This window comes from Chelonoidis abingdonii, chromosome 23, assembly GCF_003597395.2.
Source record: "Chelonoidis abingdonii isolate Lonesome George chromosome 23, CheloAbing_2.0, whole genome shotgun sequence".
NCBI lineage: Eukaryota > Metazoa > Chordata > Testudines > Testudinidae > Chelonoidis > Chelonoidis abingdonii.
This window is the reverse complement of record NC_133791.1, coordinates 6,036,826-6,108,914: the sequence shown is the minus strand read 5'-3', so window position 1 is coordinate 6,108,914 and position 72,089 is coordinate 6,036,826. Positions and strand designations below refer to the sequence as shown.

The following is a 72,089-nucleotide window of genomic DNA, read 5'->3' as shown; positions in this document are numbered from 1 at the left end:
CATCTGAGGATCTGGTCCCAAAAATTGTCAGTTAAATATAAGCTCCCATGTCACAATGTTCATTTGTATTGAACATATTTCTAGCATTTATTAAAAAAAAAACCCACTGAAAACTGCCACTTAAAAATACATAGACAATTACACTGAATGTACTATTTAGTTTATATATGGTGTGAAATAAAGTGCTCTTACAAAAAGTAAGTTAAATTGCTAATCGATAAATACTGACCCAGTGCTTTATACATTCACATCTGAGTTACTTTCTTTATGCAGGCTGTTTATTAATATGCCACTAGATATAATTTACTTGCCTTCCCTTAGAAAATGGTATATGGTCTGTATTGTTCCATATATTGCACAGTTTCTGTGGTAATAGGTAACTACCTGAAATTCACACTGCTTTAACACTTAAACTAACTTTTGGATACATGGTAAAGGGCACTGTAGAAAATATAAACATATAACAACATTTTGGTAGTTAATGATATAGAAGAATATGAAAAGTAGCAAAAGACTAATAAAATAGTCAAAGTTCTGTAGTGAGACCCACGCTGGGGATCCATAAGAATGGCTCCTTTCTCAATTTCAGATTGGCATCAACCAATGATATATGTCCACTTGAAGATTGTGATCATCAGCACACCGTGAGTAGCAGACCAAACTCTATGGCCTTATCTTTACAAGCTGGCTGTACTGGCAAACTTCTTCTTTTCTCTTTGTATGGCTTTACTATCTAACTTCCCCTTCCTATAGGATTTAAGCTGTATCAACTCTGTAAGTGTGGTGTTTGGGCACCTGCTGTGATATTTAAAGTGGATTGTCCCACCTATGGTGCTCCTGTATTTGTATGCCAATTTCAGGTAAGTCTCTGTCTAGTCTAGAGAAATCTAAAGGTGTAAAGTACACCTCTGACAGCTCCCCAAACATGCATATTTCACCATTTAAAACTCCCTCTCCGCCCCGACTACTCATTTAAGTGTGGCATTAGGAAAGCACTTAAATCTGTGCTTAATTTTAAGCATTTACTTAAGTCCCAATGTGTGCTTAAAGTTAAGAATGTGGTATATGCTTCCTTGAAAGTCAAGGCCTTAAACCCCAATCCTGCAATCTGATCTGAGGTTTTGTTCTGCTTCTATGAAACTAGGTTATGCTGTGATGTGTCTGTTGTGCCTGGTACATATATGTGTTACTCTGGGTTCTATCATTCATTCTTCCCATAAGTGTGCAGTTTTTAAGCCACTTAATGGTGGCTTTATGATGGAAAAACGCTCGTTCTGAGGAACCCACAACCCTTTCCACAATATGGAAGTTATGCAGATTCATACTAGAATATACACATTTTGAAATACTAAAAAATCCAGAGCTCCAGCCCAGAACAGACCTCTCTTAATTGTATTTTATGTAGTTATCTTTATTATGTTTTCAGAGATAAACATATACAAATCTGACAGTAGGCTTTTGCCCTTAATGTCTAATGAATGGCTATTACAGCACATCATGAGTGCTGATCATACTACCCCGTATAACATGTCACTTATATTGAAAATCCTTCCTCTCCTTTCAGCATAAACTGTAGATTTTTGAAGTGTTTTCTAGCACCTTAACAATAGCTACAAGAACATAGCAAAATTATTGTTAATAAAAAAGTAATTAGATGACATTAATTATTTGAATAACAAAGGAAGTAATAACAATAAGCCATTACATTTCATAAAATGCCACTCAGTGTCTGAATACTTTGTCTCCTGGAGGTATTGCTGCATCTGTGAACATCTGTCAGTTACTGTCCATTCAGTGGAGAGAATTTAGGTATGCCCACTGAAGAGGTATGTATCCTTTCCAGCTCCAAATGGCGAGAGCCTATGATCAAATTAGGTTAACTATGTAAAAGACAATTAAGATCTAAACTCACCCCAAATATCTATTATTTTTGGCTCAAAACCCAAGTGATATATAATCCCACAGAAACTGCAGAGTCACTTGTGTCAGAAACAAATATTTACAGGTGTATGAGGAATGAAGCTTTACAGATGTTTCATGCCTGTACTCAGACCTGTTTGGTAATTGGCTCAAGAAACCATGCTGAAACTTTTATATTTAGTTATATCTTTAATAAGTATTCAAAGGAATTCCATTATAATTGACTTAGACATAAAAATATTGTGTCATTTTTAAGCACAACTCTGCATTTAAATAAAACAGGGAGTTATGCTTAGAAATTGAAGGGCAGATATGGCCCATTGTTTCATACAGTGGTTGCTGGTGAATTTCTCATATTTACCTACAATAAATTGATATGGTTACCTCACTGGATGCAATATTTCCTTGTAGTTCCCTATTCATATTACAGGAAATAACCTCAGTGCTTGTAATATGCAAGCAGTATCCAACTGCAAGTATTTATTTAAGGCAATTTGCAAGTGTTTTTACAGCTGCTGATGGTGTTATATTGTGATAGGGTGCATAAAACCCATTCTGTCAGAGCTGCTAAGGATTAAAGTAGAGCTATCTTCTATCATGGTAAAGATCCTGTGTTTTATATATCTTCCTACTGTATTTTCCACTCTATGCATCTGATGAAGTGGTAGCCCATGAAACCTTATGCTCAAATAAATGTGTTAGTCTCTAGGTGTCACAATTACTCCTCGTTTTTGCTGATAGAGACTAACATGACTACCACTCTGAAACCTGTAACCTGTGTTTTTGTAATTTTATATGTGGAGCATTTTCAAACAGCTAATTCCCTTGTTTCAAAGACAGTATTTTCAGGCAGCCTCCACCAGGCACCTTTGAGACATAGGTGCTGCCCCAACATCATCCCATAGCAACAAGTACTTCCTACAAGCTTAAAACAATTATCTATAAAACGTGTTTACTAAACCTCTGCTTGACCTCATGCCTTCCTACTTAGTGAGTAACGCTACTGAAATCAATGGATCTACTCCCAAAACGTGCTGCTACTCAGTGTGAGTAAAGATATAGAAATCAAACAATTAACTGTTAATATTGGATATTAAAAATCATATTTGCCCTCAGACATGATGGTTTTGGGAATATGTAAGTTGTCTGGTTTAAGGAAAGTGCTGCAGGATTGATTACAGCAGAAGTTAAATTGATATGGGGATATAGCTGTTCTCAACCTTTTCCATATCATGACCCCATATTACAACAACAAAAAGTTTCAGTAGCACCTTCTCCCATGTGGACAAACAAAGAGAAGGTGGTTGTGGCCCTTCTGGTCCTGTTGCACTGGGATCCCACAAGTTGAGAATTCTTGGCGTTGTAATGGATATAGAGTTTTTTCACTAATCCGATTCTAGTCCCTGATTGCAGGAGACTTACGAATGTTGGGTATAAGATATGTAATATGGTTCTGGATCTTGCAAACAGTTAATATGTGGATAGCTGCAGAATTGAGGCCATAGAGACTTGCACTTTGGCAGTTTTGGAGGAGGACATGTGTGTGCATACATAGAGATCCTGCCATTCTCTTTGCTCTAATGTTAAACCTAGAGAAGCTTCATTAGCGTCACTAGGCTTGCTTCTTTAATACAATGGAGTATAAACTAGATGCTGTTCACATTGAACTGAAACTAGAGTTTAGGCACAGGAAAAAGTGACAGATCCACCAGAAAAGCTCAGAGAAGAAAAGACAACAAAGAAAATTACTACTCTCCAGGCTCAAACTGAAGCATTAATTAGAGACCATAGACAATTTAGCAGAAAGATGCAGAAGTTGGAGAATGCACATACATATTGTTAATTAAGGTTAGTAAATTTCCTAAGAGCTTTAGAAAGTGTATCTACTATTAGAGGAGCTCTTAGATTTTTAAATAATTGAAGGAATAATTGAACCTGGGAAGATGGCTTTCCATCTGTTGGGAAGGGGTTTTATTAGGTCTGTTAAGAGATCTTTTTCAGTTCTCCAGACACATGCAGTCGTAGGGAAGTGGTGGAGCAGCAAGATCTCTACTTAATTACTCAAACCTCCTCCTGCTTGGCCTCTTGAGTTCTCACATTGCACCTGCAGATGTCTCTACCATTAAAGTCACTGTCCTCAACCCTCTATCTCAGATATTTGTATAGGCTATTCTGAGTGACTCAGTCTTTGCTGTATTGACCACCAGAACATCCCTGTCAGGTAGGGAAGTGCTATTATCCCCATTTTACAGAGAAGGACCTGATGCACAGAGAGGCCAAGTGTCTTGTCCAAGGTCACACAGGGAGTCTGTGGGAGAATAAGGAATTGAACCTGAGTCTCCTGAGTCCCAGAGCATTGCCCTAATCACTAAACCACCCCATCGCTTCATCCCACCCTCCACCCTGTGCTTGAGACCCTCTGTTGCCTTCCAATATCATCCGTTGTCTTTCAGGCTCATCCTTTGCAGTGCCACACACAGATCTGCCCCTGCATCTCATCTGTACTTGCTGCTATGCAAATTTCAGCTCACCTTGATGCTCCCTATGTCTCTTCTTGCTAAAGGTGATTTATGCCCTCTTTTCATGCCATACTCTATGCCAGTAACAGCCTCCCTGACCCTGCACACTGAGGAGATTGAGGCTGCATGGCACACAGGGTCAGGAGGATGCTGTCTTAGATTCTTGTCCTCCCATCCCCTCACTCTTTATTTATTGTTGTTGATTGCATTGTGTTTAATTTAGATAAATTTCTTCAGAGCAGGGACCTATCCAGTTTGTCTACCTTTGTCTTATACACATAACCATCATCATCATTTATAAAGGGTTAAGATGTAGGGGGGGACCTATCTCATAACATTTGAATTTCTGACTCATTAGAATTGACAGTGCAGTTTGCTCCATGCCTAAATAATGTGCTTCTTTATATGGATAGCATTTTTTTCTGGATGTTTCCCAGGTGACAACAGCTCATGTGGAGATTTCTACCTTTTAGGCAGGAAGATTTGGCACTAATGAAAGAGTCTAGATTCTTGCATTGTGGTGGGTGTCAGATTAGATAGAACAGCATCCCAGACCACACATGTTCTGTAATATGGATCAATTTTGGAAATTTCTTAAAGCTAGACACCGGCACAATGTAAAGACTCATCACTAGTATCAGAAAATGTATCCTGAATGAGGGCAAAACTGGATGATTCTAGAGAGAAAGGCAGAGAATTTATAAACAGATAAGTACTAGTAGGATCATAGATCAGGTAAAGTATTAATGCTTCTGATTGCATGAAGTAAAAAACATCTGTGGACTGAACTATATATAAAGTTAGAGAAATGTTCAGTAGATTATGCCTGCCTCAACCCCACTTATGTATTGTCATTTATAAAACAATATTGCATGGTTTAGGCATTAAGGTCCCAGTCCACATAGATACTTAGGTGCCTAAATTGTGTGTTAAGGCATCTAAGTTCTAGTTTTGGGCTCTGCTGTGATCCACAAAGCTCCCACTGAACACTGGAGGCACCTAAACTCACTCAGTGCCTACATTTTCAAGGTAAAAGTTCCCTCGGTGCCTAAGTTTCTGCCTCTCAGCATGCACACTGCTGCCTCCCTTGAGGGTCCAGATGCCTATATCATGCCTAAGCCCCTGAAGGTATGTCTACACAGCAAAGAAAAATCCGCTGCTGGCTTGTGCCAGATAATTCTGACTTGCAGGGCTTCAGCTGGGGACCTGTTATATTGCTGTATAGATTTCTGGACTCAGACTGAAGTCCAGGCTCTGGACCTCCCACTCCCATCAAAGAAGGAGCGGGTTCTACCACCATAAGTGATTGGGTCCTTCTGACAGGGTGGACTAGGTGCAGAGGCTCCCAGCTGGAGGCCTCAGGGTCCTGCCACACTCTATCCTAGAGAGGATCAGAAGAGAAGTCCTCCAAGCAGCCTAGAGTGGCTACAAGGCGAGCAGTCAGTCAGGGACCCAGAGGACCATGTAAAAAGGAGCAGCAGAGCAGAGACTGAGGTTTTGTCTACACTACAGGGGAAATTCGATCTAAGCTACGCAATTTGAGTTATGTGAATAGCATAACTCATGTCTATGTACCTTAGATCTACTTACCACGGGGACCACACTACGCGATGTCAACCGGAGAAGCTCTCCCATCAACTCCCCCTACTCTTCTCTATCCGGTGCAGTACAGGAGTCGACGGGAGAACGATCTGCGGTTGATTTAGCGGGTCTTCACTAGATGAACTGCCAATGCATTGATCACCGCTTGTGGATCCCCCAGTCAGTGTAGACAAGCCCAGAGTCGGGCAGTTGCTTCCTTTAGCTAGAAGAGAAGTGCCTGGCTGAAAAAACAGCAGGACCATGGACAGCTCAGTGCAGGCAGGGACTGGGGAAGCTAAGAAGGAGCTTCTGGCTGGTTGCTGGGACTGAGCAAGCCCAAGGAGGGCTGCAGGAAGACAGTGTTTCCAGGGAAGAAGCCCTGGGAGTATGGCCCCCTACCAGGGCCTGGACAAAGTAAAGACTGTATAGCCCACAAGGGGTTTTTGTACTATCTACAGACTGTGAGTCTGACTTGACTGGAGGGCTCAGTCACTAGAGATCTGCTGAAGAAACCATTGACTGGGGGAGGAGGCACTTGGGAGAGGCAGGTGCTATTCTGTTACCACAGAGTGAGGAACTGCAGGCACATGCACTCGACCAGGGGGCTGCTCACCAAGAGGTGGGTGCTGACCCCATTACAGTTCCCCAGGTTTCTCTGGAGGTGGTGCTGTTTGTGCAGAGATCTTCTCTGGGTTTCCACACTGGCTCCTGAGCTCCCTGCTCCCTTCTATTTCCCTGGTAGCATAGTCCCTTTGGAATCACAAAGATGAAGGGGATAGAGGACAACCACAGCACAGAGCAGCTCTGCAGGAAAGCTAAGATAGCTCCAGCTGTATTGACATTTAGGCAATTCCCCCTGGAGCTGGGGGAATCGTAATGGGGCAGAACCCCCGCTTCCTCCTTGACAGCCTTGCCCAATGCACTGTTCAGTCCCCAGTGAAAAGTTTTTAATTAATTTAGACTGGAGAAGAGTGCAGGATTCAAAGTCCTAAGACTGAAGTTTGCAATCCACACAACAGGTTCAGCATGGGCAGTGGCAGTACTAGCTTCTGACATGTTGCCACCTGCTAGTGTGCTCCCCATAGTCATTCACTCCTTGGCAGTGGCCTCTTTGCTGAGGCTGCTAGAAAGGGGGCATATAGTGGGGTTCAACACATGGATCACGAAACAGCCTTCTGTTGATAATGACTTCACCAGCCTGAGTTCAGTTCCAGCTGGTGACCTAGAAATGAAAGATTCGGTACCCTATTGCCACTCTTCTGGGACAGACAGTTGCTTTCTGCATTCTTCTTCCTAGAAGTCATCCTCATCACTAGTTTCTTTTGTTACTGCAGGCCATAAGGACATAGAGAATTATTCCATGGCAGGAAAATGTCACTCAACCTCACAAGCCAGTCTCCTATATATTGAACTTTCGCTTGCTATTTCCTGCATGACCATGAGTTTGGTCTTTGGAACTAGTTTGGAGCTTAAATACAGAGGTCTCTTTTCAAAGATAACTACAATGTTTAAGGGTGAAGTTTGTTGATCCTTTACACAATGAAATTGTGTTGTATTCTTCAGGGAAAGAAGCCTAATGTATAATGTCAGTGGGAAAAGATATCTTTATTATTAATTATTTTATTACTGTAACTTCTAAGAACCCCAGTCAAGGATCAGGACCCCATTGTGTTAAGGTACTGTACAGACAAACAACAAAGGTGACAGTCCCTGCCCAAGATCTTATAGTCTAGGTGTCAGACAGGATGCCGCAGGTAGACAAATGGTGGGAGAGGGAGGAGATAAAATAAATAGGGTTTGACAATGAAAGTTTTAGTGTCCTACTTGCCTAACCAAGCCAGGCAGGCATGGTCATTTATAGGCCTCACAGCAGAGGTGGGTTTTAAGGAGGATAACATGACAACTACAATTGTGTCAAGGAGTTTTCCCAGGCTATGAGAATGGTATGGGAGAAGTGGACAGGCAGGAAATCAAGGCTGACAGAATGAAGACAGGGGCCAACAGTTCAGCAACTTAGAGCTGATAGATATCTTTATATCTAATCCTTGATTATTTTGATATGAGCTTTATAGCTCCATCATGCAGAATAAACCAAAATGATTTCATTAGGTGAGGAATCATTCAATATCCTGACCACTTGTTTTCAAACAGAAAAACCATCTATTGTTCAGGCTCTTGCCACATTGCTTATTTCTTAAGATTTCTCACCCATCTTCCGGGTGGAGGAAACATCCATAGTGGCTGAAGTACTGGTAGATAGAATACAAAATTCTTGTTGATGGGACCTGACTACAGAACTAGGGATGAGCCCTGTGTAGCATCCAAAATGATCTAAATATTTCTCTTGTGAAATTGTTATTGATATCTCCTCATATATAAAAATAGGAGTGTGTGTAATTTTATATATCTAGAGACATTTGGAGACTTGCCACAAGAGAGTCTTTCACTAGCCGTTCATGTAGAGTCGTGTGAGAATGAAACTAATTATCTATGTGGTACATTTTTGCCTCTAAAAATCTTATCAGACAATTAGATGTGCCTGCCTGAGTGATGGCAGTAAAATCACCTGTTATTCTTTGAAAATGATCCATTAGGAGTATATGATAATTTTTTTAAGTTGCATCTGTATTTAAACAGCATGACCTCTTCTAGATATACTCTTGAAATTTTCAGATCATAGAGGTCTATGATGATTTTCTTATACAATTATTGGATGCATTTCTCCTATATCATCTCCTTTGAGCACAGACTCCACACTTTACAGCAGCAATCACAAAGACATGGATCATTATGGTCAGGAAAAGGCTGCAGTTTGCAGATGAAAAATCATGAACACTGCTGAAATATGGGTTTTCCCCATTCAGCTTTTGGTGAAAAACAGCTTCCAAGTTGTGAACTCTGTTCACCTGCTTCAGAGAAAGCAGAAACTAAATAAACAAGATCATCCAGATGTTTCTTCCAAGAGTGTGCAGATGTGATACATCACTGTTACAAGGGCTGAGCTTCAACTAACAAGCTCACATCTATTCTGCAGTCTCAATCAGGCAGTAGAATAATCACCTGATGGGATGGAAGTGTAGCTCTGAATATGAGCAACATATTAGTAATATTTCAGACTAAATTCTTTTATCAATTCTCCAGTGGCATACACAGTAACAAGTAACCATGAAAGGGGAGCCCTATGAGACACCAAACTGGAAGTCACAGTTTGGGTGTATCAGGTGTAGTATCTTAATCTGATCCAGTCTCTGAGCCATCTGAATTCTGCATGCAAGGTCAAATCCATACAATGGATATTATTATAACAGTTGGTGCTTGCTGCCACAGAGTTTAAGAGGTAGCACTTTAGTAGGGTGACAAAACTGCTTAAAAAAGATTGTGTCATGGGCCATCTTTGTAAGAATATGTGACAGCTCCAACCCAGTGGCTAAGAGAAAACTTTAATTATTTTCTAGAGGATTAGATGAGAAAGATTTGGGGGCTTACTTTTATTTTATACTGTGGTTTTAATGCTGATTTTATGTGTTTTAATCTTCTATCTTTTAAGTCATCTAATCTGTCATTAACAGTAAAGGGCCTAGGATATTGTGGTAGGTATTGTAGAAATAAAATGCATTATAAATAATTATTATTCTAGTTTCCATGTTTCCCCTACTTCTAACAGGCATTATTAATGCTGAGTGGGGAAAAATATACTCAAAAATCTCATCTGCCTAAGTAAGAATTTGTGTGGAACTGTGACTAAACAGCAGGCTGTTTGAGCTGGTATCTGCCCTTCTTCAAAATCATAGTTATGCAAAGTGCAAGGCCCCATTAACTCAATGAAAACTACTCACACAAGTAAAGTTTTGCACATGCTTAGAGTTTTGCAAGAATGGGACTTAGACTCATAGGTCAGAAGGGACCAATATGATCATCTAGTCTGACCTCCTGCACAAGGCAGGCCACAAAACCCTACCCATACACATTTATAACAACCCCTAACCCATGACTGAGTTATTGAAATCCTCAACAATTGTTATTCTGAAGACCTCAAGTGTTCCAGAGAATCCACCAGCAAGTAGCCATGCCCACGCTGCAGAGAAGGCGAAAACTCCTAGCTCTGCCAAATCCGCCCTGAGGAAAATTCCTTTCCGACCCAAATATGGCAAGTCAGCTAAACCTGAGCAGTGGGACAGACTCCCACCAGCACCCAAGAAGAATGTCTCTGAGGTAAGAGAGAATCCCATCCCATGCCATCATGTTCCCATTCCATCCAACATCCCTCACAACCATTGAGAGACTTATTGCCGATAATCCAAGATCAATTGCCAATTAAAGTAATCCCATCATAACATCCACCTCATAAGACTTATAAGCTTAATTCTAACAGAGAGGAGCAAGCGCGGACGCGAATAAGTCTTTTCCCGCCACATACTTCCCTCGGAGGCCTGTTCCAGAACTTCACTCCCTAATGGTTAGAAACCTTACGTGCTAATTTCAAGTCTAAACTTCCTAAACCAGTTTTTACCCATTCGTCCTTGCTGCCTCCATTAGTACTTAACTTAAATAATTTCTCCCCCTAACTTTAATCGCCCCTATATATTTAATAGAGCAAGCATAATCCCCGACCGGAGCCTCCTTTTGCCGGCTAAATCGAAGACCAAGCTCTTTGAGTCTCCTTCATGAAGAGAGTATTTTTCATTTCCTCGGATTCATCTCTATAGCACCGTGCTCTTAACCGTGTTCTCCCCCCCCTCCCCCCCCCCCCCCCCCCCCCCCCCCTCCCCCCCACCCCCCCCCCCCCGTTTGAATTCCTTCTTAAACATGGGACACCAGAACTGCAACAATATTCCAGGTGGTCCACCAGCGCCGTATATAACGCACTAAACTTCCTTCTTCCTTGCTGAAAATACCTCAGCGCCGACTGCATCCAAAACGCATGTTGCTTTTTAAAGCCATATCCATTGCGGCTTCATAGTCATCCTGCTATCAACATATACCATACCAAGGTCCTTCTCTACCTCCGTCGCTCTCAACTGATGCGTCCCCGCTATATCTAAAATCTTTATTTATTCTCCCTAAGTGATGACCTTGCACTTTTCACTATTATATTTCATCCTATTACTATTACTCCAGTTTACAAGGTGGTCCAGATCTTCCTGAATAGTATCCCGGTCCTTCTCCGTGTTAGCAATACCTTAGATCAGGACTTTTCTTATTCAAGGCATAGATGTACACTGGCGGCTAAATCAGCCTTGCAAAATTTGTCATGAGAATTTTTCATTCCAGACACAAAATCTAATTGCCCTATCTTAATGATAAAAGCACTTCCTCGCTTGTAAAATATTTTGCTTATTCAGGGTGATATTAGTAAGCTACTTGCAAACACACAGGATACATTACACAGTTTAAAGCCCTCATCCTGTACACTGATCTCTGCCAGTGGACCATTACCCCCATCTAGATCCCAAATGCAGTTAATGGGCTCTGAACATAAGTAAGGATCCACTCCTAGAGATCAGTTTGTAGCATGAGAGCTTGTGTTTAAAAGACCAGAACACTGAAATGATGTAGCCAAATACATCCATGGTGCAACTCCATTAAAGCTATTGGGAGATCAGTGGTTTATGACAGGGATTAATCTGGCCCATTCTGTTTTGGCAACAGTGGTGCATTTTGGAGGCAAGAGAAATGGGAAAAAGAAATAGCCAGAACAATTAAGAGATACAGGTAAACAATTTCCTGTGTGTAAATGCTGTACTTCCATTAGTAGCCCAGCCACAGTCAACAAAGCTTATTTTAACTGGGTTGAGGGTGCCCAAAAGGGGTTAGCTGTTCTGAGTGTAGTTGGTGCACAAAGAAACACAACTTTATTATTTCAACAACAATTCCTTTAGAGGGCTCCTCTCTATTGTGTATTTTAAGGTTTTATAGAGGAAATTGTCTATTTAAAAAAAACAGTTCATAGCAGCATTTATCCTTTTAGAGAACATGATTCCAATAATCTTCTTACACATGTATACATTTTTACTAGATAACTTATTTACTGTTTTTTGATATTGTAACAGGTGTGTTCTTAGGAGATATAATTGTAACTGTGTGCCTGTTTTACTAGTAAAATAAGTAGATGGTAACTGTCTAGCCTTGGAGAGAAGCACAATCTAAGAGTACTAACGGCAGGCAGGTAGACAAGCATATGTAAGACAAGGAAAAATATAGAAAAAATGAATGTCTGAAAAATGTAAATCTGTGTTTATTCCCTACCCAGATGTAATAACTGATGCGAAATCTTACCCTGTAGATGACATAAAAGAATCTTTTGATTTCTCCTCCCCATCATAAACAGCTTTCAAGATCCTTTTAAAAGCAGCCAAAGCAACGCAGTTAAGCATTAGATATAAATTTAAGTGTTTTCTTTCCCAGTATGCATTAGCTGCAGAGAATGACAATCCAAACGGGGGGAGGGGGCGGGAATAGAAAGAAAATCGAAAGCTACGTTAGTCCTAAATATGTCCTCCCTTGCTCATTTTAATATACAATACCTGTCTGTACACACACTTCAGACACATATGTAGGTGCATGGATGGATGGGTGGATATTATCCTCTGTCACTTCAGGGCTATTGTTTTACTTCCCTCTCTTGCTTTCTATATAAAATATTAGTATTGAATGGTACGAGCAAGAATATAGAAAAACCTTCTCCCCAGTACATCCTTCGTCCTTTGGAAAAATATCGGAATAAAGTATCTGGATATTCTGTTCCTTCCTGCCTTCTAGTGCTTACTGATAACTGTTCTTTAAAACGTTCCCTCCATAGTGCTGCTTCTCCCCTTCTTCCGACAGCCAAACAGTCCAGCGGAGAAGAGGTGCGGCGGAGAAAACGCGGACTTTCATACCTGACTGCCGAGTTTGCCCTGCGAAGAGAGCCAGTGAGGACCAAACTTCCCAGCTGCATTTGGACAATGTCCCCGCAGCAGACCGCTCTACTGGATCAACCCCCTTTAACAGCAAAGAGGGGCCCCCGAGAGTTTGCAGGAACAGGTTTGAACTGTGGCTTTCAGTGACCCTAGAGAGCTCTTGTCATCTAAGAACTCAGCCCTGGGGCAATCACGGTCCGGAGTCTTCTAAGCGCCACGTCATGCCTATGAATGTAGTAACCAAACATGTTTCATCTCAGGGAAGCAGCTCCCTAGCCCTGCCAAGGATGAGGAAGAAGTTTGTCTAACGCTGGCTCTGCCGCCCATGCTCTTGCTAGTGCTTTCTGTGTGTGACTTGTTTAAAGTCCCTCCACCTGCAAAATCCCCTTTTTCCCAGGGCTAGATCCCCCTGCTCATTTCCCTCCTCCAATCTCAGTGCTGCAGAGGGCAGGCGCTTGCTGCTGTTGCCCCTGGAGTTGTGCAGGGAGCGGTGCGGAGGAAGTAGAGGGGAAGGAACCGTGCCGCGCGCGCACACACAAATCCCTGCAGTTTACCCACGCTTTTTCCGGCTAAAACGTGCATTAATCTCACTCTGAGCAGCTCCTGGACTGATTGCTGCTCCAGGGACGTGTCCCACTATGTCCTGAGATTGGACTCGATCGTTGTGTTTAGTTTTGGTTTTTGCACAGGGGCACTTCTAGGAGCTGATGAGCATTTGTATTTCGCTTCCTCCTGCGCGTGCTATGATCAAATCTGTAATTTCAGAGGTTATTTTCGGCAACCAGCTTTGCACGGTGGAAGATCTGCTGGGAAGAAGCCTCTGAAAAGCAGCCGCGAGTGGGGATGGCACAGAGGGGCAGCTGTCAAGCCGGGATGCCACTTTTCCTGTCCTTGGTATGAGGCAGGGAACGGGGCGCAGCCGAGGAGACCAGGAGGGCTGACGCTGCTCCCCATCTCGCCCTGCCTGCATGTCTCTCGGCGGCTGTAGAGATTGTGGGGGCTGCTGCTGAGCAACAACACTGCTTCAAACTGAGCCTCAACTTAACACAGCAGGGATGGTAACGCTACAGCAGCCTCCTCGGTGCTTCCAGGACAGCAGGAGAAACAGGGTTTTGCTTGCCACTGTCTAATGCCTGGGACTAAAATGGAATTTCTCACCTGGATTTTACCGTCCTTGGTTCTGCTGTGCACCCAGCAGCACAGGTGTATCAGGTAAGGACCGGGGGTGGGGGGTCCAGGGTCTTTACTTATGTGTCATTATCCCCCTTTACCAAGGACGCCCTGAGTTTGTGGGCTGCGGATCTCTGTCTGGCAGGGAAAGTGGGTGTCGATTGGAGAGTTTGTCACAAGGTGCCCTACTTTTATTCCTATTCCACCAGCTGAGCAGCAGCGTCCCGGATTAATCAAGTGGGAAGCCCGTTAACAGGATGTCTGGGGAAGGCGTATCTCTAGGGCACTTGGTCTAAATTGGAGGCAATCTCTACAGTTAATGGCATTTCACAGGCCCGGGATAGTTCCGTCCCTGTTTAAAAAGCAGCAATCCCTGCAGTTTGGCCATAAAACTCTGCTGCTCACTGGAGATCGCTGGCTGGTGACTAGCCTCCCCAGACGTAACAAAAAACAGATTGCAGAGATGCATGCACTGTAGTTGTGCCCAAAGCTTTAACTAAAGGGCTTCACTCCAGGCCTAGGGCTCCAGCCAGCATGTGGCCCTGGGAAAGCAACAGAGGGCTGGGAAAGGGCTCAGAGAGAATTTTGAAAAACAAAGCAAACCCATTTAAAAAAAGAAGTGTAGGGCTAAATCTGTGCAATTGTTAGTTACGTTCACTCCGACGGTGTTAGCTAGGCAACCAGCTCGGATCCAATTTGCGATGTTCTTTATATACTCTCCACGGATCTGGAGGCTGAAAGTGGAGAAAGCTTGCCATGGTTATGCAAAGAACGCAGAAGGGGGAGGAAACCTTTAAAAGAGAGAGAGATTTAGTTCAGGACATCTAAAAGCAATGCCCAAGCTTTTCCAGGCAGGGAGCCTTGGGAGGGGATTCCCCTGCTCCTCAAAAACAGTGGATATGCCTATTTGTATTTGAGGGGCTTCAAGATGGGGGAAATAAAGGCCAAGTGGTGACTGTGCACAGAGGAACATGGTTACTGTGGTGTTTGGGATTATTTGCTGAGGTTTTATTATTTTATTGAGAAGTAGGACGATCCAGTGGTTAGAACAGGAGTCAGGCAACTGAGTCTTAGGCAAAGTCCTGCATCTGATTAACCGCATGACCTTGAGCAAGGTACCAAAGGCCAGATACTGATACTTTTACGCAAATATCTTACTTCTCATGCATTCCTGTGTCTTAAGAGGGTCACACAAAGAGTAAGATGCTACTCACTAGGTGTATAAGGGTATCAGAATCTGCCCATAATTTCAATACCAGAGTTTCCCCACTGATACAGTTAGGATAACATTGAGAATTTTGGCTGAAAGGTGCTGTACAAGTGCAAAGTATTACTATTATAAATAAGCAATTACTCTTCTCTAGCCTGTGACTTCAGGATCTGTTTCAAGGCATAGCAAGAGCCTGGATGTGTACAATGTATAATTTGTTACATAAATTATTTTATTACTGGTTTAATTGCCTAGTTACTTGGCTTTCTTCCTACAATGACACAATAGTGATGAATTGTTTGTTAGAAATACATATACTTTGTAACAGAGGAAGGGAACAGCTAGAAAAATACAATTGCTAGCTTTCGAGATTTAATATTCTGTGTTCAAAAGATGTTAGCAGTTTATCTTATTTAAAATTGCCCATAGCAAAAGATTCTGAGTTCAAAGGACGATACTGTGTTTAGTACAGTGCAATCTTCTGAAAGATCATTTAGAACAGGGTTCTCATTGCAGATGAAGTGATGAGCTGTATTTGAAAAGAAAAAAGGCTTAATGGACACCTGGTGTATCGCACCCTAGCCAGACAATAATACAGATAATAATAATCCTGGAAACCAGCCTGCAAATAATTTTACTCATATTAAATTAAATGGAACTACACAAATGAGTAAAATTAGTGATATGTAAATGTTGACAGGTTTGGGCCCAAAGTTTTTGTAATGGAAATCTGCATTCCTGAGTGTTTGGGTGGGAACCGTGAAACCAATGAAAGTTAACATGGCTGGTGAAACTTTGGAGCCGAGCATCAGAAATTGCAAACCAGTTTCCACTTGTTTTTTAAGGCTGGACAAGGAGAAGAATTTCACCACTGAATGTTAACCAAAATAAAGTTTAATGTATGTAGTCTAAAGTTGCCCTTGGGTTATTGAATCATTATTTACAGCCGAGCAGAAACTGGTTTCCATTGAGTTCACATAGGACCTGATCCAAAGTCCACTAAAATCAGTGGATAGGCTTCCATAAACTTCAAGGGGCTTTGGGTCAGGCTATAAGTTCTGAAGACAATTCTTAGTGCTATAGCATCTGTAAGCAGCAAACTTACACATACCAGACTCTTTACAGGTGATGCAATTCCTTTTCCTTATTTTAAAAACGCAATGACATGCTAACTTATTTTCTGGTTTAAAAATCAATTAAAGCATTTTTAAAAATGCATATTTAGCATTATTCTTATCCAAATCCCATTATCCAACTGAGCTTCATGGAGAAATGTGTGACTAAGGCTGCATAATCCTCAGGCTGAAGTCCTGTGCAAATGCGCGTAAATTCTGTGTGCGCTAACCACTGTTGCTGAATTGTCGCCTCAGGGTCCTGTTCTAATCTCTTGGACTGATGCATATCCCTTGGCCACTTGCAATAACTCATCCTGTAAGGGCCTCAAGAAGAGTATACTTTTCTCCTTCTACCCTCTGTGCCAGAGATGCACAGGTTTGTATGGTAGAAGGTGCTTTAGCTAGGATATATTTTACTAGTAGTTTCATACACTGAGATTAAAATGTAAAATTTTATTGGTGGCTACATTTCCTCTTTACTGATCTAATTTTAATTTTTAAATGTGATGCCTTGATCATAATGACTGCAGGGATGCCAAAGAATACATCTCTCTGGCCACAGATTCCATGGATTGTAGAGAAGAGATTATTAAAAAGAAAGTGCTGTTTGGAAGATCCTAAACACCACAATATTAGTTAAGGCTTCCCAAGGACCAGCTTTAAAGTTAAATACCAGAACTATCATCAATTTTTTGTTTTTTAAGGAAGTACCCATAGCCTGCTCATGCTTGGCACTTTCTGAACATTACCTATCTTAAATAAGATGCTCAAAACAGGTATAATCTGAGGTCTCCATTACTTGTGCTGCTTGACAGAAATCAATGAGCCAAATTCAGCCTTGAAATGAGTGAAGTTGCATCAACTTATACCAGGGCTGAGATTATCCTATCCCACTGTGTTTATTAGTAATACTGGTATTCGTTTGCAGCTTCCTATGTGCTTGGACAGAGCTTGGCACATTGTAGATGCTCTCTTAATACAAATAAATAATAATTGAGGTGCATTAAAAGAAAATATAGTGAGATGTCTTCTCTTGCAGTGGGAGAGATTCATGTGCAGTACTTACTCCGATTACTATTAATAGGAGTCATGCGGATGTCATGCTCAAAGGTTTAAAAGGCCCCTGACTCTATAACTCTCCAGTGAAATAGTTTTTAATTCTCTAATTAAAAATAGACACACAATATTTTATACTTGTTTAAAAAATAATTCTGTTTGTATGTAATTAACTATCCTATTGAATAGTACATCTCTCAAGCTTTTATTCCCAGTGATGAGAAGAGAGGCTTGCACATGTGAAATATATTCAAAGAGTAGACTACTTCATGCAGCTTAAAACTCGTGGAGAAATGGAATAAAGACTTTGATGTTCATAAGGTTGCCATGAATTAATCTTAATGCTTTTTCAATTACATTTCGAAATATGGAACATATTTACAGTTAGCTTCACTTAGAGTCAAGGATGGCAGATGGAAAGGATACACATATTACTCTAGATAATCCTGGAGCCTGATACAGACTAGATCATTCACTGACCTTGCCTGATATTTAAAGGCCTTTTTCCAGGAAAAAAAATGGCAGATAAAATTATATTGAAATGAAACAAATTTACCTCCATACCAGTTCTCTGGACCACACACAGTCAGCTATTTAACAGACTGATTCTTTCAGGTGAAAATATCCATTTCAGGTGCTCAGTTCCCCACAGACAGTGTAGAATGTAGGCTGGTTGGGTGACTTAAAAGAGAAACAGGAGAGATACAGGGAGCGAGAAATTTTCCCCACCACTTTTTTTAATGAGCATACACGGCCACTAGTGCGGGTTACCGTGACCTATCTACAAGTTTGATCTAAAGTCAGCACTGCTGATGGCCACTGACTTGCAGAAGGTGCTTGGGCTTTTTGTGTTGGAGAGAGTAACTGAGATTCCTATCTCTCTCTCTCTTCTTGTTCAGCAGCCACTGAACAGTGCATTCAATCCCACATGGCTTAACTGAAATATTTACCAAGTCTTTTGCTCACTGATATCAGGGAATTTTGACTCAATATGTTCAAGGAGTGTCCCAGGAGATAGTAAGAAGCAGGCAATATTGCAGTTGATAAACCATGCTGCATTAGTGAAAATGCATTTATTCTGCAGCTGGTTGGAGAGACACATCATCTGAATTAGGTGTATATGTTATCCACATCCCCACTGTTGGCTGTATTTATACCTCCAGGAGAGCTGCATTTCTTGGGAATATTTATTTGAAGGACTTTGTAGTTTTCCCAAGTTTGTATAATAACCATAAACATCAGCTTTCTCTCTGCTTCAACAGGGCTAAATTGTCTTTCCCTACCAGACAGGAAAACTAGACTTTTTTTTTTTCTAGAAAGAAAAATGAGGCTCTTTTCCGTGGTGAACCACCAATTGCATCTGTCAAAGCATTATAGAAATGTAGGTCTAGAAGGGACCACAAGAGGTCATCTAGTCCAGCCCACTGCACTAATGCAGGACCAAGTAAACCTAGACTCCCTGACAAGTGTTTAACTGACCTGTTCTTAAAACTCTCCAATGATGGGGATTCCACAACTTCCCTTGGAAACCTATTCCAGAGTTTAACTGCCTTTACAGTTAGAAAGTTTTTCCTAAGGTCTCACTTAAATATCCTTTGCTGCACATTAAGACTATTATTTCTTCTTCGAGTGATTGCTCATATGCATTCCAGTAGGTGTATGAGGCGCGCATGCACGCTCGTCAGAAGACTTTTACCATAGCAACTCCAGCGGGCCGGCAGGTCGCCCCCTAGAGTGGCGCTGCCATGGCGGCTGATATATACCCCTGCCGGCCCGCCCGCTCCTCAGTTCCTTCTTACCGTCGTGTTGGTCGTTGGAACTGTGGAGCGCGGCATAGCTGTCCTCCACGTCCCTATATTCTCCTTATTCGTAGTTTTTCTAGTTCTAATTATAGTTTTAGTTATAGTTAGTGAAGTATAGAATAGTGGTAGTTAATAGTTCTTGTTGTGTATAGTTAGCGGGCTTTGGGCTCTAGCCCTCCCCTGCGCCCGGCGCAGGGCTTATGCCTGATTCGCCAGGGTGCAAGCCGTGCTCGGCCTGCAAGAAGCCGATGCCCACTAGCGATCCCCATGACGCCTGCCTGAAGTGCCTTGGGGAATCGCATATCTCTGAGACGTGCCGAATTTGCAAGGCCTTCAGACCAAGGACCAAGAAGGAGCGAGATCAGCGCTTAAAGACTCTCCTAATGCAAGAGGCGCTTAACCCTTCATCCTCGGCACAGAGTGCCGCCTCGGCTGCGGCACCGGACCACTCCAGGCCCGTGAAAACGCTGTGGCACCGACCTTCTCCGGCCCCCGGCCCCGGGAAAAGACCATCAACGTCCTCCACCCCAGCTAAGCAGGCTCGGACGGAGCACCTGACGCCGACTCCGGCTGTGGCGGCCGTGCCAGGGATTTCGTTGACTCTGGGCCCGGGAGGTCCATCGAGTCCGGTCCCTCCCAGCTCCCCGCTAAGATCTGGGGTCGAGCTGGTGGTCCCATCTACACCCGACACATTCTCCTCGGCCAGGGACCTCATCGCGTTGACGGAGCCTACGCTGCCCCAACCCCCGGCACCGCCGGTGCGGGTTCTTCAATCGAAGGGCAAGCCGATGACCATGCGAGCACCGTCCCTGGATTCCCCGAGTCGGCACCGATCACCGTCAAGATCCCGGCACCGCTCCCGGTCCCGAGGGAGGTCTCGCTCAAGATGCCGCTCGCAGTCCCGGCACCACTCTCCGCGGTGGTACCGATCGTACTCGCGACGTAGGTCATCTTCACGCTGGTCCCGATACTCCCAGCACCGCTCAGGCTCGAGCCATCGTTACCGGCACCGTGACTCGAGGAACCATTCTCGCCGTCGGCAATCCAGATCCAGGTCGACCTCCCGGCATCGGGCTGGTGGCAGGTCCCGGTCTCGATCGCGGCACCGGTATGGCTCATGGCACCGATCTCCGGTACCGAGGAGGTCTCCGCCATCAGGAGTGCTTGATCCGTATCACTCCCATTCGGCTCCTCCGTGGCCGTCTCGCCAGGCATCAGTCTCTTAGCGAGCGGACAGCGCGTACCTAGACGCTGACAGGCCTGCTGCTCTGTTTCCCGAGACCTAGCAGGAGCATGGTCCTCAGCAGTGGGGTTTCTGGACCTCCTGGGCATACCACCAAGCCCAGGGCCCTCAGCAGATCCCTCCGCGTTTGTCCGCTTCCGAACACAGGGCTCCGGAGGCCACCTCTTCCCGTCCTCCTCCGTCCCCTACAAAGGAAAGGTCATCTCAGCCTCAGGACCCTGAGTACCCACTAGAGTCGGATGCAGTGCTCCAGACAGAGCCGCCGACGGATCCACTCCTGCCAGGTCTCTCCTCATCATCATCCCAGGATGAGGCAGTAGCGGGCACGACATCCACCAGTCCCCCTCCACTTGACCTGAGGGCACACCAGGACCTCCTCAGGCGCGTAGCGCAGAACATGAATTAGCCGTTACACCTATAACACCTGGGTGGTGGTGGACAAATTTAAAGAGCTGCTACCGCAGGACGCTCGTCAAGAGTTCTCCGCAATCCTTGACGAGGGAAAGAAGGTCACAAGAACCTCTCTGCAGACAGCTTTGGATGCTGCAGACTCGGCCGCCAGAACTCTGGCCTCCGGCGTTACTATGCGCCGCATCTCTTGGCTACAGGTCTCTGGCCTTCCTCCAGAACTCCAATACACCATCCAGGACCTTCCGTTTGAGGGCCAGGGCCTGTTTTCGGACAAGACTGACCCTCGGCTGCAAAGCCTTAAAGACAATAGGGTCATTATGCGTGACTTGGGGATGCATACACCGGTCACCCAATGCAGACCCTTCAGGCCTCAACAACAGCACAGGCCTTACCCCCAGCCCAGGCAAAGACAAGACTTCGCCAGGCAGCGGACTAGGAATGGCCGGCGTAGGTAATCGGGCAATCAGGGAGGACAAAACCAAGGTTCCTCCAAGCCTTCCTCCAGCCCGAAGCCCTCATTTTGAAGGTGCGCCCGAGGGCGCTATACCAGTTCCTCCTACGGACTATCTCCTCCTTTCGCCCACCCGGCTTTTCGTTCTCTCCCTAGCAGGGTCCAGTTACTTCGACACAGGTCGTCCGACAGGCCGACTTGGATACCATCTAAGTTTGTTTCATACCCCCTCTGTCCCCACCACCCCGCTCTCAGGACCCTCTCGAGCAACTCCTCTCCAGGAGGTGCGAACGCTCTTCGGAAAGGGCCATAAGAAAGGTTCAGAGAGCGAGAAGTGCAAGGAGGTTATCCCTTATTTTCTAATTCCCAAGGCAAAGGGAGCCTCAGGCCTATCCTCGACCTCGAAGCTAACAGATACTGGTGAAGTTGAAGTGTCCGTATGGTATCTTGGGACGATTATCCCATCCTGGATCCCGGAGACTGTACGCCGCCCTCGACATGCAGGATGCTTACTTCATATAGTCATCTCCCGCCCACGGAGGTTCCTTCGGTTTGTCAGCGGCCGTCACTATCAATTCGCAGTCTCCGTTCGGCCTCTCTAGCGGCCCGAGAGTGTTATCCAAGTGCATGGCTGTAGTCATCGCTACCTTCGCCGCAGTCTGCGTGCATGTTTTCCATACCTCGACGACTGGCGATCCGGGACCCTCAGAGAGTGAGTCCTCGCTCACAGTAGTCGCATGCAGGAGACTCTTTAAGCCTAGCCCTGATACTCAATGCGAGAAGTCAACTCTAACCCCACTCAGAGCAAGAGTTATCGGCGCATTCGGACTCACACTCTGGCAGAACCGTTCTTCATTATTGCAGTTCCAGCGTTGACGGCCATATCCACAGATTGCGCGCAGGCTTTGACCTCAATTGTACTTGCTGGCTCTTGGGCCAATGGCAGCCTGCCTTCCGTTCACGGGAAACGCACGGCTCGCTTCAGCCCTCCAGTCCTGCTTGTTCTAGCCCGTCCGGCAGACGCCTTTGGACACAATTGTCATAGTTCTCTAGGATGTCCTACACTCCTTACGGTGTGCGGGACCAGCTCGTGGTGTGTGCGGGGCTCCATTCCATCCGCTCCAGCCTCGGTGTCCAACATGTGCGCATCAGACTTGGCTGGGGAGCTCATCTCGGAACGCATGCGACCCAAGGCTGTGGTCTCCCCCGAATAGCCTCCACATACGTGCGAGAATTGAGGCGTCCACTTGCTTGTCCAACATTCCATCAGCAGCTCCAAGGTCGTGTTGTTCGTTTTCACGACACACACGACGTGTACTATAATAACAAGCAGGGCGGCATGAGGTCTCCTCCTCTGTGTCGGGAGGCATGAGGCTGTGGACTTCTGCATAGCCCACTCCATTCCCCGTTGCAATCCTTCCCGGTGGTTCGAAACACGCTGGCGATCGTCTGAGCAGTCCTTCTCTCCCACGAGTGGTCCCTTTACCGGACGTTGCTCTGCACTCTTCGGAGGTAGGTAATTCCCAGATGGACCTCTTTGGTCCGCAGGAACAAGAAGTGCCAATCTGCTCTTTCACGGTCCATCGGACTTGTCATGCCACTCACCTGTCTCTCACCCGATGTGACTAGGTTCCTTAAGGTCTGGAGGCTCTTTACCCCCAGATTCACCGCCCCGCCCATCCGGACCTGAACCTGGTTTTTTGCGAAGATTATGTCCCCGTTGAGGCCGTTGGCTACGTTTCCTCCTCCTATACTCTCTTGGAAGAGCGCGTTCCTGTAAGCCATCACATACGCTAGATGCGGTGTCGGAACTGTGGGTCCTGATGTAACGAGCCCCGTATACAGTTGCATCGGAACAAAGGGCAATGAGACTGCCCCAGTTCTCCCCAAGGTGTCTGCGCTTTCAGTCACAAGATCTTCTACCGTATCTTCCAAACCCATCGTACTCGCAGGAAGCAGCCAGGCACTCCTAGACCAGTAGGCGACTCGCCTTCTTATGTAAGAGAACCAAGCATTCCAAATCCCCAAGCTTTTGTTGCCATAGGCTGAACGGGTCAAGGGTGCCGTCTCATCTCAGAGATCTCCCATGTGCATCCTGTTCCGGGCTGTATGACTTGCTCATCTCCTCCGGGCTATGTGCTGCGCACTTGAACCGGGCTCAATGCCTCCGTACGCTTTCTTGTCCGACTTGTGCCATCCAGGAATCTGCAGGCAGCGACCTGGTCTCCGTCCATACCTTTCGCTCCACTAATGCCCCGGTCCAGCATTTAGGGATGACAACAGCTTCGGCTCTGTGCCATGCTTCACGCTGCGACTTCTCACTCGTCGACCCACTGCCTAGGTAAGGCTGGAAGCAAATACTGGAATGGAATGAGCAATCAGTGAAGAAGAAAAGATGGTACTCCCTTGTAACTGTTGTTCTTCGAGAGTGTGGCTCAATCATTCCAACCCGCCCTCTTCCCCACTGTCAGAGTAGCCGTAAGAAGGAACTGAGAGCGGGGGGGCCGGCGAGGGGTATATTCAGCCACCATGGCGGTGCACCTAGGGGCAACCTCGGCCGCGGAGTTGCTAGGGTAAAAGCTTCTGACGAGCGGCACGCGTGCGCGTAACACTACTGAATGGATATGAGCAACACATCTCGAAGAACAAAACATTTACAAAAGTGAGTAAGCCATCTTTTAGTCCTACCTCAGTGGACATAGAGAACAATTGATCACCATCCTCTTTTAGAACAGCATTTATATTTGAAAACTGTTCCAGTTCCTCGTCTTCTTTTTCAAAATTAAAAATGCCCAGTTTTTTTTAAAAACTCTTCCTCATAGGTCAGTTTTCTAAACTTATCATTTTTGTTGCTCTCCCTCTGAACTCTTTCTCATTCAAGTTGTCCAACTTCTTAGAATCAAGAAGATTAAGGGTTGGAAGAGACCTGCAAAGGTACTAGTCAACCCCCTGCTCAAAGCAGGACCAACCCCAACTAAATCATCCCAGCCAGGGCTTTGTCAAGCTGGGCCTTAAAACCCTCTAAGGATGGAGAGTCTACCACCTCCCTAGGTAACCCATTCCAGTGCTTCACCACCCTCCGAGTGAAATAGTTTTTCTAATATCCAACCTAGACCTCCCCCACTGCACCTTGACCTCATTACTCCTTGTTCTGTTATCTGCCACTACTGAGAACAGCCGAGCTCCATCCTCTTTGGAACCCCTCTTTAGGTAGTTGAAGGCTGATATCAAATTCCCCCTCACTCTTCTCTTCTGCAGACTAAATAAGCCCAGTTCCTCAGCCTCTCCTCATAAGTCATGTGCTCCAGCCCCCTACTCATTTTTGTTGCCCTCTGATGGACTCTCATCAATTTGTCCACATCCCTTCTGTAGTGGGGGGCCCAAAACTGGACGCAGTACTCCAAGTGTGGCCTTACTAGTACCGAATAGAGGGGAATAATCACTTTCCTCAATCTGCTGGCAGTACTCCTACTAATGCATCCAAATATGCCATTGGCCTTCTTGGCAACAAGGGCACACTGTTGACTCATATCCAGCTTCTTGTCCACCGTAATCCCTAGGTCCTTTTCTGCAGAACTTCCGCTTAACCAGTCAGTCCCCAGCCTGTAGAAGTGCATGGGATTCTTCCATCCTAAGTGCAGGACTCTGCACTTGTCCTTGTTGAACCTCATCAGATTTCTTTTGGCCCAATCCTCCAAATTGTCTAGGCCACTCTGGACTCTATCCCTACCCTCCAGTGTATCTACGTCCCTGCAATTTAGTGTAATCTGCGAATTTGCTGAGGATGCAATCCATCCCATCATCCAGATCATTAATGATGATGTTGAACAAAACCGGCCCCAGGACTGACCACACATCTTAAAGTGTGTCACCCAAAACTGGAAACAGTACTCCAGCTGAGGCCTCATCCTTGCTGAGTGGAACGATTACCTCCCATGCTTACATAGGACACTGCTGTTAATACACTCTAGAATTATATTAGCCTTTTTTTCAACTTCTTCACGTTGTTGGTGCATATTTAATTTGTGATCCACTATAACATTTAATTTTTTTCTTCCTAAGCATAATACTTCACACTTATTTTTATTATATTTCATCGTATTGATTTCAGACCAGTTCTCAATTTGTGAAAATCATGTTGAATTCTAATCCTGTCCTGCAAAGTGCTAGCAACACTTTCCACTTTGGCGTCATCCACAAATGTTATAAGCATGCTGTCTCCACATTATTGTCCAAGTCATTAATGAAAGTGTTTAATAGTACTGGACCCAGGACTGGCTCCCCACAAACCCCCCCAGAGACCTTTTCCTGTTTTGACAGACATTATGAGAACATTGTTTCCAACCAATTGTGCACAGTTTCATTTAGATCACATTTCCTTTGCTTGGTATTCAAGCAAGGGCAAAATGCTACATTTGTGCTGATGCAAGTCGCTGCCCTGAAAGAGAGAGTGCCAGAGAAATTATCCAGGAGCATGTTGCCATTCTGTTAGCATGGCACCACTCTGACTTGGCGCAGGGTAAAGATAAGCTATTTTTTTTTTGTTGCGTGCTGGTGTAAGCCCCTGGAGTTTTAGGAATTAATAGCGTACTTTTATATGGTCCCTTTCATCCCAAAGCACACTGTACAAAAGCTTAGGTCAAGAAATGAAGTTGCTGAATCAGCTGAAGGTGGTTTCATTTATTCCCATCTTTATTACTTGGATTATAAAATGCAAATCCTCTCCAGCTTGCATTTCTATGCCAGTCCTCATGTTTCCAGGTGAAATTCATGAATAACATCTCAGGCCTCAGATAATCCCCATGGCTCATCATGGGTGAATGGACTTCCCTGCTCTTGCACACAGTCTTAGGAAACTGGGCCTGGTGTAGGGAAGGCCACAGGAGTGGGGCTATGGAGGTATCCCACACATCACACTGCTGGCAGGCCATCTCTGTCACCCCCTCCCTCCCCACTCTCATGGCAGGCTGTAGTGTGGTGCGGAGGGTTTATGTGGGTTCTCTGAACTTGCATGAATGTCACTCCAGATGTGAATTTCACCATGTTTTCCATCCAGTCAAATAGTAAAGAGTCCTTAGTATTTTTCATTAGATTAGGTTAAAACAAACAAAAGTTATATGTCCAGTACAGCGGTTTGGACTGGATGACTTATCCTCCCAGTCCTACATTTCTATGATTCTATGTACAATACCCTACTTGGATGTTGGTGGGGAATGGCTATTTTGAAGACTTCTGAGGACTAGAAGATTTAGGGCCAAATTTAGCCCTAGAGTGAACGAGTATAATTCCTGTTGACAAGAGTGGAAATTGTGCCTACTTACACCATGGCTGAATTTAGTTCTTGGCCTGCAGCCCTGTTCACTCCAGCACAAAGACTCTGCTGCATTATTCCTAACTCCTATATTCTTTTCCTTGATCCTTTATCTTCCACACCATCCGAATGAAAAATTTAGTGTCATTTGGATAGTATGATTAGTTATAGAGGTTACCACCATGTAGATTAGGCCAAAATAAAGGTTTTTCATAGAAAAATCTAATATGAATAGACAGTTTCAATAACCTAATTGTTAATGTTTTAAAATTAAATCAGTTTTTGTTTGTTTGGGTTTATATATTCTCTGCCAGTATTGATAATCCAAGCAGCCAACACTGTGCTAGTGCCTGAGAAATAGAAAGTGACTAGAAAATAAGTGAAATTGACAAGTCTCATTTTCCTTGCCCAGTCAAATGAAATTCAAAAAGGAAACAAGTTGTGTAAAAGCAAATTGGCTCTTAACAGTTCTCTCAGTTGTAATTCTTTTATATCTGATCTAGTGTAAGTGGACATAGCTCCATTGACTTCAGTGCTACACCCATTGTTACATTAACCTATACCACGTGAGGATCTGACCCTCAGGCTTTATTAATAATAGGACTAAGATTCCTTTTTAATTTTGTGGTATATTGTGCTGTGGATTTTTAAGTAAAATTCTCGATGTATTGCAATCTGCTTAAAATGCATGGCATATGTGGCCCATCATTTTTAACCTGAGATTGTCCTTTTAGCTCTCTTAGTTCTTGTTAATGCCGCTACCATAGAACATTGACACAGGATAATACCCTCCCACTCTGTGGCATGCTGTAAATGCTGAAGCTTTTATGGAAAATAAATGTCAGGGGAAAATGAGGTGATTTTATTTGTCAAAAGAGATGATGCTCCTGACAGTTCTTTTACAATGACTTTATTTCTGTTATAGCAAATGACTGACGATGAGTCAGTCATCTGGGACTAAGTTCTCCAGGCAGCCACATAACACATTTTAGTGTGAAAATGGTATTGCAAAATTTGTTTTCTTAAATGTTTCAGATTCATTACGCAATAGTAGACATAGGACTTTGGATTTTTATAACATCTTGCAGCTAATAATCGCAAAGTGTTGTACACCCGAAAACCTGAATGGCAGATTCTGTCTTCCTTATGGATCAGGTCCCAAAGACAAGCACATGAGATAAGCAAGGGATGCATGCAGGAATCTCTTCACCCTCCACCAGAGTGCAGCCACCTCTGAAGCTAACCCTGTCATTTGTTTAAAAACACAAGACAGGATGACAAATCTATCCCTAAAAAGGTGCATGGGATTTTCAATGACCTGGATTCCATGTCTGTGTGTCAGGCCAAGACTTACAAATTACCAAAAAGGGGAAAGAAGAAAAAAGGGAAACATTTAGAAACAACATATTTGAAAACTATTCTCTTCTTCGCTAATCTGCCAAGACCATACTTCTGGATGTCATATGTCCCCTGTACTAACTGGTAGCATCAGTGATACTCAAAACAGGTCAGGGAATGCAAAAGAAAATAAATAAAAATATCACTGAGCTGTAATATCCAGCCTCAGCTGCAGCAGGAGAAATGCAGAACCTTGACTTTGGGTCTTGGCAGGTGAGTGAGTGAAAGGGTAACTTCACTTAAGTAAATATTGGCATTTCAATACCAAGGCAATAGGCACCTAAGAAATATCAAAGATAATAGATAGAGATAAATGAGCTGGCTGCACAGGTGACAAGACCCAGCAAATAGAAAAAAATATAGTTGGAATAAATCATCATAGCCTCCATTGAAGTCAGGCTATGCCAATTTACTCCAGCTGAGGATCTGGGCCAGCGAGTCCTCTGAGATACTTAGATAGGTGCTGCAGCTAGCTAGCTAGGTGAGTCTGTGTGTCAAGAGAATATTATAAATGCATTTAAACAAGCATCTCTAACCTGAAATTATGTGCTAACGAAATTTCATTGTTGGGCAATAACTGTCCCCATGCATCTTCAAGGTCACTTTATGCCTTGACAGCTATATTAACTCAGGATGGCAATGTCTCTGTTACTCAGAGCTTACATTCACACGCTGTTATCCCAAAGCTTCCTTACATTATTAACTCCATTCACATGTGGCAAGAACATCATCTCTGGGATAATCAAATATTCCCTGTTCAGCCCATGGTGAGAGGAAACTGTTCTGGTGGCTGATTCTTGCAGTAAGTGTAAATACTGAGCTGAATACACGCTTAAGTGACACAGTTTGGAGAAAAAACCCTTGTGCCTATGTGGGTCAATGTCACCTAGACGTTCCAAGAAAGTTATATAAGTCCCAAGACAAGCTGTTTGTGGTATATTAATCTGCAGCCTTTCATCGATATTTTAAAAGGTTTCTCTTCTGCTATCAGCGATATTTTTTTAAGCTCCATGCTTATTGCAGAGCTGAGTGGAAGCAGCTGCACCAATGCTTCAACAGCTCTGATGTGGTGCTTGCATCCAGTTACATGTGTCTCTAAGGCTATGTCTTCACTACTCGCCGTATCGGCGGGTAGCAATTGATTTCTCGGGGATCGATATATCGCGTCTCATCTAGACGCGATATATCGATCCCCGAACGCGCTCCTGTCGACTCCGGAACTCCACGAACGCAAACGGCAGTAGCGGAGTCGATAGGGAGCCGCAAACATCAATCCCGCGTCGTGAGGACGGCAGGTAAATCGATCTAAGATACTTCAACTTCAGCTACGTTATTCACGTAGCTGAAGTTGCGTATCTTAGATGGATCCCCTCCCCTAGTGTAGACCAGCCCTAAGAGACTTGAGAGTTATTCACACACCCTGGTAGATAGGATCTCCTTGCTAATTTATAGTCCAACAAATACTTCCCATTTCAACAAGCAGTTTTCATACTAATTTTCTGATAGCAGCAGGAGAGGCTCAAGAGATTATGCTGTCAGCTGAGTGCGTCTGTAGTTTTACAGGCAACTCCTATTAACTTTAAGCTGACCTGGGAACTCCCAGTGTCTGGCACTGAAAATGGAGTTCTAGAGATCAAATGCTGATTCTGTTTATCTGGAGAAATCTGAGGCCTGGTCTACACTACGCGTTTAAACCAATTTTAGCAGCATTAAACCGATGTAACGCTGTACCTGTCCACACTACGAGGCCCTTTATATCGATATAAAGGGCTCTTTAAATCGGTTTCTGTACTCCTCCTCAACGAGAGGAGTAGCGCTAAAATCGGTATTACCATATCGGATTAGGGTTAATGTGGCCGCAAATCGACGGTATTGGCCCCGGGCGGTATCCCACAGTGGCACCAGCCTGGCACTACGCTCTGGACACGCAACTGAACTCGGATGCTGTGGCCAGGTATACAGGAAAAAGCCCCGGGAAATTTAGATTTTCATTTCTGTGATGTGCCGCAGTCATGAGTCTCGATCAGCGGTGCAATGCAGTCCAAATCCAAAAGAGTCCAGAACATGGACTGTTACAGGAATACTGTATCTGATCCGCTGTATGGGGAAATCAAATCTGTTCTATCAAGGTTTCCGTACAGAAAGACGAAATGCCAAGCATTTGAAAAAAAAATCTCCAGGCGACAAGTGCTGCGTGACAAAGCATAACGGAAGCCAGAGACTCAAAGGATGCTGCATGGAGGGAGGGGGTACTGCGCACTCCAGCTATCCACACCACGCAGTCTCTGAAAAGTATTTGCATTCTGGCTGAGCTCCCAATGCTGTAGGTTCAAACACTATTGTCCGGTGCGTGTTGCAGGAAATAGCTCTCAATTTACTCCCCACCACCACCACGTGAAAGAAAGGGAAAGAAATCGTTTCTTGACTTCTTTCAGTGTCACCTATGTCACTGAATGCTGAATGGTAGACGCGATGCTGCAGCAGTGAAGCGCAGTATTCCTCCCTCTCCCCCTCCCAGGTGGCAGTGGTGAGTAGGACTGGTACGGTCCTATCAGCCCGTGAGGTGCTCCAATGCTTGATAACTGCTGAATACCTCTGCTGGCCTGAGGTGAGGCCGGCCGGGGGGGCGCCTGGGTAAAAATAGGAAATATTCCTGCACTCCCAGTAGATGGGACAGAACGACTGGTAACCATCTTCATCAAAAAAAAAAAAAAAAAAAAAAAAAAAAAAAAAAAAAGAAAAAAAAAAAAAAAAAAAAAAAAAAAAAAAAAAGAAAAAAAAAAAAAAAAAAAAAAAAAAAAAAAAAAAAAAAAAAAAAAAAAAAATAGCAACTGGGGCTGACTTCAAATCAAGCTCTCTCCCTTTCCTGTGAAAGAAAAGATTCTGTGCGCCTGGACTATCATAGCAGTGGGATGATGGCTCCCCCTCGGGGAGTCATTCCAGTTTGCTTTTGCGCCCCCAGCCAACCTCAGCCAGGGGCACCCATGACAGCAGCAGACAGTACAGAACGACAGATAACCGTCATCTCAAATGGCACAGCAGACGGTATAGAACAACTGATAACCGTCTCTGCTGTCATGCAAAGGCAAATGAATGCTGCTGTGTAGTGCTGCAGTATCGTCTCTGTCAGCGGCATCCAGTACACATACAGTGACAGTAAAAAAAAGCTGAACGGGCTCCATGGTTGCCGTGCTATGGCGTCTGCCAGGGCAATCCAGGGAAAAAGGGCGCGAAATGATTGTCTGCTGTTGCTTTCCCAGAGGAAAGAATGACTGACGACATTTACCCAGAACCACCTGTGACAATGATTTTTGCCCCATCAGCCACTGGGCTCTCAACCCAGAATTCTAAGGGGCAGGGGAGACTGTGGGAATTGTGGGATAGCTATGGAATAGCTACCCACACTGCAACGCTCTGGAAATCAATGCTAGCTTCGGACCATGGACGCACACTGCCGAATTAAGGTGCTTAGTGTGGCCGCGTGCACTCGACTTTATACAATCTGTTTTATAAAACTGGTTTATGTAAAATCGGAATAATCCCATAGTGTAGACGTACCCTGAAACTTCCATTCAAAGAGTGTTTTCAAAATAGTCTTTTCAAGACTTTGCTTTTTGCTGCCTCTCTGCTTTTCTCAACTTGTTCACCCTTTTGGCCAGAGCTTTGCAAAAGATGGCCATTTCAGGTCACATAAGTTTGCATCCCCTCAAATGTGCTTTTCTTTTTGTGTTTGCATGGGCCTGTTGTGCTTTTCACAAGAGCAGGGATGATAAAACTAGTCTCCTGGCTCTATTCCAGCTGAATTACGTTCTTCTTGCCTGAACTCCCCTGCTGTTACAACTGGGTATGTTCTTCACCTCCTGACTGTTGTGTAGTGTTGCTTTGAGCTGTTAGTTGCTATGCTCCGTTATTGAGGTAGCTTCGTTTCAGTGGTAAATGAAGCAATTCCTGAATGCATTAGGTGAAGTACTTTGTAGTTTTCTGGGACTCCTCCACCTCTTCTCTTCCATGAGGCTTAGCAAGTGAGCCCTTACCATATGCTCACTTATTTTGTTTCCTTGACACAAAATGACTGTCCTATTATTGCCACCTCTCTGGGCAGAGTTAAGAGGAAGAGGACCTTTGGAATTTTCCACGTCCTTTACTCTTTTTGGGCCTCCTAATCCTTTTTCCTGCCTGTTCCATCTCACACGGAGCCACTCAGAAACTCCATTCTCTTTCACATCCAGATGGATCTGGATTTTTGAGGGAGAGGCCTGGAATTAAGTCACCAATGTCTGCAGGTGAAGTTTAACTCTTGTCATCTCACCAGTAGGGAATAGATTCCCCCCCCCCCCCCAAGAGTAAAAATTGATGAAGGCAAAATTGGCCCCCTGATGGTGTCATTATATGAGGGATGGATAGATCAGTGGCTGCTTTTTTAATGATTGTAAAATTTTTGCATTTTGATACTTTCTAGCCTGAGGATTGTTAGTACTGGGGTCAGGTTGGCTTTGGGAAACAAAGATCTTTTAAAAATTGGATTAGGTAACTGGAGTTAGCAAATATGACTTGAAGCACCTAGGATAGACATAGTTTAACACCTTTAAAATTGTGTTAACACATTGTGTTGTTAATCCAGAGGTCTCAATTTCCTGAACCAGCAAGAACACCTAGATGGTGTTTAGCAATGGTAGATAGATAGTGCCTAGGCCATCAATAAGCTAAGGCCTTGGAGTATGTTGGTATTCCTGTGCTCTTACTTTTTCCACATAATCTCTATTATTCATATGATAATTATAGTATATTTGGTTTAATTTGAGTACTTAAAGATTCCTGTTAAATGAGTATGTTGCTTTATTATGCTGTCAGTTGAGTACTCAGTGAAGCTGGCTTATGGCAAAGTCATGTTTGTCACACAACATCTTCACTACAACTGGAATTACACCTTGTATATCAAGATGCAGTGAAGCAATTCAGGATTTATGGTCTGTCTTCATAAACCAAATCTCTCTATCTCCACATCACTCCATAAGCAGGTTCCACAGGATTCATTAATAACAGAATTGTATCCCATTTCTTTTTCATATTGGAAGAAAAAAGGAAGTTGAATTAAAAACAAGATCCTAGTTTGGTTCCAGTGACTAACTTTCTCTATTATTTTTTTCACAATGAAGAAAATACATCGTCATTTTAAACCTTGGTTTTGTTTATTTAGGAGGAAAAATAAACAAACTAAAAGCTATTTGTTCTTGATCTTATGTCCCCAAGGTAGTCTGTAGCCTTGTCTACACTCTTTTTTAGTCTAAACATCATTTGTCCCCCACCCCTACAAATTAATGAAACAATCCTCCTATCAACTCTCAGTACTGTTCCAATCATGCTGAGTTGCCTACCTTTTATCAGAGCTCTAGTAATGTGGCAGAAAAAAATAGAAGACTTACATGTACATTTTATTTTTTTTCTACACATGGTGAGATTTTAAAAGCTTGCTTGGACACTTATGGTTTGGTTTGGTTTTTTTTTATCCAGAGCAATGAATGACATTGGAGATTACACAGGCTCCAACATAGAAATATCCTGGTTACCTAATCTGGATGATTTAATGAAAGGATATGCACGGAATTTCAGGCCTGGAATTGGAGGTAAGAGTCTGATTTATGTCTCTTCTGATTTCTGGTGTGTTCCTTGTATAATCTAATGGCTGAAATGGATGTGAATGTCTGCCCTTTGCTAGATAAAATTAAGTGTTTGTGAACGTCTTGCTCTTAGATATACTGATAATAACAGTAAGAATGTTTTTTTTATTGTTTGTTTTGTTTGTTTGTTTGTTTATTTTTTATGTCAGCTTTGCAAAAAGTCCCAGGGCACTTCACAATCTAGTGAAATTAAAAGCTGCATCAAACCAGTTATTTGAGTTTGCTGAGCCAGAGTTTCTCAGTGATCACGCTGCTCCCCCACACTATGAACAACCCTCTTGTTTTGCGGTTTTGGTATAAAAACAAAACTCAGATCAGGTTTGTCAAGAGATTTCCAAACCTTTCAGGTACACCTGGGCCAGCCTACAGTATTGTGTCAAAACCATGCTCACTGTGCCGTTCCACATGGTTCCAAAGGAAAAGTAAGGGAAACTTGGTTTCCACTGAGTTTTGCTTTGTGATTTTGCATTTGTCTGAATTGGAAGCTCAAAGCAAAACTCAATGGATGTGAATGCATTGTGCGCTAAAGGCAAAAATGTTCTCCTGAGTCCTTGCACGATGATTCTGTCAAGTTTCACACGTTATTAAAAATGAGAGAGGCCTAACCCACAAAGTTTGGAGCCACACCTAGTCCCAGGTCATTGCAAATTTCAGTGGCATTTGGATCTGGGGTGTTGTTCAGCTCCTTTAAAGTTGAAGTCAAAGGGCCTAATTCCTCTCCATTCATCAGTGGGAGTCTTTTCATTGACTTCAATGAGTGTTGGATCAGGCCCTAAACAGGCTCATTTTTTCTCAGGTGAAAGAGCAAATGAGTCCATGAGTTGGGGCAAAAACATACCAAGATGTCAGGTTCCCTGGTTACAGTATAAAGCATAGCAGTGCTCTGAATTTAAGGCAATCCAGTGAGTCTGCAGTCATCGACCTTAAACAATCTACTAAATAAAAGGAAAATAACTCTGTGCTTTTCGGGCCCAGTGTTGCTGAAATGCTTTATAAGGAAGTAAAATCAGTTGCTCAGATTTTCAAAAGCAACTAGTGATTTTTGGGTGCACAACTTGGGTTGTCTTGAAGGGGCCTGCCTTTTCAGGAGGTGGGGGCTCAGCAGTGTGTGAAAGTCAGGGGCCTTTAAGGTGTCTCAGTTTGGGCCCCTCAAAATGGAGACCTCCCAAACCACTAGTCAATTTTGAAAATCTTGGCCAATTTGACAAGGCTGTGGCTGGCCTGCAAAGAGACTGTAAGATTTTAAACATAGTAACTTGGCAACTATTATAGACTGTCCTGTAGCTCAAGGGGCATTTTGTTTTCCCTTTTGAGCATGTGTGCAGTTCAGCTGATGCCCATGTGGCCTATGTATGTATGTGGACCTGGATCTTTATAGAGTTGCAGCAACAATACAACATACATAGGGTGTTTAGATAGCATTGGGCAATCCCCCTTTCCAGCATTCTTTCCAAATGATCACTCTATCCCAATTCACAGACCAATGAACATGGCAAAGCATGCATGTGAATAGAAGCAAAACTTCCATCTTGCCAGGGCAGAAGAATTCTACTAAGAAATCTGGATACGCCGGCAAGTCAGTCAGTTTATAATCAGCTTTAATTGGCACTCGCATAAGCCATAATGTTATTTTTCACCTGAAACAGCTTCTTTCTAAAGGGGTAAAGTTTTCTTATCTTTGAAAATGTAAAAGTAATTACTTCCACTGATCCTTAAAGCTGAAGGCTTTAAGGCATACAAGCAGTTCCTATTTTCTTCTGAGTTCTTACACTACTCCTATCACCATGGTATCTGAACTGACTTTTGGAAAGTCATTTTGTGGTCCATATCAAGTGGTGATCATTTCTGTACTTGAATAGTCAAAGTAGGTGTAATGGTTTCAAGGTGTAGCCACCAACTGTCAGAGATCATGACCAACCTCCCTTTCTTTATGGGTAGATGGGACGGTTTCTATGGAAACTTGGCATCACAATAAGAGGTTGGAAACCCATTGTTCTAAGACATTTTATTTCAGGAAATTGTGAGTAGGGGAAAGGATATTTAGGGATTCACTTCTGTAAACTGACTCCATATGAAAAGATTGACAAAGCTAGTGCATATCTAGTCATACCATATCCTCCTCAATTTAACGTCTCTTTCTCAGGCCCTCCTGTTAATGTTGCCCTAGCGATTGAAGTAACTAGCATTGACCACATCTCAGAAGTTAACATGGTAAGTTGCCATTTAAACTTGTTAAGACTGGAAAGCTGGGAATGCTTATACTGTGGTGGTGAGAAGTATAGAAAATCGATTAGGCATATATGATTGTTCTGCACAGAACGATCACTAGCTGAAATGAATTTGCAAGGAGAGAAAAAAATGTCCTACATTTTTCAAGTGAAAAATTGATACAGAAAAATCCTATCAAGAGCAGACTTACAGCTGCATGCTAGCCCATAGGTCAGATCCTCAACGGCTGTACATTAGCATTGCATATCTTCACTGGAGCGACACTGATTTGCACCAGTTAGGGATCTGGCTATGTATGTCCCATTTAAACTGGCTTAGTGGAAAGGGCAGGGTTGGAGTCTGAAGTATGTTGCCCTTATTGTTAGGAAAACTATTTTTAAGAATTAAATCCAATTTCTACTCCAATTCCACTTCCTCCTGGACACTTCTGGAAAGAGGCCTACAGAGCTCAGCCTCTTTTTTGCCCCTCTGCAAAGCCACTGAGTTGTGGGATGCTCCCTTAACCATCACAGCTATGTCCATACCCCTGAACAAAACAACAGGCTAGATTCTAGAGCATGTCACGATACTATATATCAAAGAACTGCAAAGATCAACTGCATTTTTGTAGCCTATTAAACCTGAAGATTTATTTTTAAAGCTATAGCTGTGACTTATCACTGACCCCTTCTCTCTATTGCATTCACTTGGGGCTTTTATTTTTTTAACCTGATTGAAAAAGACCACTGATCCTACTTAGGAAAGGTGCTCAGGAAGGATATTAACCTGATTCTTCCCATCAGTCTCAGACAGACATGCAGCTCTTGCTACATAGTATACCTGACAATGCCCTTGAATCAGAGCAGTTAAACACATGCTTGGGGTTATCCGTGTGTAGAAACAGACAAGAGACATTAAAATGTCCAGGCAGTTTTATTCTGATAGAGTATAAAAATATTCCAGTGCACAGGAAACAGCTATTAGATGTTCCAGACTAATACAATGAAATTTGACCAGGCCCCAAGATATCATCATTGTGTTTGTTTCACATGGTTTGTTAACTGTTGGTTTTTCTTGTGCTAGGAATACACCATGACAGTATTTTTGCATCAGAGCTGGCGAGACGACCGGCTGTCTTACAACCACACCAATGAAACTTTGGGCTTGGACAGTCGGTTTGTGGACAAGCTCTGGATACCAGATACATTCATAGTAAATGCCAAGTCTGCCTGGTTCCATGATGTGACGGTAGAAAACAAACTTATCAGGCTACAGCCTAATGGAGTCATTTTGTATAGCATCAGGTAAACAGAGAGAGAGTGTCTCTCGTGTTAGCTTTTTGAATAGACTCTAAAAAATAATCACCTCCTTTCCCTAGATTATTTTTTAATACAACCATTCATTTAAAAAAACTAAAAAAAACACATTAGCCTGATGCATTTCTGTTGATGACCCCTCATCTCTCTGCCGGGTCTACACGGGAAAGGCACCTGTCATGTAATCATTAATCACAAGTATATCATTAACAGAGCATGATCTTGCTATAATTGGGGTGTTCTACAGCCACCAGCCCAAGAAGCAGTGTGAATAGAGCAAAGAGTTCCTGGGTTCTGTTGTTGACTCTGCCACTGATTCTCTATGTGACCTTGGCCAAGTCATCTAGAATCTCTCAGCTTTAAACTTCCCCATCTGTGCAATGGCAATAACAACATTTCCCACCTCACAGGAGTATTCTGAGAAAAAGTTAATCTGTGCACAATGCTTTGGAGCTGTAGAGTCAAATTCATTCCTGGAGTAACTTTATTGACATTACACCAGAATGGATTTGGCTCACAAAACTCTAAAATAGTGCTTATTTATTTATTTATTTAGTAGTATCTGGTCTTGAACAAGTCATTTAACCATTCAATACCTGTTTCCTGTACCTCAGGTGCTGTGAGGACTGGTTAGGATAATAGCCTAAAGAGCTTTGAAAGTCTTACTGTTTTTTGATGTGGGCATGGCAGCAAAATGAGGACAGAGACATGCATGGAAGTAAGCAGCAGGCCACAACTTTTATTAAACTTGAACACAGGGAAGAGGCACTATCTGCCCATCAGCCATACTCTCCTGTACCAGACATTTAATTTGTTCCAGTGTGGGGTTAACAGGGTTCTTTGACATATAACCATATAACTCCTCAGCCTACCCCTAGGACACAGCTTTCTCTGAGTCTTAGCATCCTAGATCCTGCCGTGAGCAGGACAGAAGGTGCAGCAGTGTGGGGACCTTGGCCTGTGAAGGTCATAAGGTCTAATCCTGTCACATGAGCCCAAGGCCCATCACCAAAATCCCAGGTCTTTTACCTCTGGGAACCATTCATTTTATTCTCTTAACCACACTGGAAACCAGCTGTAAGTTGCGATAAACAACTTCACCCCAGTACCTCAGTTAGGTGCCATGTGTGTTGCAACTCAAACCACTGTGGCTTGCAGATGCTGCAAAAAACTCCCTCCCTGGTTCTCCGCCAACTGGCACATGGAAGGAATTCCTTCCTGACCCTTAAGCAGGTGATTGGCTAGACCTGCAGTATCTGTCGGGCCGGGTTCCCATTCCTAACTCGGATGGGTAGGGTGAGCTGCTGAAATGGAGCCAAAAGAGGCTCCACACAACCCCTGCAGCGAGTTAAATCCTGGGAGCTGGCAAATGCTGGCCAATCAGTTGGCCAGTGGATGCCAGAGACTCCTGGGGGAAGGAGCTACCTATTGTCCCTTGGTGAGTGTCTCCCTCCCTTGCTGCTCGGACTGTCCCCCTGTTGCTGCCAGCCCCATCAAGTTCCCCCACCTGTAGATGTGGGTGAGTGGCATTTTAACAATAGAGGTTTCCTACCCAGTCTTTGGATTATGGGGAAAATTACATGCCAAACTATGAAAGCCTACAGCCCTCTCTAAATATAACTAACTGGTACTTTGATTTTCTTTGCATGAGGCAGGGTTACCTCAACTGTGGCCTGTGACATGGACCTTACCAAGTATCCCATGGATGAACAAGAGTGCATGCTGGATTTGGAGAGCTGTGAGTACGAAAGTCTGAGCACAGTGGTGCCTATAATGTATGTTTTGTTGAAAGCCCGCAGAGATAATCCTTAGCTTTGGTTCTATGAGTTAACTTAAATCAATCAAATACAAGGACTGTTTTGGGTTTAGTAAATATAAGCCCCAACCCCAATTCCCTTGATTCCAAGTTTGGGCATCAGGTTATAGAGCCTTACAGCACTAGTTCAAAACTGCCACAGTTAGGGTTGCCAGGTGTCTGGCTTTCGACTGGAACGCCTGATCAAAAAAGGACCCTGGTGGCTCTGGTCAGCACTGCTGACCAGCCTGTTAAAAGTCCAGTTGGTGGTGCAGAGGGGCTAAGGCAGGCTCCCAGCCTGCCTTGTCTCCGTGCAGCTCCTGGAAGCAGTGGCATGTCCCCTCTCCGTTTCCTACACTTAGGGGCATCAAGCGGGTTCCTCATGCTGCCCCAAGCGCACGTGCCAGCTCTGCAGCTCCTATTGGCCGGAAATCACGACCAGTGGGAGCTGCGGGGGTGGTGCCTGTGAATGGGACAGTGTGCAGAATCATCTGGCCGCGCATCTGTGTAGGAGCCAGAGGTAGGACATGCTGCTGCTTCCAGGAGCTGCTTGAGGAAAACACCACCTGGAGCCTGCACCCCTGACACACACACACCACACGCGCTCATGCCCATGCCCCACCCCCAGCCCTGATCTTTCCATTTACTTCAGTGGGCTTTGAAACAGGCCCTGAGAGACAAAGTAGAGTGTACAGAGAGACTTAGCCCCAGGGCAAATTTCTGAGTGGGCTTTTTTTCTCTAAGAGAAATCAAGAGGGGCAGAATTCCAGCTGTGTGGGGACTGCTATTGTGACTAGCCCCTGTAAAGGGCTCTGTCTTTCCTTGGCAAGACCTCACCCCTACATAGGATTCAGTCAGAATCTGGGCCATAGACTGGTGACATTCTATTTAATGCTTAGGTGGGACACCTGTATAAATTGTGTCTATATTCTACTCAGGAGCCATTCTCCTTTTAATCAGTGTTAAGCATTAATGCTTTGGGGACAAATTCACTACTGATGTAAGCAGGCACTACTCATTGACAGCAGCAAATTTGTGGCTACTTTTTGTGGCTACTTCAATGGGAGAGTAGAGTCCCGATGTTTCCAGAGATTTAGGACTAGCAGAGTACCTGAGCAGGGGCAAACACATTGCCACATTAGGGTGAGTGTCAGTCGCTCTCTTTCTTTTATAGCATTCATTCTGTTTTCTAGGCAATTAACCACAATACATTTTCAAAAATAGCAATCTGTCAAAAATAGCAATCTGCAGTTTTACTTATGTAATAAGCAAATGCAGAGGTAGCAGACAATGAACTAGCAATCAATTCACTCTCCCGGCAAGTTTTGCAGGAATTTTTTTTTTAATTTAATTTGAGGATTTTTATTTCAGTGCAATAAACATAAGTAGAAATAAAGCCTCTTAAAACAAACATATTAAAACAAAACCAGAGGAAACTTTCCTCCTGTTGTTTCCACATGCAGGGTTTCTGCTAGGCAACTCTTAACCCAAACCCAGGTGATTGTGTATTCCCACCTTCCTGGAGCTTTGGTGTGGTCCATTCTTAGTGCTGTTACAAGATACCTTGCTCTGTTTTTATCTAGACAGCCATTTCTCACTAGTAAGGCGATGCTGACAGGTTACGCATTAGGGAACAGATTCTCTGCTGTGTCTAACTTCTTCAGGGCACAGTAGGGGGGTAATGAGATGCCAGGTGGCTGAGTATAACTCTGATTCCCTGCTTTACCTTCGCCTCAAAGGTACAAGCAGGGGCATCTCTAGCTTTTTTGCTGCCCCAAGCATGGCAGGCAGGCTGCCTTTGGCGGTGTGCCTGCGGGTGGTCTGCCGGTCCCGCGGCTTCAGCATACCCGTCGCCGAATTGCTGCTGAATCCACAGGACCGGCAGACCTCCTGCAGGAACACCACCAAAGGCAGCCTGACTGCCGCCCTTGCAGGGACCCAGAGGGTGCCCCCCCACGGCTTGCCACCCCAGGCACGCGCTTAGAGCACTGGTACCTGGAGCCGCTGCTGGGTACAAGTTAGAGTAGCTTCCGTGGATCACCTGACAGCTGGGGATACTGTGTGTATCACTCTCCAGTCACTCTCCCTTCTTGCCTAGCCTTACCTCTGATATGTCCTCTGCACCAGGGTCTTCAGAAAGGGTGATGCAGGGGCTAGCTTCATTGGCTCTATGCCTGCCCATGACATTGGGATAATCCCCAGTGTTGGGGTTGTGACCAGTCTTTGCTCCATCCGCTTTGCTTGACTGGCACAAAAGTATCGGAAGTGGCGCAGAATCTACTCCTATAGATGTAAAAAAAACATTGTTTTTACCTGTGTTATGAGTGAACACCTTAGATGATTCAAACTGAAGGAATCATTAACAGTCTAATTTACTTTTCACTAATCCTGCTGCCTGGTTACTGTTTTGCAATTCTGTCAGTTTGGATAATGAAAATATACTACTTCACTCAGCTTTAATTTGTGGTCAGATTCTCATGCCTTAGCATAATGTTGCTGTGTTTGGATTGCAAACACTGCAAAGGAAATACTCTTTAATTAGTTTGTTTTCCAACTGTTTCCATTGGAATGTAAACAAAAAACACCATGACCATTTTCTGTTGCTCTTAGGTTTTTTTAAAAGCTTATTTTTAAGTTGTGTTCTCCACTTCAAAGCTCTTCTAAAATTCTGAACAGTGTGAGCTAGCCTGGATTCTCCCCTTTGAGGGAGCACTATTCTGGCTGGGTCACTGGCAACCTCACTGTTGATAGGACATTGAGTTATCCAGATTGAAACACAACATGTTTGCTGTGGGATTGATAATGATCAGCATGGCAGAGTCGTCTGAGTTTCACTTTGAGCCCATCAATCTTTATTATTCCCCAAATCTTTGCATTTATTCAGCTTCTTTTGGCAGATGGCTACGCTTCAGAAGATATCGTGTACCACTGGTCAGAAAACCAGGAGGAGATCCATGGGTTGGATAAACTGCAGCTTGCTCAGTTCACAATCACTAATTACCGTTTCACAAGAGAAATGATGAACTTCAAATCCGGTAACAGATTCTGTGTCTTTGTTGCAGGCATTCTGTCAGCCTCCACTATCTGTAGCAGACAATCTCCTCTCTTAAGTAATCAATTTAATTTGTCCATCTGGTTTCCAGTACAATTTTATTTACCCTGTACCTAAATAGACATACATTTTTGCTGGTCTCTTGGGTAGTCATTGCAGTATATTGTGACAAATCCATAGCCGTCCTGGGCTTTGTGTTTGCCATAATACTGCACATGGCTTCCAGTCAGCACTTCACAGCAACAGCAGAGCTAGAACTCGGGTCCTCCTGCTCTAATTTGTAATTTAGGCTATAGGAGAATCTCCATTATTCCTAATAATATTGTGCTTATGATATCAAGTTGAGTAGTTCTGATTCCATCCACTAGAGGGTAGTGGTACACATACATACTAGCCTGCCTATTGCAATGTTTGTAAAAGCTTGAAGTCATTTCTTCCCTACTGATTTTTGTCCTCTTACATGTAGTTAAATGCTCATTTATGCTGCGTCCTTATCCATCAAGCTCTTTCCCTATTAGTTTTAAATTAACATAATCTTTAAAAAAATCTAAATTTAGTGTCTGTAGGACTTTCCACCACAGATTATAAAAACCTTAAAGCAGATCACATTTTGAAATAGTGTCATTAGAGCAAGGGATTAGGAATCTGGACTCCTGAAATCTATTTTTTGCTCTTCTACTGACTCACTATACAACCCAGGGCAAGTCAGGGATAGCTCAGTGGTTTGAGCATTGGCCTGCTAAACCCAGGGTTGTGAGCTCAATCCTTGAGGGGGCCATTTAGGGACCTGGGGCTAAATAAATAATTGGGGACTGGTCCTGCCTTGGGCAGGGGGTTGGACTAGATGACCTCCTGAGGTCCCTTCCAACCCTGATATTCTATGATCCTATTCTTAGGACTAACAATGCTGACACTAAATATGGTACCTCAGAGGGATTTAATGAGACTTAATTAATGTAAAGCCCTTTGTGACCCTTGAATGAAAGATGATGTAAAAGTGCAAATCAGCATCATTATTCTTGTATATTATTTTAACTGTGTAATTGTAAAGCCAACCTTCTAACATACAACTTTATATTTGTCCTTTGCCTACTCTTTCCACCAGCGGGTCAGTTTCCCAGGCTCAGTCTCCACTTCCACCTGCGGCGGAATCGAGGTGTTTACATCATTCAGTCTTACATGCCTTCCATCTTACTGGTGGCCATGTCATGGGTTTCCTTCTGGATCAGCCAATCAGCTGTGCCTGCTAGGGTGTCACTAGGTAAAAAGATTGTGGTGTTGGGATCTTGAAAGGGAGGACACGTGAAGGCCATACGTTCATCTCCAATATGCCATTATTGGAACAGAAGCACATTTATGAATGCTGTGTCTGCACAGGCAAACCAATAAGTCCTTCAGCGGCTTTCCTTCATGCTTCAGTGTCTTTCACTAGCAGATGCTTCTGTCAGGGCAGAATGCACTAATAAAGGATGGAGAATAAAAGTTTAATGCTGTTAGAGCGTATCCCTAAAAACAATAGACACTACTAATAAAAGACAGTGCTGCAGCCCTTACTCCCACTGAAGTCCTGAGTAAGAGGAGCAGGTGCTAAGAATAGAAAAGACTCCCCAGGGGTTGTTCTAATGGATCTGTCTGTCTGTTTCTGGTAACAGAGCTGCCTTGGGCATCAGGTGCCTAGTTCAGAAGTGGGTGTCCACCTCCCCTAAATAGCTTTGAAAATCTCAGCCAGCTCCTCTCTAGGTAGAAGTTATTGTTTATTACCATTGAGATGTGTTACAGAACTCTAAGCCAAGCTTCTCATGCTATTCCCTAGGTATAACTACAGTTCTTACTATGACCACTTTGATGGTCAGTGCCCGATCTTCACTCCCACGAGCCTCTGCCATCAAGGCGCTAGATGTTTACTTCTGGATTTGCTATGTGTTTGTCTTTGCTGCTCTGGTGGAATATGCATTTGCACATTTCAATGCGGACTACATGAAAAAGCAAAAAGACAAGATGAAGGCAAGCAGACAGAGTGGAGAGGTCAGTAAGCTGTGTGCTGGTGGCACCGTGGAAGGCTTTGAAAAACAACCACTCTGCATTATAACCTTGTCTTCAGCCAGAGAAAATACTCCCCTCTGCTGCCCTTTGGTAAAGTCATTCCCTGAGTTAATAAACCCACTATGTAAGTGTTTAGCCCCTGAATGCCACCATGCTGATTGTTGCCTGTTGACAGTACAAGTCAAAACCAGCTCAGAACAATTACCAGGATACAGAGCCAGTAACCAATCATCCCCATGCCACAAGCAGTTGGGACTGATTCTCATTCTGTTCCTGTGTTTGGGACAGGGTGGGGGAGTGGAAGAGAAGAGACACAAATGGGCTTTTAAGCCACATTTGTGTTCCTTCTGTTCTGGAGGCGTACAGGACTTTTGGAGACCTATCCAGCCCTTGGTGTAGATTAGAGCAATCCCAATGTGCTCTGTTCAATAGTCCCCAATATGTCCCCCACCACAGGCCAGGAGCAGGGCCAATTCTACACCAGCCGGGGAGGACCCACACCTCAAGGGTATTCTCAGGTAGCTGTTTACTTATGGGCCCTTTGCCTGGCAAGAGGACCATAAAAGGGCTTCAGCAACCCTGAGAACCAAGCCCATTCTCTTCAGTGTTGTCCAATAGAGATTAAATTCTCCATTGTGTGCAATGGATTCCAGACAGATCCTATTTTGCTTAGCATGAATACAACTTATGTTCCAAAGTAGGCCTATGCAACAGGTTGCAAGAACAAAGCAATTGGCTCATGTGAAATTCCTTCCTGGACCTCTTAATTCTAGATAGCTCAGTTGTTCCCTTCATGCCCTTTAAGTGGCTGATGAAGCAGAATTAATGGATTAGGGAAAAATGCTTTTGACAATCCGCAGTTTGCAAATTTCCCCCCACAAATCTGCAGGCATGTGAATCCCTGGACTTGATTTTTATTATGATTATTTATTATTATTGTTATTAATTAATCTTGCTAACCTGCTAGCAGATACAATTGATCTGCGCTCTTTACTGAAATCTACCCAGGGGCATACACAGCCTTACAGGATCCACCCTGTGTTTCAGGCCAGTCAGTTATCCTTTCAGCTGGGTAACAGTCTCTTTGGAGCAGATCAATACCACTTGTGAACCAGCCCAGGGTGGAGCATACTGCCTCTGCAGGGCCTCAAGCCTCTGCAATAGTCCAGGGAATGTAAAATTATAACCAGAATTTACTCCTGGATCTCCTGCATGGCAGAACAGAGCCATTCACTGCTCCCTCAGCCACTGCTAGCATTGGAACCAAGTACTGTCCATCACATTTGGATATCCTGCATGTCAGACCACTAAGCCACCAGGCTAGCTCTGATTAAGTATTCTGACTCTCTTCCCATGCAGATTGCCATAAGAGGTTCTTCTCTTTCATTTGCAGATCAATGTGAAGAATGCCATTGTTTTGTTTTCCCTTTCCGCTGCGGGTGTGAACCAGGAACTGGCCATTTCCAACCGGCAGCACCGAGCTCCCAAAACCCTACCCGGATCATATGGCTCTGTTGAAGTCGAAACTGGAGAGACGAAGAAGCGGCCAGAAACTAAACTGGAGAAAAAGAGTGGCTTAAAGTCCCTCTTCAAGCCCATTGATGCTGACACCATTGATATTTACGCCAGGGCAGTGTTCCCAGCAGCTTTTGCAGCAGTCAATGTTATCTACTGGGTTGCTTACACAATGTAAGAACAAAAATGTGCTCCCAAGTGGTAAACTGTGGGCCAGAAATATGCTCAGACAGTACAGAGTAACTGAAGAAACTGTATTGGTCCATTTCTTGTCAAAGTACTTTCCAATGCTTTGAAGATATTTCTCAAATGCAGCAGAGTATCATTTTTGTTTGGCTCCTACAATCAACTCCAGCTAAAACTGGGAGGGGGGAAAATTGGCCATTACCAATTTGGTTTGATATATTTGTTATTACTAAACTCTGCCAAATAATCCAAGGATCCTTTGTTCCTCATCTCATCTTGAAACAATTTGTCACATGTACATATCTTCAGTGAAGGAGCCACCACCAAATCCTAAAGCACAGTTGGTTATTTTCCCTTTTCAAAGGTCAGCAGATAACAAGGCTCTGATCATTCCCATACTCTTACCATGTCCTTTCTTACAGCACAGCTGGCCGCATGTTTTTACATGGGAGTGACTTTTCTGTGTCATGCCGTTTGTGGGATAGTTCAAGTTTAATGGGGATAGGAAAATGGCAGTGATCTCTACATGTGAAGACCGCGAGATTGAAATATCGGGAGCAGAGCAAGGCAGAGGGTTTTTCTTTAATTATTATTTGTCTTGGATAAAGTATTTAGAACACTTTTGATTCTCTTCTTTAGTCACAGCATGAAATAAAATATATTGTATAGAACCTAACTGAATTGTTAATATCCACTGTGTTGTTTTTCAGATCTAAGCTAAGGAAAGTCTTTCTTTAACTGCGTAGACTTCCTTATATTGCTATTTGCCAATGTAATTGCACCATAAATGGACAAAGTGATTTAAAAACACAGGCTGAGGCTAGGGTCCTTGTGCAAAAGGACTTAAGGTAACATTTTCAAAAGCACTGAAGTGAATAGGAGCCTTGATCCCATTTTCAAAAAGACTGAGGCACTAGGGAGCCTCAGTCTCATTGGCTTTCAGTGAGAGTCAGGTATTTGTGCTTTTGAAAATTTCCCTGTTAGGCTTCTAAGTGCCAAAGATACTTATGAAAAGTCATAATTTTCTCCTAAGCCGCTTAGATGCTTTTGAACATTTTGTCCTGACGGTCGAAGGGGCCTGATCCTGGGAGATGCTGAGTACCCACAACTCCTGGTCACTTCATTGGGCTTGACCGTAATGGAATCTGTGGGTACTCACAGCTCTCCCTTACTCTGAGCCAGATTCTGTTACCTTACTTACACTGAGGAGTACTGTTGTTCATATGTGATTCCACTGATTTCAGTGGGGTAAGGTGGCATTCACCATAAGTACAGATATCAGAATCTGGCCTTCAGATGAGCATAATAAACAGGATAAGAGTACAGGCAGAGGAGCTATTGTTAGCATAGGAGACCAGTGTCGGAGGCTTTGCAGATGGAATGGGTTTAGAGGTGGGATGCACCACTCTTGGTGCCTGGAAAGTGGGAGGTAGTTCCCAGTGACACAGAAGAAAATGTGAAGCCAGAGTAGGAGGGGGAGACAAAAGCAGCATCAGGGAGTGAGGATGGGGTGAGGGGTGGGGTGCAAGATTAAACAAGAGCACAGATGTACTTGCCAAGGGCAGAGCTGTGCTGGGTCTGGAAGACGAGGAGCTTGAAGCTGGCAGTGATTAATACTTGTAATTGCAGTAAGAATGGTGGACACTTTGATCAAAGTGCAAAACTCTCATTCCCCTTGACTGACTTCCCTCTGACATGTGGTTTGATTCCACATGACCAAGGCTGAAAGATGGAGTGTCCACATTTTGTTTTTAACCAAGTCAGATTTATAACTTAGAATAAAAATCATCCAATATCACTAAGGAAACAAAATAAATGATCTTGAACTGAGCTATAATAGAAAATATATTCCCTTCATAAATCAAGCTTATGTTCACTTAAATCTCCAGTTTGTCTCAGAATGGGAAAACTTTCTGCCAGCTATGTGATGGAAGATGCAAACTGACATCAAACCATGGATGCTCCACAAATCTAACTATCCATCCAGGAAATTTGGCCTGGTAGATAGAGCACCGCACTAGGACACCTGAGTTCTGTTCCGAATTCTGCCACTGGCCTGCTAGGTGACCTTGAGCAAGCCACTTTACAGCTCTGTGCCTCAGTTTCCCCATCTGTGAGAACTGGGGATAACAATACTGACTTTCGTTATAAAGTGCTTTGAGATTTATGGGTGAAACACACTACAGAAAAGGTAGGAATTATCTATCTATCTTCCTACCTGGTGCTGAGCACTGTAGTGTCTGAGGACATCTGACCTTGTATTAAAGCAAGAAAGAGCTCAACAAAGAGACTAGATATCTTCAACTTCACCCAGGAGGTTGCTGAAATTTTGCAGGTTTTTTTAACGTGTGCGGTTGGAATGGGGCTTCTCTCTTCATTTTCTTGGGGGTGGTTGCTGTTGTGGGAAGACCAGGCTTGCACTGAGTTCTGTCTGAAGGCACTGAAGTCTGTGGTCACTATCAGCTCCTCTGTAGTCTGAGTTCCAGTTGCTGAGGAGGCTCCACTTCACCCCACTCTGCTCTCACATGCGTGACCTTTGCCACTGACTGGCTCAGAATTACTCTGATATGTAACTGTGAAGAGCAGAGCAGAATGAAACCAGAGCTGAAGTGTGGTATTCAAATGCTTTTCCTTTAGTAAACAGCTGCTTCTCTCCTGATCTTGGGCCAACTCCTTGGCCTCCACTTACATCCCTTCTTGCACTGCTCCATCAGCCACTGAGCTAGGATTGCACTAACCTGGGGGTGCTTGGGGGGATGATTTGGTCCTTGGAAATCCCTGGGATCAAGGCTGTTGTGAAGGTGGTTTAGGGTCACCCTTGCTTCCCCCTAATCTCAGCACGAGTGTGCCCTAGTTGAGCATCCAGTCCCTTGTTTTACATCCTGATATTGTGCTAGTAAAGCAATGTCATGACACAATCAGCAGAAACCTGTCTCCTGGGGAAAGGTAAGCTGTGACGCTGGTAGGTCTAAAATGTTCTGCCTCGTGCTTTTGATGGTGACACAATAACAGCCCACTTTAGGAGAGTCGTTGTGCCTGATTCTCTACGCCTCTTCTCCATGGTGTAACTCATGCATCTGACAAAGTGGGTATTCACCCACGAAAGCTCATGCTCCAAAACATCTGTTAGTCTATAAGGTGCCACAGGATTCTTTGCTGCTTTCATTAAAGTTGGCGGAGTTACACCAGTGTAAAATGCTGTGAGATCAGAATCAGGCCCAGTGTATTCTGTTGGCATCTCTAACTCTATTGGCTTAATATGTGGCTTGTCTGGTACTGTCTCATCCACATGGAGGAGTGAGATTACAGACTAAATCCAATGGAGGAAATACTTGAAAGCAACTCTAGTGGAGAGTGAATCCTGTGAAGAGTCACCCTTGATTTTTAAATTAAGGTTATTGAGGGAGAGAGAGCAAAGTACTGGCCCAGTGCTTCTCATGTGCTGTTGCTGATTATTCCGAGTAATTAGAAGCAGCTTCTAAAAAGGAAGTGATCTAACTCGTACAGAAAGTCTTTCTTATTGTGCTCCTCACACAAGCTGCCTAGACTAGAGCCAAGTGAATAATTCACAATTAATAAGTTACTGGGCAAATGTAGCTCCTCTTCTACCTAAAGGATACTCACACTCAAGCTGGGGAGAGGGATAGCTCAATGGTTTGAGTGTTGGCCTGTTAAATCCAGGGTTGTGAATTCAGCCCTTGAAGGGGCCATTTAGGGATCTAGGGCAAAAATCTGTCTGAGCATTAGACCTGCTTTGAGCAGGGGGTTGGACTAGATGATCTCCTGAGGTCCCTTCCAACCCTGATATTCTATGATCTGTGAGTCCAGCTGATTTCTTCAGAATTTGGATTTAGTCAGTGAATTTCTCTATGGTTTGATTGTACATTGTTGAGTTGTGTAGCTTTATTCACAGCTGAGCAATGTAACAAGCTGGCATCAATCTTACAAGGTGCTGGATCTGCTGGGAAAATACAAAGATCAGGCCACCCCCCTGTCTCAGGTATGGGGGAGCACACTTCGGGGGAAATGCACCTGGGGCAGTTGGGGTGTGCCATAGGAGATACTGTGTCTGGGGTGGGAGGGTCTCAGAAGGGAGAATGGGTTTCCATTACTGCTATGGAAGCACATAGGTGAGCAGCTCAAGGATCAGGCATCTCTGGAGGGTGGTTCTGTGGTGAAGATTTCCCCACTGTGTTCTCAGAGAAAGGAATAGGGAAGCCAGCTGCCAGGCAGCCTCTCTTGGAGGAGACCTTGGAAGCCTGGATCCCCTATGTAGATCTTAGTTTTGTGCAAATGAGAATGTTCTGAAGGAGCAAATTTTTAAGTGGCTTTTAAAATTGCATTTTTATGGCGTATGTAGCTCTGTGAATGTATGCTGCACTTCACAAACAGCTCAGAGCCAAAGCTCCTGCCCACAGGAGTTTATATTCCAATCAGCATTCATTTTACTGAACACCAAATAAAGCACATCAACTAAAGTCTGCCTGAGCTTTGCTCAATGCCAGTACAACACACCCAGCACAAAACAGAACCATGACACAGACAAGGGAGCAATCACTTCCCTGCCATGGGACAAACTGTCCAAACCCTTGGTGTTTGGATCTTTAGAGAACTATTGTATAGATTGGAAGTAGAGCGGGATTACATTTTTCAGCCAAAAAAAATGTTTTGGTGGCAAATGCAGATTTAGTAACGCCAAAATATTTTGTGAATTTGTGTCAGCTTTGCTAAATTGTTCATTTGGAAAAAAATTAAATTAAAAAATCAAATGTTTTGTTTCATCATTTTTTCTAAATGAAAATTTTCAATTATTTGGTTTGAAATTAATTTTCCATTCAATATTTCCTTTATTTTTTTAAATCAACATTTTTAAATGGTCAAAACTGAAACACAACATTTTGTTTGACCCAAAACAATTTTTTTGACTTTTTACAAGAACATTTTCATTTGCAGGCTGACCCAAAACAGATTTTGTTTTTGAAAGTGCCAGTGAACCAAAAAAGCCATTGTGTGCCAACTCTAACTGGAATGCCTTTGTGAAGTAGGGGGTGTGCAGGTGTGATTATTCTATAAATAAGTATTAATAAGTTTTATAAATTATACAGGAAGATGTAGCTTCTATGCCCTGACAAAATAAACATTCCACTGAAAGAGAATTATTTTTAAAAGGAGGAAACTGGAAGATAAAAGGGATAATAAAGAAAATAAGAGTAATCTCAGGGATTTCATCCCATCCTGAATTCTTGCCTCTGCATTACCTAGGGCCCTATAAAACCCTAATTTGGCCTTGACAACAAGAGGAAAAGTACCATTCTGTATTCATACATGCTTTCAGAGGAGGATTTATGTAGATATTTGTATTCATGTTGGAGAATAGCTATTGCTTTTTTTTTAAGAAGCTGAAAAGAATTAGGAAGTCATGGGATGAAAGGGTTGGGGGGAGAGCAAGGAGAATTGCACAATGTATTTGACAAGCAATATTTGCAGCACCAGAAACTGTACAATTTGTTAAAAGATGAGGCTGGGTTTGCCTTGATTGTGTGCAGAAAAGGAAGCATTCATCCAAGTTTAAATAAAGGCTCCCACGACAGTCTTTGCTGCTCCAATAGATAATAGAGTGAAAACCAATTTCAGCTCAATGAGCCTTCCACACACAGCACAACTAAGACTTTTCAGTCTTTCAGTTTTCAGCCTCATTAGGCTAAACTAAAACCCTTAACATCAGGAAGAAAAGACCTTCACTCTGATTATTTGTTTGGGCAATAATAGGTGCTAGAATAAATAACACAGAAAAACACTGCAAGCTACCAAGAGTATTTCCATTTAAAAATCCAAAGCCCAAGATCACTTTTTCCCTTATCTTACAGACATTTGACGCATTAGCAGCGATTGAAGGCCTGTTTGATGTTAGTCAAGGAAGGATAGTACAATGCCAACATAGAAATTACAGAGCTTTCTACTGGAGACTTCATGAATATGCTCAAACTGAAGGGTTGGGTAGCTGAGCTGCAAAGCACTGTCCTTTTCTCTCTTTACAACTGAAGTTTTAAGTGAAATGAGTTTGATAGTCTAAGCCTGATCGCAACATGGCATATTATAGGCCTGATTCTCTCCTTTACACAAGTTTTAGGCCACTGTCACTCCATTAACTGCAGAGGAGTTATTCCTGAGAGGAGACTCCCACTTTCATCACAAAACCTAACACTGGAAGTGCTTATGAGCTGTCACCATAGTTAGCTCAGTATATAGTGAGAATAAAGATGGCCTCATACCAAACCCCTGAACTTCACTCTTGGATTCTACTTGGGAGGAGGGCCCAAAATCTGAACTTGAACCTGTATCTTAATTCCACATCGGGTTCCAATTTTTATGATGGGACCAAACCAAAACTCCCAGATCCAAATACCCCAGAAATCTGAGATGGTTGAAATCAGGGTCTCAACTATGTGTCTCAGGCCCATCTCTGCCTGAGAAGCAAAATCACATTGATTTATCACAAAGATTCAGTCACATCCTGGTCTAGTAAATGAACAACACATTCATGTCAACCTGGCATGCTGAACAGCAGAACAATAGAGGACAGAGGGTGGTCTAGTGTCTGGCACTGGGAACTCGGACTTGATCCCAATTCTGATGCTGCCTTGTGTGATCTGACAGGAAAGATGTCCCAATGGTCAGAGGGCTAGCCTGGGCTGTTGAACACCCAGGTCCAGTTTCTGCTCTGCCACAAATACCTTTTGTGACCATGGGCAAATCACTTTGTCTCTCCGTGCCTCAGTTTCCCATCTATTAAATGGGGATAATGCCACTGTCCTGCCTCCCGGAGGTGCTGTGAGGATAAATACATTAAAGAGAGTGAGGCTCAGATACTACAGTGATGGGGGCCATATTAGTTCCTTACCTAGACTGGTCTGGGCAAAGCATTTAAGCACATTTTCCATCCACTATTTTGGTATGCCTCAGGTTGTGGGTGCCCAACTTGAGACATCTAGGCCTTGATTTGCAGAGGGGTCAAGCAACCACTGTTCCCATTGAAGGCAAAGAGCATTGTGGATACTCACCATCTCAGAAACATACATTGTCCTCAAGCTGGACACGTAAGGAGCGAGTCTCTCAAAACTAGGGAAAACTTTTTTAAGGCCTCATCTAAACAAGACAGTCAGACTGATTTAACAAAATCAGGTTCACAATCTTCTTTCGTGGGCACTCTTATTTTAGCTTCAGAATGCCATGTATCAATTTTGCTGAAGTCAATTCCTTATAGTCTTAAGCTAATTCAATATAAATCATTCTGAAACTGAAATAAGAGTGTCCAAACAATTGGTACAACTTTCTCTTGTAGACAAAGGCTAAGCTTTAGTGCCCCTATCTGTCAAAGAGACAGGTTTATGTACCTCATTAAAAATATTTTGATGTTAAATTATTTAATGTTTGTAAAGCACTTTGAGATACCTAGGAGGAAGGTGCTAGGATGTCCAAAGATCATTTCAGATTTATAATAAGCAGTTTGTACCTTTCAAAACTGCATCACTAGCAATTGTATAATAACCCTGCCAGTGCTTAGTATGGTATTTGTCTGCTCCCAGAATCAGCCTGTTAAGGACAAACAGTTTTGTATTGTCAATTCCTCTTTAAGAGGCATGAGACATAAACAAACCAAAGGGATATAATGTGAAAAACGACTGTACATTTTTAAAAATTCTGATTGCTTTCAGACAGTTTTTATAATTTTGCAGTGACCATTAAGCACTAACCAATGCAAAACAAATCACCTGTTAGTTATGATGAGAAGCCTTTATTCCTTTACCCCTCATGAAATTTAGGTGCCATGGGAGCTTTTATAAACAGAAAATAAAATATCACCATATGCTCCTTCCCTATGTTAAGATGCAAGATTTCAAAGCCAGCACATGGAAAGTTAATTAACTCTACAATTATATTTCCATGCCTGAAGACCTTATGTATCTTAATGTAAATGGAATGCATTTAACTTTTTTTTAAATTACTTGATTTAAAAAAAAAATCAAGCTGCTGAAAAGTAATTTTTCAATGTCTGTCTGAAATGTACAAACTCAGGCCTGCAAGTCCACAGGTTCTACCTTGACTTCAGTGAGATCTCAGCACATGCAGTGCTTGCAGGATCAGGCCCTAAACTACAGATTTATGTATTGCTAGTATTTGTTTTACAGGAACTCCTAGAAACCCTAACTGAGATTGCAATCTCACTGGGCTATACTGCATTTCACCTCAAGAAGAAGGATGCTCAACCAAGCTAGACGCTGGTGTGACAGGCCTGGGAGTTAAAACCCACAAGAGTTTCCAGTCCCAGCTGAGAGAGCTTCCCTGAGTGGAGCACAGCTGAACTTAGTTAGAATCAGAGCCTTTCTAAAGGGACTGGGCTAATCTAGCTGTTCAGAAGCAGGATTAGCTGGTTTCTAGGAGTCAGGTCAGGGATTGCTAAAGAAAGAGAAATACTCCTTTGCTTACATTATTTGGTGGCTGTGATGAAAGCCATATGGAAGGAATGAGATCAGAGATTATGATGGATATGGGCTAGGGTTGTGTTGTTCTTGGTGTACACAGATGCTGTAAAAATGAACTTGAAAGCACAGAAATACTTTCTTTGCTTAGCCTGGGTCTCCTGTGATGTTTCCTTTCAGCCACTGGACCTGTCAGAGTGACTTTAGCCAAGTGAGTTAACTTTTTGTGTGCCTGTGTTTCCTCATCTATAAAATGGGGATAATAGGAGGTTGTGAGATTCAATCAATGTTTATAAGGTGCATTGAGATCCCCATATAAAAGGTGGCCTGTTTTGAATGTAATGAAAACATGGTATGATGAGTACAGAATGTGGGGGTGTGAAAAACAAGAGTGGTAGAACTCACTTCACAGAGATGCGAGTTGAAGGGCATTTTTCTTGTGTAATCTCTTTCTAAATGTTGAGTTTCCCAAGCAATTTAAAAATATTGCTGGCTCTGCTTCGTTTTCTTTCTCTCTCTGTTCCTAATCTGAGGTCTTCAAAAATAGTTCTACAGGGGTATTTCTTGCCAATATTGGCAAGACTTCTGCTGTTGAGCTACTGCCATAGTTAGTTATTTATGTTATAGCTGGAAAGCTTTTTCATAATATGTAACAAATTTCCTTTGCTGCAGATTAAAGCATTTATTTTACCTTGAGTGGACAACCTGGAGAACAAGTGATCACTATCTTCTTTATAACGGTGCTTAATGTATATTTTAAGGCTGTTAGCTTTCCCCCCCTTAGTTTTCTTTTCTCAAGACTAAAGATCTAGTCAAGCCACCTGTGCTGAGGCAGGACCAAGTATACCTAGACATCCTGGACAGGGATTTGTCTAACCTAGTCTTAAAAGTTTCCAGTGACAGGGATTCTCCCTTGGAAGCTTATTGCAGTGCTTAATTTCTGATTCTATGCCTTCTAAGAAAGTGAATTGTTTATACTCTGCATATGTACATTGCAGATGCACTCTAAAACCAGGTGAACTACGCTGAATAAATAACACTTCATGACGTATGGTGTGAAGCAAAAGAGGTGTATATATATAGAAACATCTAAATTATTTAGAATATCAAGGTTGGAAGGGACCTCAGGAGGTCATCTAGTTCAACCCCCTGGTCAAAGCAGGACCAATCAATCCCCAAATGGCCCCCTCAAGGATTGAGATCACAAGCTTGGGTTTAGCAGGCCAATGCTCAAACCACTAAGCTATCCCTTCCCTGACTTTACAACTAGCAAAGATTTCCCCCCTTACACACTGTTTTGGTGAAACCCATACAGAAGAATGTTGATTGACATGAGTTACTTTGCTTTGTCCAGCACTGCAACAAGACATCGGTGGTAGTCATGCCTGGTATGTACAGATGGTTTCTGAAACAGACTAGACCTAAATCCTGCAATCAGACCTTTGTGCCATGTGGAGCCCAATTGATTTTGGTGGGGATCATGCATGGATTTGAATGTGGCTAATGTGCCCATTTATGCCTTTGAAAATCTCGCCCTAAATCGTTATTAATCAGAATAGGTTTCTCTAGTATGTAAACAGGTTAACTTTCCTCATTTAGAAATCTGTGAAAAGAAGCTTGGTCCCCAAAGATATCATTGGTATTCACAGCTCTGGGAATTTACTGATACATTAACCTCTTTTTTGACAGTAACAAAAGAAGTGTCATCTTAATGTAACTGTTAAACATTATTTGGTCTATTTTAATGTGGGTTAAATAACATTAGTATTCAATCCAGCAAACTGATTTGCAAAGAATTACCATGGTGATTTGTGGGTTTATATATCATCTTGCTAACTCATAAATGATATATGCTTGGCTCTATTTTATGTTACAATAGTCAAATACCAACTCTTTGCAATATCTATCTTAGCTTATTGGCATTGGGGCCCAATTCTATTCCCAGTTAAGTCAATGGAAAAATTGCTATTGACTTCAGTGGCAGTAGGATTTGTCCCCTTACTAACACATCATGGGTGGAAGACTCAGACAGTGAGCCCAGGCATGTACAGATCACTCCTTATTCATCCAACACTTCCAGAGCAAACCCTTTCTTGTGACAAAACTTTACACAAAGATTCCCAATGCAGTGGGGATACTCACATGAGGAAATGTTTGAAGGGTCAACCCCCAAATTCCATTCATCTTACTTCAGCCAGGTAGTCCCTGAATGCTTTCTGGTAATGGAACTACTTGCTTTAGTACAGTGAGAAGCATGGATTTGGCCGTTCGTAAGGAGTGCAGATCAAAAAGCAGCTCCTGCTGCTTGTTCTAGTGATGGGGTTTTGTTGCTAAAGAAAGAAGATACAGTAGATCAGTTTTCATTCTTAGCTGACACTTCATTTCAGACATTTAAAGGCCAGGAGGTAGACCTTTGTAGTAGAATAAGTGGCCATCTTGCTCCATTTGTCCCTTATTTAGGTCTCACTCTGAACCCACTTTGTTCTAATTCCAACTAAATCTTCAAACCTTTGGGAAAATGACTAGTCCTAATCCATCAGAAGATTCTAAATCACTTGATATGAGTATAGCAGGATGTGTACCTCTTGCTCCTGTTACATAGATGGAGACCTTCATGTGATGACTATGGTTACTACAAGGACCTTTTCCTAAGCAACTGTCTTTGAGTCTTATGAGTTAAGATTCAGAAGAATGCCTTAAATCAAATAGTAGTCTTTTTTTCACCCACAAGGAAATTTTATCAGCCCCATTAGACAGCCTTTAGTGGCCTAATACAGGTTAGAGAGAGACATTAGGGGAACCAAAGGAGAAGTGCACAAGAGATGGGAGGATTAGAAGAGACTAGTTTCCTGGTGATATACATTCATTTAGAAACCACCTTCCTGACTGTCCTGTCTTCACCACTACTGTGATCACAAAGGAATGATGCTCTACATTTCTATGGCACCTGTCTTCTGACTTCCTCAAAGCACTTCACAAACCAGTAAGTTAGCTGATCCCTGGTACAGCTTAGTGAACCAAGGCACAGACGGCCTGCTCTGTCATCACTGGAGCTAATGAAAATCTCTCATTGACGTGAATGGAGCTAAATCAGGCCCAGATAGATCCTCAAATATATCTCAAATCAATGGGAGTTAGGCATCTAAATACCTTTGAGAATCTGAAGCTAAATGCCTAACTCAGTTCTCATAGCAGTGCAACTCTGAGTGCAGTGGGTTACTTACCACTCTGTCAGGTGATGGAGAAGAGAATGAGGCTCTCAGGGACAGATTTTTAAAGGGCATTTAAGGACCTAACTCCCATTGACATTGAGAGGAGGTAGGCACCTAAATACCTTTAGAAATCTGGTCCTATGTCCAAGGTCATATGGCAAGTCTTCACTCAGCTAGGACAAGGACCCAGAAGTCCTGCCACTCAGTCCCCAGTGCTAACCACTTGCACACATTCTTTAGTTTTCCTTTTTCCGAACTTCCCACGTTATATGTAACAGTCGCTTATATGGTGAAAGCCAGAAATAAATGAATGTAAAACTGACTCTTAAGCTACTAAAATTACTAGGTATCAGGGGGTAGCCATGTTAGTCTGTATCCACAAAAACAATGAGGAGTCTGCTGGCACCTTAAAGGCTAACAGATTTATTAAGTGCCCTAATAAATCTATTAGTCTTTAAGGTGCCATTGGACTCTTGGTGGTTTTTATGAAGTTATAGGGTACTTTAGCTGATTTAAGTGAATAAGCAAATGAATCTGAATATCCTAGCTGAGTTGCTTGCTAATTAATACATCAAACTGCATAGTTTAATAATTAAAAATTATATAAAATGCCAGCTCATAATTTTCATGTTTGTTTCTTCTTCTCATATGCATTGCAAAGGGGAGATGAAATATAGCAACAAAATTTGTACTTCAAAATTACAAGAACGGACACATCTCATATCAGCTGATTCATCCCCCTCTATTTAATCCTGAGCAGTAGGGGTCTCTGTTCATAAAGTGATGTTTTTCTTTCAAAGGAAAAGCCTCTTTCTAAACAAAGACCAAGAGCTTTGGGGAAAATAAAAATTATCAGTCAAACCTGGGGATGAGAGAAGGGGAAAAGTTAGTGGTGGGGAGAGAGGAGAAGAGGTAAAGTTCCTTAGTAGAGATAAAATGCTTGGGTCGTGGTTACTGTGCTAGCTAAGTGCACCTCTATTCCCTTTCTGGTCTCTGAGTGTTCCCCTCAGGTGTCAGGCCTCATACTTTCACCTATCCTAGAGTGAAAGTCCACAATTCTCCCACTCTTAGGGTAGGTCTACACTGCACGATTATTTCGAATTAGCTTAAACCGATATTACAAAACAGATCTAATAAAATCGGTTTAGCGCGTCCACAGTGGGATCCCGAAATCGATTGTTTGCGTCCATGGTCCAAAGCTACCATCGATTTCAGGAGCGGTGCACTGTGGGTAGCTGTTCCTCAGCTATCCCATAGTTCCCACTTCCGTGTTGAGAGCACAGTGCCTGATGGGGCAGAAAACACTGCCCCGGGTGGTGCTGGGTACAGCCTCACCCCTCCCTTTGTGAAGGCAGCAGACAACCCTTTGGCGCCTTTTTCGCGGAGTGCATTGAGCAAACGCCATAGCACAGCAATCTTTTCCTTTTTTTTTTTCACGTGGTGGTGGGGGGAAATAAACTGAGGAGCTGTTCCCTGAACCACGCCAGACACTGTGTTTGAACCTACAGACATTGGGAGCTCAGCCAAGAATGCAAATAATTTTCAGAGACTGCTGTGGACTGTGGGATAGCTGGAGTCCTCAGTACCCCCTCCCTCCCTTCATGAGCGTCCATTTGAGTCTCTGGCTTCCCGTTACGCTTGTCACACAGCGCTGTGTATCCTGGAGTTTTTTATTCAAACGCTTTGGCATTTCGTGTTCTGTAACGGAGCTGGATACAACAGATTTGTCTCCCCATACAGCGATCAGACCTAGTATCTCCCGTACGGTCTATGCTGGAGCTCTTTTTCGATTTCAAACTGCATCGCCAGCCGTGCTGATCAGAGCTCCACGCTGGGCAAGCAGGAAATGTAATTCAAAAGTTCGCGGGGCTTTTCCTGTTTACCTGCCCGCTGCATCCGAGTTCAGATTGCTGTCCAGAGCGGTCAGTGCTGCACTCTGGGATGCCGCCCGGAGGCCAATAACGTCGATTTCCGTCCACATGAACCCTAATCCGAGTTATCACTATCGAATTTAGCGCTACTCCTCTCGTTTGGGAGGAGTTCCGAAATCGATTTAAGGAGCCGTTTAACTCGATATTAATGACGACGTCGTGTGAACGGATACAGCGTTAAATCGGTATATCGGCCATTAAACCGATTTAAAGTCGCAGTGTAGACCTGGCCTTAGATCAGGCCTGGATCCCAGTATCCTGTGTGTCAACAGTACTTACCCCACAGGTGCCAACTTTCCATGGGGGGGGGGGGCTCGACCCCCAGCTCTGCCCAAGACCCCACCCCCACGCCTTCCCTCAAAGCCACACCCCTGCCCTGTCTCTTCCTGCCCCTGTTCCACCACCACCCAATTTTTTTAATCTCCCCTCATATGGAAGCTGTTCCATACCCCTAATAACTTTTATTGCCATTCTCTGTACTTTGTCCAATTCTAATATCTTTTTTGAGATGGGTCAACCAGAACTGCATGCAGTATTCAATGTGTGAGGGTACCATGGGTTTATATAATGACATTACAATATTTTCTGTCCTATTACCTATCCTTTTCCAAATGGTTCCTGCATTCTGTTAGCTTTTTTGATTGCCACTGCACATTGAGCACATGTTTTCAGAGAACTATCCATGACTCCAATATCTTTCTTCGGTCAGAACAGGTGACTTAGACCCCATCATTTTGTGTGTATACCTGGGATTATGTTTCCAGTGTGCATTACTTTGCACTGATTAACATGGAATTTAATCTGCCATTTTCTTGCCCAGTCATCTAGTTTTGTGAGATCCCTTTGTAACTCTTTGCAGTCAGCTTTGGGCTTACCTATCTTGAGTAATTTTGTATTGTCTGCCAACTTTGCCACTTCACTGTTTACCCTTTTTCCAGATCACTTAGGAACATGTTGAACAGTACTGGTCACAGTATAGATCCTTGGGGACCCCACTATTTACCTCTCTCCACTGTGAAAACTGACCCTTTGTATCCTATCTTTTAACCACTTACTGATCCCTCTTTCCTTCAGGCATCTGTGACAGTGTTGAGTACAGTGAGCAAACAACCTTCTTTACTGTTAAATCTTAACAGTAGAAACAAAGAGAGAAACTATTTTAAAACAGTCTTTATGCATGTCTGTCTTACCCAAAGGCTTAGCAACCCCTGAGGGTAGCTGAGGCAGCCCTCACTTCTTCAAATGCCAAATGGGTGCCTGTGTGTGTGTGGGGGGGGGTCATAGAAACATAGGGCTGGAAAGGGATGCTGAAAAGTCATCAGATTCAGCCCCCTGTGTTGTGGCAGGGCCAAGTAAACCTAGACCATCCCTGACAGATGTTTGTCCAACCTGTTTGAAAAACCTCCACTATTTTAATTGTATTGATTAACTGGTTGCCATAGGGCTTGTCTACACTGGAGCTTTACAGCGCTGCAACTTTCTCACTCAGGGGGGTGAAAAATCACACACACACACCCACATACACTCGTGCACTGCAAGTTTCAGTGCTGTAAAGCCCCAGTGTAGACAGTGCACCAGCGCTGGGAGCCATGCACCAGCACTGGTAGCTGCGCCCCTCATGGAGGTAGGGTTTTTTTTAGAGCGCTGGGAGAGCTCTCCAGCACTGTGCCGCGACTACACAAGACACGTTGCCAATGTAGACAAGCCCTAAGTTCAGGCTGTTCTCCTGAGGTAGGGAAAGAATCACTTTTTAATCCAGTCAGTTCCTTTATCGCCTCAGATCCTGCAGCTTCAGGTCCTGCTAGCCAAAAAACAGTCCCATGGGCTCAGTGGAATAGAAGCTAGTGACCTCCAAGTCAATGGCTCTTCCATTATCCTGTAACAATCCTCAAGTATGTGCTGTTATCTTGAGCCATTGTTTCACCTCCTGCTTGTTTTTATACCCCATTTCTGACTCAACTAAACCAATACAGTCGGACGGTAAACATCCCAGTAAACAAGTCACATACAGTATTTATAAATTAACACAGAGCAGCCCCACTTCCTTCACAGCTTGTTTTCACTGATGGTATGATTCACTACCATAAGTCACCATATGTTTTCATACATTCAAAGAAAAAACTTGGTTTGTTGTTTTCACAATGTGAAAAGTATTTAATAATTTTAAATTGGTCAAATCAGTCCTCACATAGGCAAAATTCCTGTTGACTTCAAATCTCTTTCAGTCCTGCTGAACTGTGTATTATGGCTTCAGCCAAACCTCCTTTTTGGGACTGTTCTTATCTTTAAAACGTCAATCAGTCTACTGAAGCTGTACCACATGCTATCAAGGAATAAGTATGAGGATCATCTTCTCTCTCTCTCTCTCTTTTTTTTTTTTTTTAAAGCTCTAGCTGGCACAACAGCAATGGGTAAATGCATGAGCTGCTTGCACTTTATAGATCTTCTGTGCACAAAAATATGAAAAGGAAATTGATTGGGGGTTATGTGCAGAGGTGGGCTGGACTCATTTGGAAAGTTGAAGTACTATCAGCTCTGTATTTACCTGGGTTTTGTTGTGATAGTTAGCAAATATGGCAAGTGCTAAGTCACAACAAGACAACGGTGTATGTATAAAAAAGGAATAATGTGCTATAATGCAGTAAAGAAGAGGAAATAATTAAATACACACTGAGTAATTTCAGAAGCAATTGTTCTTTCCCAAGAATAAACATTATGTACAGATTCCTAAGCACACATCAAAATAACTTCCTGGGATAAGTTAAGGAGGCACCTGGGTTTATCTTTTCCTGTCCTCTCTGTTATGCAAGATGTCAGAGCAAATATCATAACGGTTCCTTTTGGCCTTAAAATATATTAATCTGTTCATTGTTCACTCCCTAATTTCTTAGCTAAGGGTGCAAAGATACTTGCAGCAAATATTACAGGTAAGACGTCAAGTGACCTTTTTCTTCATTCACTAATGTAGATTATTTTTTAAACATAGGATCCTTCCTATTTTGTCCCAGTAGTAGTGTAAAATTCACATTTTAGCTTGTAGTCACCTGGATCCTCTGAATGGTTCATCCTGGGGAGGGGAGGGGAGGGGGGGACGGAGAGTGTTCTCTGAGGTTTCAGAGTATTATTCCTTCCACTGAGAACAGCAGATTCCATCTGCTCTGTACAGAGTCTAAAATAAACTATTTTTAGTTTCTTCTTCTGGATTTCCCTTAAGTACTTCTCAAAAGCAAATGCATTTTACAATATTTTAATAGAGATTTTTATGAAAGAGAGCTGAGCCTCCTGTCGTGACAGATATGAACCATTTCTGAGTGGTTTGGGGAGTTGGAATATTAATGAACATTCAGGGATAAACTTATGGCCCTGATTAAATCACATGCTTCAATATATGCTTACCTTCATGCATGTAAATAGTCCTATTAAAGTCAAGGGGATTGCTCACATGCTTGCAGTTAGATGTTATGAAGTGCCTTACTGACTCAAGCAAGGGTGCCAGAACTATTTTTATAATGGGGGTGCTGAGAGCTATTGAACCAAACTGTAAACCCTGTATCTAATGAAAACCAATTCAAGCCAGGGGTGTGGCAACACACCCAGCACCCTACTTCCAGCACCTATGGACTCAGGGCAGGAAGAAAACTACATCCCTGTGAGAATCTTCAGTTCACTTTAGATCAAATGAGACTGATCCCATCCCAAGTGCACAAGGAAAAGAGAACAATGCAGCTTCCTTCTTTCCCTGTGTAATTGCAGACTCTTCTTTCATAGCTAAAGAGATGGGGTAAGGAGGACCTGGGACCGGGGGAAGAGGGAAGCACCCTGCATCCTCTTAAAGAGGTAGCACAGCAGCTGCACCTAACTCCTTGCCCAGGAGTTCCGAGATCCTGTGCATCTGACACCCAGTGCCTTCTGCGGAAATCCGAGTGGAACAGCCCTGCACCAGAGTAATTTATGATCATATAGGCTTGCATAGGTCCCTATTTCCCAGAACCAGACTATGGGTTAATGCCACTATTTACCCCAAAGAAGCTCATTTTCTTCCCCCAATAAACTATTTTTTAAAAAGAACAGTGCTCAGTACCCTGTGAACAACATTAAAATGAAGGAAGCCATGATATATGAACATCAGGTATTCAGCTGTACTCTTCCCCAAAGCAGTTGCCTGGGACCATCTTGCCACCTACTGGAACTATGTAAATATACATTTCTATAGAAAGTTGTGCTTTTAACTTCTATGGGCACCATGAAATAACTCAGAAACCACTACACTCTGAAACCAGCCCTCTGGATAGTGGTAGCATACAGCCAAAAAATGACTCTTTAACATAATATTTTATTAGGTACCATAGGGCAAATAAATGCCCAATGCTGCATTCTCTACCTACTCAAAGCTCTCCTGTCAATATGTATATGGGGCAGGATTGGACTCTGAGTTTGAATGCACATCTGGCTATAAAATGTGTGTAACTGAGGGCCAGATTCTGATGAAACCTGTGTAAAGCCAAAGTAAATCCACTGAACTCAGTGGGACTGGTTGGAGTATATGTAACTTGGCACATAACTTGACCCCGTTTGCAGAGATTTCTCAGTCAAAATGCATGTCATCCTTTCAGGTAACAGGGGCCCAATCCAGTGCAGGGAGACTTTACAATGAACTTCAGTGAAAGCTGGATCAGATTCCTGATTAGAATAATCTGAAGAATGTCTGAACTCCTTGGGTGGGTGTTATTTTAAGTTTTCTAGGACAGTTCCTCTCCAATGGGTGGGTGTGGATGGTCCTCACCCTACTTCTATAAGGAGTTCACACTCATAGCCACAAAGGTGTTTAGTCTCCAAACTTTGCCTTAGTGGCTAGTCCAGGGTATGGCTACACTGGCACTTTACAGCGCTGCAACTTTCGCGCTCAGGGGTGTGAAAAAACACCCCCCTGAGCGCTGCAAGATACAGCGCTGTAAAGCCTCAATGTAATCAGTGCGGCAGCGCTGGGAGCATGGCTCCCAGCACTGCACCCTACACTCGTAGAGGATGTGGTTTACATGCAGCGCTGGGAGAGCTCTCTCCCAGCGCTGCCGCTCCGACCACACTCACACTTCAAAGCGCTGCTATGGCAGCGCTTTGAAATTCCAAGTGTAGCCATACCCTCAGTCCCCAAAAAAGTCTACCACCATCTTATACAAAAGGAGACCTCCTTTAGTTCAAGTGGTAGAGACTGCTGGTTTTGGTGCTGATGTTACTGCATGTGTATTCAATCAGTTCACTCCTAAAGGAAGAGAATGCAGAATTGAAAGTACCCAGTGTTGCTGCTGATGCATGAGGCAGAATAGAACCGAACTTACTCTCCTCTATTTGTCCTGGATCTGATAATAGCCACATTTCAAACAAACCAATTTTTTTTCAAGGAGTCATTTTTTCCCCTAAGACAAACTGAACAGTCCACTTTATAGTCTGCTCTCCAGTATGAAAAAAAGATAGCACAGAGGTATTTTTCTCCTCAATTTTTTTTTTAAATAATGCCTCAGCTTGAATACTTCCTTTCAATCCGGCACAAATTAAAATGGCTGAGTTAGAACCCTCTCAAAAATGGGGTTTATAACAGGAACATTCTCAGGTTCTTTACTTTAGCTCTAGTGAGCACTGGTTTAACTGTCAGTTTATTAGGTTGAGGGTAAATTAATGGCAGATAAAAATGCAATATTCTGCCTTCTGAAAAAAAAAATTGGGCTCAGGAACATATTCAGGATTTCCGGCTCTACGCCAACAGAAGTTGGTTGTGTTTCAAAAACAATATGCCAGAGACAATGATCTTACAATATGTTATGCTTGTAATGCTGTTACAACCTTGTTAGCTAATCCATAGAGGAAAACTGACATCATCTCCAAAAAGTGCCATCTGCTGACCTTTCTCCCCTGAAATGGAGAGTATCAAATTAAAAATGAATACATTAAAAAAAGACTGGGATATTAAGAGACATTAAAACCTAGGACATTTTTGTTAAAATGATTAAGGGGTATTGAATGACCAGTGAAAAAATCATAAAGGAATATGGAGTACTTGTGGCACCAGTGAAGTGGGTTTTAGCCCACAAAAGCTTATGCCCAAATAAATTTGTTAGTCTCTAATGTGCCACAAGTATTCCTCGTTCTTTTTGCTGATACAGACTAACACGGCTACCACTATGAAACCTGTCATAATGGAATGTTTATTTTATGAACATGTTGTTATAAGTGCTGTAAATGTACATAGAATTTTTTTATATCTGAACTGTGCTGAAAAAAGAACAAAAGCTCAGCCCCGTAGTTCACAGCATCTTTTGTCTAAGGAGCTTCTGCTGCTTTACAGAAGGAGTTGGCAACCTTTCAGAAGTGATGTGCAGAGTCTTAATTTATCCACTCTAATTTAAGGTTTTGCATGCCAGTAATACATTTTAAAATTTTTAGGTCTCTCTCCATAAGGTTATATTATATAACTAAACTATTGTTCTATGTAAAGTAAATAAGGTTTTTAAAATGTTTAAGAAGCTTCTTTTAAAAATTAAATTAAAATATAGAGCCCTCCCCAGACTGGTGGCCGGCACCCAAGCAGCGTGAGTGCCACTGAAAATCAGCTCACGTGCCACAGGTTGCCTACTTCTGCTTTACAGGTTTAATTATTTATTTCCATGCCATGTGAAGTAAGTATCATCGCAATTTTACAGGTAGGGAAACTGAGACACAGAGATTTAAGGGCCAGTTTTGAAACCATGACTCTTATTTAAGTGGAACTACTTGTGCAAGTAAGTACTACTCAGTAGGAATAATGGTTGCTAACTCAAGCTCTTTGAGGCTTGCAATGGTTGCAAAGTGAGTAAGTGGCAACGTTATGTCAGAAACAAAACTTTGGAGTCTTGACTCGTAGTTTCCTACTCTAATGGCTAGACTACAAAAACAGTAGAAAAAAAACCATATTACCATTCCAGTGATATTATTACTATTTTATTTGTACTGCTGTAGCACCTAGAAATTCCAGTAAGAATCAGGGCCCCATTGTGCTAGGTGCTATACAAACATATCAGAAAGACTTTCTCATCTCCAAAAGCGCACATAATTTATATGTAGGATGAAAATTGATTGGTGGATGAAAGTGACTGGAAGGGGAAGCGCCAAGTAACAATAAGATCACTATGATCAGCATGACAAGCAGCAGTCACAAAGGTCACATATACTAGTGCTTAACATGTATGCAATACTTCTCATCTTCAAAATGAAAATTATGACGGCTCCAGTGGAAGCCTAAGGAACAGAACCCACTCGTTCTGATACCTAATCTCATGCTCTAGGTACTAGCCATGTTGCCTCACTGCCTAGAAACAGAAGGGTGGAGAGATCAAAAGAATCATGCAGAATCTCTCATGAAAAATCTCTGAGTTGAGCCAATGGGGAGATCAGCCATCCATATCTCTTTTGACACACTTGGGAGGCTTTGCAGGACAGGGACTCCCTGCAGCTTGTTTTTGAAGCTGTTCAGGCAAAAGTATTTTATTTACTTGTTTGAGTTTTTATCAGGGTTGGCTCTTTGGAGTTATTCTTGATATTGTTTTTTTTAGTTATTTCCTTTGTATCTTCACTTTGTTTTGATTGCCTTTTTCCTCTTGTATGGGTTTATTTGGATAATCTTTGGATTGTGTCTGTTTTCTTAGTGAAATACCGAGCTGAAACAAAAACAATTGTTGGAATATATTATCGATATCAAATCTATTGGTTTCTCAGTTATGCTCAGATACACAATGACAGGATCAAATGTATCTTACTCCTGAAAAGGTTGAAAGTCTCCTGAGATAGCAGAGATGTTCTTTTAGCTGAAACTTGAAAATTGCTCACTTGGGAACCTAGATTCTGCTCCCACTTTGAGATTTCTCTTTGTAAATGACTTTATTAATTGACTTGCAACGGATGCCTTTTACTTCTACTGAGGGACGTGGAGATCTCTAATGTTGTAAGAGAGCCTTGAGACTGATTACATGAAATAATAAGTAATAGCTTTTTAAAAAACAGATTTAAAGGATTTGTTAAAGGCCTAAAATTAAGAATGAAAACACCTATACTGAATAGTGAAATACACTTGGGATGATCTACCCTTGACCTCACTGACTTACCCTCTTTCACTGAGGATGCTACAGAAACAACATTGTTTTAATGCTACGCTGATTCAGTGGGGTGGATCCCATGCCCCACATGGATACGACCATACTACTACCAGAGGGTGGGCCAGCTGAGAACGTCAAAACCCTTCAGGAACACAAATGGACTAAGCTTCCACTTCCACGGTATGTGAGAGAGGAGTAAATCGAGGCGCAGACGATAAGGGAGATACCTAAGGCCAATTGGTGGTAGGGATGGGACTAGAACTCACGAGGCCTTGTGGTCAGGGCTCACTTCCACTTGCCCCCCAGCTGTAACCAGAACCCATGAATCCTGACACCAAGTCCCACCCTGCCCCCACTACAGCTCACCTGTGGGAACCCTGTCACCCCGCTGAGGCAGATGAATAGCCCATCCTCTCACCCCTGGCTGCAGGTGTTCTTCTATGCCCCCTCCTATTTTATGATTGGCTGCCTCGCCTCAGCTCGCTAGGTAACGGATGCCGATCTCTGATTGGTCAGGTCTCGGCGGTATGCCTCTGGGGATTGGTTTCAGGTGGGCGGCGCTTGCTATTGGTCGGCAGGTAGGGTGGGAGGTGCTCCATTGGCTGTTGTGGTCGCAAACCTGCTGCCCTAGGCCGCCATGTTCGGAGTAGTATCGGCGGCGCTAGGGCCGCTGCAGCCGCCGGGCGGGGGTCGCCGCTGAGTCGGGCGGGAAGGGGGGCCCTGGGGCTCCGGGCCGCTGCCTCGGGGGGACCCCAAGCGCGAGGGAGGGAGAACCGAGTCCGACCCCAACTTCCTGCCGGGACTTCGGGCAACTTCCCGCGCGGGGGCGGGGGAAGCCGGGGCGGGTTGTGGGGGGCGCGAGCCGCACTCCTGGGGGATCAACTTCAGCTGGCGCCGCAGCAGGTAGGAGATCGCCCTCCCCCCACCGCCCCGGTGCTGCGGAAGCGTCGCTCCTTCCGTTCGGCTGGGACCCCAGATCTAGAGCCGGGCTGCGGGGGGGGGGAACCCAGTTCCTGCCTCCCACTCCCGCGTGGGCAAGGAGCCTGCGGGCACCGAGCAGGGCCACGCTCCCCCCAAACCGGCCGTGACCCAGCGCTGAGCGCCCTGCACGGGGCATGCCCCCAGCCACCGTGTGCCTGGCCCCCAGCAGGGGAGAGACCCCTCTTCGCCACAGGGAGCTCCCGCAGACTGTGCCCGGCTCCTGAGTACAGAGACCGCAACGCCCCGAGTTGGACTCGGACCCTAGGAACAGGAACATCTGCAAACCAGCTAGTGGGGCCCAGACAGTAAAGGGATCACCCACACTTTCTCTGAACCAGAGCTACCTGGGGAGGAATGACCCCGATACTCAAAGATTGACACATCCTGTAGGTTGTGTTCCCCCAGGTGTTACACCCTGCTTCAATATATCTTTTAAGGGGGAGGGGAGAGTCTTCCGATTATTAAACAAGTTCCTAACTAAGTCTCCCTACCCCTCTAAAGGGAGGCCAGCATGCAGCTGGAACCTTTTCCTTAGAGACATATAAAAGCAGCAGAGAATTCTGTGGCACCTTACAGACTAACAGACGTTTTGGAGCATGAGCTTTTGTGCATGCATCTGACGAAGTGGGTATTCACCCACGAAAGCTCATGCTCCAAAACGTCTGTTAGTCTATAAGGTGCCACAGGATTCTCTGCTGCTTTTACAGATCCAGACTAACACGGCTACCCCTCTGATACTTAGAGACCTAGTTAACATTGGTCTGAGATACAGCACTGTTTCTTCCCTATGGGAAAGTGAAAAACTTCTTTGTGGCATGAAAAACGTGGGACTAGAAGGATGAGAAAACAACTTTCCTGTAAATAAAGTGTCCCTTCCTTTCTCCAGTCTCTTAAAAAGAGCTTTTCTTGCAATATTTTTGGTCAGAAGTGGAAATATGAGAAGTTTTATTAGGAAACTTTGGGGGGAAAATTGTTCTTGAAGCATTCAGATCCTAGTTTTGCCAATGGTGGAGACAGATTAATGTTCTGACAGCTGGAAGCTCATCTTATCTTAACCTGAATAGGTTTGTAAAATTAAGTTTAACTGGCCCTATTCTTTTTTGACTTTACTATTTTTTTAATGCTTATTCCTCTGCTTGTTAGGTGCTTAAAAGATTTTATAAAGCAAGAGCACTACAAAAGTAATTTAAAAGCTGACATGTTTTTGCAGGACCAAGGTCTTGTGGCAGAGGGTAGTCTCATTGATTTCTATGTTATATTGTGGGTAAAGTTAGTAGTGTTTTAGTCATTGCAGGATCTAGCACTACATCTGTACTTTAATGTGTTCAAGTTTTTCTGTGTGTTCATTAACGCTCTATTTTTGCTTGTGTGTGCAGGTGGACTGGATATCATTGGGGAAAAAAGAACCTGTAAATTTCACTTGCTACTTCATTGGAATTTAGCATAACATTAGTGATTCCTTGTACCCTCCAAACCAGTCAAATCTTCATGCCTGGAACATATTTGTCATTTAGACTTCTGTTTTAGTACCATGCCTAGCAGAATGGGATCAAAAATGAATCTCAATGGAGACTTCATCAGAGTAAAAGCACATTATAATGGGTAAGTCATACAGTCCTTTCAGTGTTGCTTTGTATGTGGCTTGTCACTTTAGTTGGCAGCGAACAATAGTCCATAAACTCATTTAGTAATGCAGTAACCAAAGACTTGATGGTTCCAATGGATACTAACAAATCATTTTGTGTACAATGTTTGTAAATGTACTTGGGTGTTAAAATGTTCATTTTTTAAAATTCCTGAATCTTTATAAACTAGTGAGAGATGTGTCTGGCTTATTTTTGGTTAGCTTGTTTTTGGTTTCTGACCAAATCTGTTTTGAAACAGAAGTGTTGATGTATTTGGCTGATCCAGTTTGAAGATTAATAAAACAATGTAGTGTGTTAAACCCAGGCACAGCTAATATATTTAATTGGTTTTTCTTAGGCTCCAGTCCTGCAACGAGCTCTACATTGGCAGATTTCCATTAAAGTTAGTGGGGCTGTGCTTGCGAGCTGGTGTCCAACTGCATAGTTCTCATTGAAAGTTTGGGGATGTACTTTGTGAGCTCTTTAGGGCAGGAATTGTCTGTGTTTCTACAACACCTATCACAAAAGGGTCCTGATACTAGTTAGTGCTTTTGGGTGCTAGTGTAATGCGAATAATAATTTATAGCTACTATTATACTTGCATAATTAGAGGTATCATTTCTGTGGTTAAAATTGTAGATTGTGCCAGCAACTGCCATTGTTTGGCTGATTGATTTTCCCCACCATCACCTTAATGAAAACTCAAAAAGATTGTCTGTCTGTCAGCGAAATATTTAGGCAGTTGTGGGGGAAAAAAGTGTTTGGGTTTTAACCACAAATTATTAGTAAATCCAGTGAGAATATTTGCCTGCTATATCTAAAATTCAGTTATTAAAAATGAACTTTACAAATCCAGTTTACTTTTCACTATTTATGTTGTTGGTCCATGTTGAGTGAAATGTAAACATCAAAGAGTTACAGTTACACGTATTATTATGTTCACTTTGGTTTATACTCACTTTCATTTTCTGGCAACTTCGCCCCCAGGTTGCTTTTGTTGTTTAGTTTCTAACATTGTAGGGAAATGTTACTTTTTAAATTGAATTTAAAACAATTACGAGAACACTTCTATCTAGTTTTGAATCTTGCTGTCTCCCTTTTTACTAAATATAACCTAGCTTAAAAGTAATTGACAGTGACTTTTTAACTTGAGTTTTGGTCTTTTTCCTTGTAAGCTAAAAATATGTTGATCGCCAGTGTATTCATTGTCAGTAATTTGGTGTTTAGTGTAGTTGTATTGGTTAGGTTTGGTTTTCCAATAAGAAACTTTTGTTTAGTAACAGTTGGAAAGAGGAAGACAAAACCAGGATGAAGAATTTAGTCTTTACAGACTGTGAAAGGGAGTAATAATATATTACTTTACTAAGGCTATGGCTGTACTGCACTGCTGAAAACCCTCTAATGTAGCTTCTCTAAGCTGAGGGGAGAGAGAAGTCTTCTGTCACCTTAATTACTCCAGCCCCTGAGAGCAGCAGTAGCTATTTAGGCATGAGAAGTTCTCCCACTGACGTAGCGCTGTCCACACTGGCACTTAAATCAGTATAAATTATGTCACTTGGGGTGGCTAATTCACACCCCTGAGCAACATAATTTATGTCAAATTAAGCTGTAGTGTAGCCATAGCCTCATACTCTGTTCTGATGTGTTAGTAGGATCGGCAAATAATGCCTTGAAAACACAATGACTGGGTCCATGGATGGTCCATGGAAAGTTTTTGCTCCTGCAGTGAAATGTGGCATAGTCTTGTGTTTAGGGTGGGGGGACTGGAAGACAGTTCCTTGATTGTAAAACTAGTCATACTGTTAATTCTCATTCTAAACATGAGCCAGTCACTTAATCTCTGTGTCTCGATTTACCC

At 43.2% G+C, this 72,089-nt stretch overlaps 2 protein-coding genes and 1 long non-coding RNA gene across 6 annotated transcripts in view; 2 read left to right on the top strand and 1 right to left on the bottom strand.

The window, feature by feature from the left end:
* Positions 1-13,455: 13,455 nt before the first annotated feature.
* On the top strand, positions 13,456-46,518 carry GABRD (gamma-aminobutyric acid type A receptor subunit delta). The gene is made up of 9 exons (XM_032780084.2): positions 13,456-14,131; positions 33,598-33,710; positions 35,908-35,975; positions 37,056-37,276; positions 38,944-39,026; positions 41,981-42,118; positions 43,241-43,396; positions 43,949-44,160; positions 45,572-46,518. Exons 1-9 carry the CDS (start codon positions 14,049-14,051, stop codon positions 45,869-45,871), a joined length of 1,374 nt encoding a protein of 457 aa, XP_032635975.1. The 5' UTR covers positions 13,456-14,048; the 3' UTR covers positions 45,872-46,518.
* On the bottom strand, positions 37,302-56,685 carry LOC116824642 (uncharacterized). Its single transcript, XR_004373671.2, has 3 exons — positions 56,502-56,685; positions 41,188-41,366; positions 37,302-37,462 (listed from the first exon to the last, which is right to left on the bottom strand). It is a non-coding gene; the product is annotated as an uncharacterized LOC116824642 (long non-coding RNA).
* An 11,695-nt stretch (positions 56,686-68,380) lies between these two features.
* PRKCZ (protein kinase C zeta) overlaps positions 68,381-72,089 on the top strand; it is a 150,449-nt gene continuing 146,740 nt past the window's right edge. The window contains exons 1-2 of one of the 4 annotated variants that reach the window (XM_075060320.1): positions 68,381-68,528; positions 70,134-70,208. In XM_075060320.1, coding sequence (XP_074916421.1) covers positions 70,138-70,208 — 71 coding nt within the window. In that variant the 5' untranslated portion in view covers positions 68,381-68,528; positions 70,134-70,137. Of the gene's footprint in view, positions 68,529-69,352; positions 70,209-72,089 lie in introns of those variants that run through there. The other 3 variants (XM_075060319.1, XM_075060322.1, XM_075060323.1) reach the window with 3 other exon arrangements.

What these genes read in the sequence shown, in the direction of transcription:
- GABRD (XM_032780084.2), top strand. Translation starts at nt 14,049, where the DNA reads ATGCCTGGGACTAAAATGGAATTTCTCACCTGGATTTTACCGTCCTTG. An exon ending in CAGCAGCACAGGTGTATCAG is followed by an intron (nt 14,132 to 33,597) that starts GTAAGGACCGGG and finishes TTTTTTATCCAG; the next exon opens with AGCAATGAATGACATTGGAG. An exon ending in CATGCTGGATTTGGAGAGCT is followed by an intron (nt 39,027 to 41,980) that starts GTGAGTACGAAA and finishes TTCTTTTGGCAG; the next exon opens with ATGGCTACGCTTCAGAAGAT.